This window comes from Arvicanthis niloticus, chromosome 27 (assembly GCF_011762505.2).
Source record: "Arvicanthis niloticus isolate mArvNil1 chromosome 27, mArvNil1.pat.X, whole genome shotgun sequence".
NCBI classification, from domain to species: Eukaryota; Metazoa; Chordata; class Mammalia; order Rodentia; family Muridae; genus Arvicanthis; species Arvicanthis niloticus.
The window spans coordinates 27654250-27726338 of record NC_133435.1 but is presented as its reverse complement, the minus strand read 5'-3'; the positions used below and the strand labels follow the sequence as shown (position 1 = coordinate 27726338).

The 72089-nt window shown below is 40.8% G+C and overlaps 3 protein-coding genes across 3 annotated transcripts in view; all 3 read right to left on the bottom strand.

Moving 5' to 3' along the window:
- Positions 1–18332: 18332 nt before the first annotated feature.
- Positions 18333–21006, bottom strand: LOC143439608 (PRAME family member 8-like). Its single transcript, XM_076925940.1, is given in 3 exon segments — positions 18333–18900; positions 19680–20270; positions 20720–21006. Coding segments are annotated over 3 exon segments (1446 nt in total).
- Positions 21007–45447: 24441 nt separating this feature from the next.
- LOC143439607 (PRAME family member 8-like) lies at positions 45448–48861 on the bottom strand. Its single transcript, XM_076925939.1, has 3 exons — positions 48571–48861; positions 47527–48117; positions 45448–46869 (listed from the first exon to the last, which is right to left on the bottom strand). Exons 1-3 carry the CDS (start codon positions 48855–48857, stop codon positions 46302–46304), a joined length of 1446 nt encoding a protein of 481 aa, XP_076782054.1. The 5' UTR covers positions 48858–48861; the 3' UTR covers positions 45448–46301.
- A 19567-nt stretch (positions 48862–68428) lies between these two features.
- The window catches only part of LOC143439842 (PRAME family member 8-like), a 4019-nt gene continuing 358 nt past the window's right edge, over positions 68429–72089 (bottom strand). Inside the window, exons 2-4 of the mRNA XM_076926466.1 lie at positions 71141–71454; positions 70098–70685; positions 68429–69317 (exon numbers count right to left, since the gene is read on the bottom strand). Of these exons, the coding sequence (XP_076782581.1) occupies positions 68750–69317; positions 70098–70685; positions 71141–71427 (1443 nt within the window). The 5' untranslated portion in view covers positions 71428–71454 and the 3' untranslated portion in view covers positions 68429–68749. The remainder of the gene's footprint in view (positions 69318–70097; positions 70686–71140; positions 71455–72089) is intronic.

Below are 72089 nucleotides of genomic sequence, written 5' to 3'. Positions count from 1 at the left end.
TCATTAATCTCTCTTGCCATCAATGGATTTAATTTCCCAATAAAAATACACAGACTAACAGAATGGATGTGAAAACAAGATCCTTCATTCTGCTGCATATAAGAAATACCCCTCAACAGCAAAGACAGCATCATCTTAGAGTAAAGGGCTGGTTAAAGATTTTCTAAGCAAATAGACCAAGAAACAAGTACTATAGCAATCCTAATGTTCTATAGACTTTTAACAAAAATTATGGAAGGACACTTCATACTCAAAAAACTCTACCAACTGGATGCTTCAGTTATAAATATCTATGCCCCAAATGTAAGGGTACACACATTTATAAAGAAATATTACTAAAGTTTAAATCATACCTCAATTATCACACATTAATAGTGGGAGACTTCAACACCCTGCTTTCATTAAAATACAGGTCATTGAGACAAACAGTAATGAATCAAATTGACCTAACATATCTACAGACCCATTCACCCAAACACAAAGGATATATACCTTCTTCTCAAAAACTCATGGAACCCTATCCAAAATTGACCATATAGTTGGTTACAAGGCAAACCTCAATAGATATAAGAAATTGAAATAAATTCCTGTAACTTATCAGACCATATTAAAACTGGACTTCAACAGCAACGGAAACAACAGAAAGCCAACAACTGAAACTGAACAACTCTCTACTTAATGATCACTGGGTCAGGAAAGAAATAAAGAAATTAAAGACTTTTCCATAACTTAAAATGAAGGTGGAACATACCCACAGTTGTGGGGTACAATGAAAGTAGTGCTAAATGTTAAATTCATAGCACTGTCTTCATAAAAAATTAGAGAGTTCTCATACTAGCAATATTATACCTGAAAGCTCTAGAAAGAAAGCAAACAGCCATGCTATGGTGGGGCATTCATTTAACCACAGCACTTAGGAGGCAGAGGCAGGTGGATTTCTGCATTTGAGGCCAGCTTGGTCTACAGAGTGAGTTCCAGGACAGCCGGGGCTATAGAGAAAAACCCAATCTTGAAACCTGCCCCCACCCAAGAAAATAAAAGGAAAGAATTAAATCTCAGGGCTGAAATCAAACAATTAGAAATAAAATGAATAGTACAAAGAATCAACAAAGACAAAAGTTGGTATTTTTGAGAAGATCAACAAGATAGACAAATCTTTAGCCAAACTAACTAAAAGGCACTGAGACAGTAACCAAATTAACAAAACAAAAAATATAAAGGGATACATGACAATGGACATCAATGAAATCTAAAGAATCATTTGGTTTTACTTCAAAAACCTGTACTCTACAAAGTTGGAAAATCTAAATGACATGGATGATTTTCTAGACAAATGCAACTTAAAAACGTTACATCAATGTCAGGTTAACTATCTAGTCCTATAATCCCCAAGGAAATAGTTATAGTCATTAAAGTCTCCCATCCAAAGAAAAAGCTTGGGGCCAGATGGTTTTAGTGCAGAATTTTACCACACTTTCAAAGAAGAGCTAATGACAAAAATCCTCAAATTATTCCACAAAATAGAAACAAAAGGATCTTTGATAAACTCATTCAGTGAGGTCAGAGTCTCCCTGATCCCTAAACTATACAAAGTCTCAACAGAAAGGGAAAACTTCAGGCTAACATCCCTTACCAATATTTGTACAAAAATACTCAATACTAGAAATGGAATCCAAGAAAATATCAAAGACATAATACACCATTATCGAGTAGGTTGCCTTTCAGGGATGCAGGGATAGTTCAACATACATCTCACTTGATGCTGAAAAGCCTTTGACAAAAATCAAACACCCTATTACATTAAAAGTCTTGGAGCAATTGGGATACAAAGTGGATATGTAAACAGAATAACAGAAGCAATATACAGCAAGACAATAGCCAACATAAAATTAAAAGAACAGAAATTTAAAGCAATCTCACTAAAACCAGGGACAAGACACGACTGCTCACTCTCTTCCTATCTACTCAACACAGTACTTGAAATTCTAGCTAGAGCAATAACTAAATGATCTCAGGGGAATAAAGATTGGAAAGGAAGAAATCAAAGTGTCACTATTCACAGATCATATGACAGTATACATAAGAGACCCTAAAAATTCTAGAAGAAAACTCCTACAGCTGATAAATACCTTCAGCAAAGTAGCTGGATACAAAACTCACTCAAATAAAACAATAGCCCTCCTTTATACAAATGTGAAATGGGCTTAGAAAGAAATTAGCAAATCACCACCCTTTACAATAATTACAAATACAAAATATCTTTGTGTAACTCTAAGTGTAAAACATATATGACAAGAATCTTAAGTTTCTGAAAAAAGAAACTGATAAAGTTATCAGAAACATGAAAAAGATCTCCTATGCTCATGGATTGGTAGGCTCAACCTAGTAATCTTTTGGAAGACTAGGAAAATGGCCATCCTAACAAAAGAAATCTATAGATTCAATGCAATTCCCATAAAAAATGCAACACAATTCTTCTTGATGGAACAATTCTCAACTTCATATGGAGAAACAAAATCCCAGAATAGCTAAAACAATCTGGTACGATACAAGTTCTGGAGTTATCATCATCGCTAACTTCAAGTGGTACTAGAGAGCAATAGTAATAAACATTGAATGGTTGCTTTCAATTCAGACAGGTTGATCAATGGAATCAAATTGAGGACCCTGAAATAAACAAGCACACGTATGGACATAGGATTGACAAAGTAGGTAAAACCATACAGTGAAAAAAAAGATCTCCAACAAATTGTGCTGGTCTAACTGGATGTCTGCATGTAGAAGAATGTAAGTAGATCCGTATCTATCACCCTGCACAAACTCAAGTATGAGTGGATCAAACACCGCAACATAAACTTAGATATATTAAATCTAATGAAGAGCAAGTGGGAATAGCCTTGAACCCATTAGTACAGGAGACAACTTCCTAGAAAGATCCAACATCTCAGCCACTAAGATCAACAGTAAATGAGACCTCATGAAACTGAAAAGCTCCTGTACAGAAAAGGACACTGTCAAAAAGACAAAACAACAGCCTACAGATTGGGCAAAGATTTTCATTGACCCTACATCTGAAAAGGGTTGATATGTAATATACATAAAGAACTAAAAAATTAGACACCAACAAACCAAAAAAACCCCCAATTTTTAAAAATGGGGCACATAGCTAAATAGAATTCTCAACAGAGGAATATTTAATGGCCATTAAATATTTAAATGTTCAACATCCTTAATCATCAGGGAAATTCAAATCAAGATGACTCTGAGATTTTATTTTATAACTTGTACAACCAGTCTCAAAATCAATTCAGTGCTTTCTCCAATACTTGGAAATAACTCTCTCAGAACTGATTATACCACTCCTGGTCATATACTCAAAAAATACTCCACCATACCATAAAGACAATGTTTAACTATGTTCGTAGTTTTATTGGTAATGGCCAGAAACTTGAAACAACCCAAATGTTCTTCAACTGAAGAATGGATAATGAATATTTGGTATATTTATACAACAGAATACTACTCAGCTATAAAAAGCAAGGACATCATGAAATTTACAGGCAAAACCCAGACCCAGAAAGACAAACGTGGCATGCACTCTAAGTGAATATTAGCTATAAATACAGGACAGCCATTTAGACCAAACCATTATCCTTAGACCCAAAGAAACTAACAAGAAAGGCCTGACAGAGGATGCTTGAATCTTAATAAGGGGAAATAAAGTACACATCAGGGGTAGATGGATGGAGGGAGATGTGTGAGAGAGAAATTGTGGATGGGAACCAGAGAGATCATTTGTGGGGAGGATGGAGGGAGAGAGAAGTGGACTCTGTGGCTGTGAAGATTCTCTGGGATGAGCTAGAATCCCAGGGCAATGTAAACTCCCAGGAATCTAAGAGTGACCCTAGCTAAAACTTCTTGCAATAGGACATATGGGACATGAACCGGTCGCGTCCTGTAACTGGGCAAGACTTCTGATGGCAAGAACAACCCAGCCACAAACTTTTGACACACAAATTTTGTTGAGGACTGCACTATCCCACACTTTGGGGCTACTAATTTGCTGTCTACACTGCCCCACGCTTTGGGGCTAAGTGCTCTGGTCAAGAGAGAGAGTGGGGATGGAGGGGCAAGAGACTCGAAGAATGGAGACAAGACAGGGTGTGTGGTCAAGTCTCACTTACTGTCTCTCATAGACTATTATATTCATACCTCCTATTGACCACCACACACTACTACTCCTCCTACTACTACACCACACCCTTACAAGGAAATTCTGGGTATTTATATGCACAAACAGGAGAACACAGGTGAAAATATTTTACCATGTGCAGCATGCAGCTGAGGTCACTAAACAGCAAAACAAGCTATGTGGGATAAACAATATATTTATCAGAGTGTACTTCAGCTGTTGTAGGCTATTGAAAAACAAGTATCTCATCAGGGTATATGGCTCCAGATGGCTGCAAAGTTGATAGCTGCTTTCTAGCCGCTTTCTGATTAAAGTTGGCTCCCAACAAATTTTTTTCTGCCTATAAATATGCATGGATGAAGATGGAGCAGAAATTGAGGGAATGCCTGACCAATGACTGGCCCAATGTGAAACCCATGCCACGAGAGAGACACTACCCCTGATGTTATATTAATGATATTCTGCTATACTTACAGATAGGAGCCTAGCATATATGTCACCTGAAAGGCTTCACCCAGCAGCTGATGGAAACAGATGCAGAGACCCACAGCAAGAATCAGATAGGCCCAGGACACAAGAAAACCTACAGAATCAATCAACCCAGACTCATAGGGGCTCACTGAGCCTGAATTACCAACCAGAGTGCACCCATGATCTAGGCTCCCTACACAGATGTGACAGATGCACACCTTGGTCTTTGTGTGGGACCCCAATAGCAGGACCAGGGGCTAACTGTGGCCTGCCTTTGGATTCCTTTCCCCTAACTGGGCTGCCTTGTCCAGCCTCAATAGAATGCACCTAGTCCATTGCAACTTGATTATGCCAAGGAATATCCATGGAAGGCCTTCACTTCTCTGGGGAGAAATGAAGGGGAGTGGATGGAAAGGAAGTGGGAGAGAGTGACTGGGAGAAGAGGAAGGGGAAGCTGCATTCCAGATGTAAAATAAATGGAAAAAAATCCAGTCTCTCTTTCCTCCTATTGGGTTCCCTTGTTTAACCTTGATATGGGGGCCTTTGCCTTGCCCTGCTTTGTTCTCTCTTGCTGTCATCTCTTGGAGAGCTGCTCTTCTCTGAAGAGAAAACAAAGGGGGAGTGAATCTGGGGAGGAGGGAATCTGTGTTGGCAGGGAGCTAGGAGGAGTGGAGGAAGGAAAATCGTGCTTGGGATGTATTATATATATTTGAGAAGAATATTTTCAATAAAATATCCAGCCTTTTAAAATCCAAAATCTCTTTTCAAAGTTCAAAGGCTCTCAACTGTGGGCTTCTGTAAAAATAAAAATTAAATTAAAGGCTTTCCTTTTTATAAATATTAAAAATGAGATCTTTAATATAAGTACAAAATTTTGTTTTGTTATACAACTGTAATAGGATTTGGATCAAACCACTAGGATTTATTTAAAAAACAAAATAAAACAATGACGTAAAAACAGCAAGAAGGCCTGAATCCAAAGTTTCTCCTCTAATAGTACCAGATATCACAAGGTACAATTATTATACAAATGTGTACAGATCTTTAATACAAATACAACAGGGCTAGGCTTCAGAGGAAAACAAACATGAAAAAGCTGGTTCTCGGGAGCTCACTACTGTCTATAGCAAGGGCAGTGAGGGACTGACTGCTTCCTGTACGATACATGTCTTCCCTGGCCTCTCCTTGATGCCCTGTTTCTCACAGGAAACTTCTGCAGGTTCAAATGAGGTTCTGACATGTTAATGCAAATTTAAGTTTCTGCTCCACTTGATTTCAATTCATATATATATATATATATATATATATATATATATATATATATATATATTCCTGTTCCTTTCCCCATTTCTCAGAGTAAATCTCACAACTGCTCTGAGCTGAGACAGAGGTATAAGCTCCAGAACTCCTGTGAGAGGCTCAGCTGTGACAGCAGTCAGGCTACAGGAAGGAGTTACCTAGTATGCCAGCTGGCTACATGGTCCCCAAAGGTTTACTGTGATGCTGCCCTGTTCCATCCAGGCCAGAGGAAGAAAGCATGGTTAACTCAGCTTGGTTTTGGCAGGCAAGGGAATCTCTCATCAAGTTTCCAAACAATCCTGGAGTGCTCAGCTATCTTCTCTCTAATGGGGAAGCAGGTCTGGTTCTTTGGGAATAGGGACAGTTAGGAATGGTGACATTCCAATTAAAGACTTTCTTAATTCAAGAGGAGAGAACCAGAGCACAGTCATAATTAAATTAGAGCTGAAACTGAAATAGTGTAAGTCAGTCAGTCAAACACCAATCTGGGATCCACTCCCTTTCTTCCCAACTTCTCCAAAGGGCTCTGCCTTCTGCAGCACACCAAGCTTGTCTTCTAGGCTCAGGCCGGCTCCACTACATACCTGCTGTTCTTGGTAGTCATGCCAAGGTACTGCATCTCCAAATGCTGGGGTTTCTCAGCTGGGCAACACTTTCACCCATGGCCTTTCCTAGACTCTGAGATTCCAGCACTGCTCTCCAATGCCAAGCCTCAGGTGCCCTCCCCTTAGTACCTTCAAAACCAGTGCCACACGGATGACTCTTTCACTACCAAGTTCAGCTGCCAACCTTGGAACACAGCTGTTTTGTTTGGAGTCTGAGAGAACACTTCCCAGGTGACTTACCTCAATGATGCTGGTCTCTTAATTAATCTCAGCTGATTCTTCAGCCCCAGCTGAATTGCATTGGTATTCCAGCAAAGCAAAGGTTTCACTTGTTCTGGTGACTTGTTAATCCCATCTGATTCTTCAGCCAAAACTGGAACCATGGAGTGTTAACTCAAATGGCTCAGTAGAGTCTTTGCTTCCTTCTGAAGCATCACAAGCCAGGCCTCCATCCTCTACACTGCTCTCAGCACTCTTATCTTCCAAGTTTCTACAGAACATCCTACTGAGCTATCCTCACTCGATGAATTTCTAGCTCCAATTTCCAAAGTTCTTCCACAATTCTCCCTAAAACATGATCAAGTCTGTCAAAACAACAGCCTACTATGCTGGTATCAGGTTTGGGGTTTCTATGGCTGTGATGAACCAGGACCACCAGGCCAGGGAAGGAACTACCCATAATGGTCTGGACCCACCCCCATAAATTGCCAATTAAGAAAATACTCTACAGGTTTGCCTATAAAGCTCAATTTATGGAGGCATTTTCTCAATTCATAGTCCCCCTCTCAGACAACTCTAGCCAGGGTCAAGTTGTCACAAAACTATCCAACATACACACACACACACACACAGAGAGAGAGAGAGAGAGAGAGAGAGAGAGACAGAGAGAGAGAGAGAGAGAGAGAGAGAGAGAGAGAGAGAGAGAGAGAGATACTATCACACACAAATTCCAACCCAACAGTGTTTTATTTCAAACAAAGGAAAACTTCCTCTTCGAGATATTTTAAGGTATTTTTCTTTAAATTTCTCTCAAACATGAGAAGTTTATTTTTTAAATGAATCTATGTTTCCCAAAAGCTAACAAAAAATAAAAGTTTAGAGCTGGATACCGGAGATGAGATCAGTGTCTGGAGTGCTTGCCGAGCACGCTCTGAACACTCCATCACCACAGTGTTAAGAGGACTTTGTGTTCCAGCACTTAGGAGTTAGAGGCAGAAGGTCACTGCTCAAACTCAGCTAAGTTACTTATATATTTTCAGAGTATCCTGGATTATAGGAGACCATGTTTCAGATTAGCAAAACTAACTAAACAAGTGAACTAGCCAGAAATACTAAAATGAAATAACAACATCAGGAGATGCTTGAGTAACAGCCTGTAATGTCAGCCCCTGGGAGCTGAGGCTGTGTCTGACGACACATGCCAACGACTCAAGCATTCAGGAGATGTGGATGAAGGAGTGCAGATTCCAACCAGCCTGAGCTACATGGCCAGTTCTAGGCCAATCTGGGCAACATAGAAAAATGCTGTCTCAAAATTAAAAGTGTCACAAAGTATCAAATGAAAACACTCTTTCAGTTAAAGGCAAAACTAAATTTGGTGAAACCAATATCTACTTTGCAAATCTAGGATTAAAAATTACAGTGCCCTGTGCCAACTTGGGTCTAATGTCCTGAGCAGGGAGTGGCTGGCTGGGCTGGGGAACACAGGTGTGTAACTTACCTGAGGTGACAGTGTTCTTATTCCAAGCAGGGACAGGCAGAAGTTCTAGGTTCTAGACCTCCAAAAGTTTTCCCTGTCTCCTCTGGAGCTTTTAGCCACCTTCCTCCTCACTCCTCCCCTTTGCTCTGCCAACAAGCTACAATGTGAGTCAATGGGAGGGGGAAAATCTCAGAGAGCCCCACCCCTAGCTAAAAATTGCAGTTAACTAAGGACTGCTGAGAGAGGAAAAATTAATACAAAAGCCTGCACCTCCTAATTGCTGTGCAATCCCAGGTGGTCAGACCTGAAAACATATACACACAGTAAAGTGTAAAGGAGACTCAGCAGGTTGTATTTATATATTAGGTTCTATATGCTCACTCCTGTGTTCAGTTCACAGGTGTATGTGTAGTTGTGTATGTATAACAAAAAAGCAGTGCATTTGAGGTGGAGCAGGGGTACATACATACAAAGGGCTGGAGTGAGAAAAAGAAATGGTATAAATGTATTTTAATTTAAAAATATTAAAATAACAAAAATGGGGATAAGCAGATGAGTCTGCAATTAAGAGCACTGGCTGCTCTTTCTGGGGTCCCAGAACCACCTTTAGGTAGCTCACAACCCCCTGTAACTCTAGATGCAGGGGAATCCATCACTTTCTTCTGATATCCCCTGGGACTCCCACTCACATACAGATACAAATGTTTAATTAAACATTTTAAATGTAAAATATTAACAGAAAACTAAAAGACAACATTTAAAATATTGTGTGGCTTAACTCCACAGTAAAGTGTTTGTTTTCTACCTAACAAAAGTACTTTTATTTTGATTCTTTGATTTCTTGTGTTTTCTGTTTCATGAGTCTGATCCCAAAGAAGGTTTGTTTGCAAGCAAGAGGTAGTTTCCTTGTGGCTCAAGGAATTATTAGTGGAAGTGGTTTCACGATGTCCCACAATGCAGTGCTCAGGTTCTTCGTGTTATGAACAAAGAGTTAAGATTGACAAATAGTGGAGAAGAGTATTTCCTTTTGTTGATACAACAGAGCTCTGATCTCAAAGGGAATAAAAATAGTTTATCCTGGAGCCAATTATGAGTACTATGTACTGACAACAGGTTTAGATTACTCCAAATTCCATATTTCAAGATCAAAGCAGTTTTATGAAGTTTTTATAGAAACACCTCAAAAAAATCTTGAGTTAAAGCCATTCTTAGATATATTGGTAAAAAAAAAATAAATATATTTACATTGCTGGAAGCATTAGTGAGTGTTTTTAACAAAGCTGAGAAATCTCTCATATTCATTTCAGATGCTATATAAGAATATTCTAAAGCCCTTTGACTGGTGGAACTAGTAGTTTTTAATTTAATACATTATAAGATTTTAAAAACTCAATTAGGGTATCAGGTCCTGTTTTATTTGTGAGTGGCAGGATGTTCAGTGGGACATGTGGGGGTTGACCAGGAATGGTATTTAATATACTAAGGCTTCCCCAAGTCAACTGTGTTCAGTCTCCTGCCTGAAGCATCCCATCCTGCCCATGTCTCTGCATTCCTGTAAGCCAGTCAGCCTCTGCAGATGCAGCATCTCCCCAGGAATCCCTTCACAGCTCTTCTCACTGAGATGAAGGACATTAAAGAGAATTCATGAGGAAATTCAGAAGGAAGCCCCTGTATCATCTTCTTAGAGTCTGAGAGGAAGACAGGCCAGCTGTAAATTCCAGAAGGTACCAGATGAGGAAGGAGTTAATGATGGAGAGTCATTGCTTTAGAGTTAGGGGCAGCAATGGAGGTTTGGGTGCACCATAGAAATAGGCAGGTGGGGTCTTCAGAAGAGAAAGGCAAAAAGCCCAGTGTATCAGCAGGCATGTTTAGAATTTACACAGGTATTGGAGTGAGAACTTTTTAAAGACTGTATTTACACTATTTGAGTTAGAACCCAGGCAATAATCTCGTTTGGCAGGGAAGATGACTGAGCAACAGGTAGGAGGGAAGTATAAGAACAGCAGCTCAATAATGGGTTCATCGCTCCTCCCATCTCCTTGGAGTATTCTCAGGTGAACTAGCTCTGCTGCAAGATGGTCTCCTTGGCTAAATGATTGACAGGCCCAGTTGGACTGACTCATAAGATAAGGGGATAATATAACAGAATGTTCTAATCTTTGGTACAGATTACAATGACTGGGTTCTCCCAGGGTCAGGGGTCAAACTCAGACCCTATTCTATGTCCAAGAAAAAGTAGCTTTCTCTTAATAACTGTTAAGAAACCTAATTTCTCTGCCTGATCCCTAGTAAGGCCAGTGACACTTGCTGTGATAAAATATCCCAAAAGAAGCAGTTTACATGGAAAGAGGTCTTCTTTGTCTCACAGTTCAAGGGAGCACTGTCCATCACAGCAAAGAAGACAGGGTGGTAAGAGTGAGAGGCAAGTATCCAGGATGTGTGCACAGGCAGGGAGCAGAAAGAAGGCAAGGGTCATAGTCAGTTTGCACTCTCTTATTCCATTATGGCCTCAGCATATGGGGTGATGACCTTAGCCTATGAAACAGCACCTCCAAATTCAAAGCGGAGCATCTGCCCAAAACCTCTTTTCACAACACCTCAGGTATGTTTCCTTGATGTGTCTATTGCACACCAAAGTAACAAAGTTAACAACTATGTAAATGCTTCTTTTGTTTTTGTTGCTTGATTGTTTTGGTTTTCAACACAGTTTCTCTATGTAGAATTGGCTGCCCTTAAACTCTGCAGACCAGGCTAGCCTACAACTTTAAGAGCTCTTTCTGCCCTATGATGCTGGTATTGAAGGTATGTTCCACCAAGCCCAGACACCTAAATGGTTCTTAATACCCAGAGTAGAAACTGAACTTGGAGGAAAGGTCCAAGACTGTGGCCAAAGGCATTAAATACTTCCAAGGATTTGATCTCTTGGAGCCCTAGCAAGACGGGGAACGGAATTCTCACAGGTGAGAACAAGTTATACTTTTTAGTAACAAGCACTCAAAACACTACACCTTCAAACTTTAACTCAATCCAGAAACTAACTCTTCTGAATCTCCAGAGACCTCTTTCCTGGGTGATTAGAGCCTGTCTAGTGGACAGTCACTTTGCCAAAACCTTATATCTCCTCCCAATGCCAATCAAAACACCCACTGGTCTACTTCTGGTGTTTAGGTTTCATGTGATGGCTAAGCATGTTGATGAGATTTAGAATCTCTATGGAAACCCACCTGAGACTGAGCAGGAAGGTGAACCAACTTGAATCGGATTGGCACAGTCTGTTGGACCAGCCACCAGGACTGGTTCCTGTTTGGATTCACTGTGACCAGGTCTCTCCTCTTTCCACCAGTCCTTTCCCACAAGACTATGCTGGAGAGCATCCCAAGAACAGTAGGCCAAATAAACCCCCTTTCTCTCTTAATTTGCTTCTTGTGAGGATTCTGGTGACAGCAATTGTTACTGGAACTACTTAGGCTCAGAGCCTGAGATTTGACAAACCTAAAGATTCATCTGTGATCACTCTTCCTCAATAAGCTAATTAAAGGAGAAAGTCATCAGAACAGGAGATATGGGTTGACTGATCATTTGGTGGGCAGGGACCCAGAACAAAAGTTCTAGGAATATCCCTGGTTATCTGGCCAGAAATGCTAAAAGGGAGCACCGTTTCCTTATCTCCTGTTTTTGCCTGAGGGCCACATGGGAGAGTGAGACTGAAAATTCCAGTGCAGAAACAAATCCCTTCTGGTAAAGAGCTTTTAGAACCAGATAATGAAATTCTAATGAGTTTAAAATGATTTATATCTATTGCCCAATTTTCTTCAGCCTATCTACAAAATCTGTGGTTCCTCAACCTGCATGACAGGTCTCCTTTGGTGTACCATATTAAATATCCTGCATATCAGACATTTATACTACAATTCATAACCATAGAAAATTACAGTTAAAAACTAACCATGAAATAATTTTATGGTTGGGGTCACCACAACATGAGGAAGTGCATTGAAGGGTTGCAGCATTAAGAAGGTTGAGTCTCACTGCTCTTGACTGTCTTTATCTTTCATCCCTGCCAGGATAGTCACAGGGAAGAAGCTTCTGGGCTTGAGAGCCCAGGGCAGGCAGGTGAGAAGAGTATCTGTTCTGTGGACTGCATTACAGCTCTGGGAAGTGTGAGGAGCAAGAGAAACACCAGGTTCTAGGACCAAAAAAGTTTACAAGAATTGAAGTCATAGGGAACAACAGTAAGTTTTCCAAACCACAACTTAGTTCTTACTTGGGATTTCAGCTTGGAGATAACACACCACAGTTGGCACATGTAGAAGGTAGGAGGTTTTTAAAGTAAGGATATTATCTCTGCTCAAGAAACTCTCCCAGGGACTGCTGGGCTTTTTGACATATAATGGGAACAGAATGTTAGCCAGTTTATTCACAACTAAAACAATTTACATGAGAGGTCTCGAGGTCACAGGCAGTCATAGATTTGAGCCAACAACTTGGATGTTATTGAATTGTTACTTTATTTCTAATCTAGTCCTGAGGGCTGAAGCTTGGGTAAATTGAGGCTTATTCTCAAGTTACTATTTTTAATACACAGAACTGATGGAATGGTGTGTGTGTGTGTGTGTGTGTAGGTTGGGAGGGATATATTGGAGAGTTCAAAAGGAGGAAAAGGAAGAGAAAAATATAGTCATACTCTCAAAAATAAAATTTTATAGTCTTTATTATAAGAAATTTGCCAATAAAATCTCATACCCAAGTCAACCAGAATCAAAGTCTAGACATCTTCATAATCTTCTACACATTAAGAACAGACGTTCTGATCTGTGGAACTTTACAATTGCCTCTTTATAGAATATATCCTAGTGCAGTTATTTATCTACCAACACTGAAAATCCCATGACAGAATTGAATAAGAAGAACCATGGATGTATATCCTCTTGCCAATCATGTTAGTAACATTCAGTTAGTAACATTCTGTCCTTCCTCGTCCCCTAGTGCTTAGTCCTTTTGTCCTCTTTTCTACTGATTATACTGTAACCACATGACTACTTGTGTACATATATGAACAGACTCCACATATGTGAGAGAACATGGATCTCTCTCTCTCTCTCTCTCTCTCTCTCATATGCTTTCCCATAATTCTTGTATAATTTGCAGTGCAGCCAAAAGTAACTAGTACTTCATTCTCTCTACATTCTTACCAATTCTCCATTTCAGAGTGAGATCTCAAGAAACTGAAAATTCTTGGTAAGGCAAAACATAGCATAAGTAGGTCAAAACAGTAGACAAAAGAATGGAAAAAATATCTCGATCAACTTTAGATTTGACAGAGGGCTGATATCCAAACATTAGATAGAAATGCCTCAAGAAACTAGACACCAACAAACCAATTACTCCATTTAAAAATGGGGTACAGAGGTCAACTGAGAATTTTCAACAGAAATCTCTAATAGCCAAGAAGAGCTTATATAAATATTCAACATTCTTAGTCAAATGCAAGTTGAAAAAACTGAGATTCCATCAGCATGGTTAAGATAAAAATCTCAAGTTACAGCACATGCTGGTGAGGATGTGGAGACATGGAGACAGTCCTGAATTTCTGGCGAATGTGTAAACTTGTACAACAAATTTGGAAGTCATTCTGGGTATTTCTCACAAATAATTCTACCTCAAGACCAAGTTATACCAGTCCTAGGCCTATACTCAGAAGATGCTTCCCTATAGTAAAAGGACACTTGCTCAACTACATTCATAGCACCTTTATTCATAATAACCGGAAACAGGAAGCAACTCACCTGTCCTTTAATCATAGAATGGATAAGGAAATTCTTGTACATTTATGCATGGAATACTAATCATCTATTAAAATAAGGAATATTATGTAATTTTCAGGCAAGTGGATAGAACTGGAGAATTTCCATTCTGAGTGAGGTAATCCTGACCCAGAAAAACTTGCATGGTATGTGCTCACTTATAAGTGGATACTACCCATAGAGTACAGGATAAGCTTGCTACAATCCAAACACCCAAAGAAGCTAAGTAATAATAAAGACCAAGGTAATATGATTGAATCTCTCTCAGAAGGGGAAGTAAACTCTATACCAGTAATGGTTCATTAGTGGGAACTGTATGGGAGAGGGTATGGGGACAGAAACAGTTTTTTTGAGACCAGGTGTGGTAGGAGAAGCAGTCTCCACAGGGCTGGGAGATAGAAAAGCAGTCCATGTGGGGGCATCTCAGGGACAAGCCAGAGACCTGGTATGGGGCCAGCTCCTGAGAGGACATGGGAGCGACCCTGGCTGAGATCCCAGTAGCTGGGGATAAGGAGACTGAAGTGGCCATCCTAGGCAGCATTTCCAGTGGTGGGAGAAGGACACCAACCCACCCACAAAACCAAAATTCTCCTTGTCTACAAGATATGCAAGAATAATATGGAGCAGAGATTGAAGGAATAGCCAACCAACGACTGGACAAACTTGAGAACTACCTCATGGAAGAGAGCCAAACTCTGACACTCTTGATAATACTTGGTTGTGCTTAAGGACAGACGCCTAGCATAACTGCCATGTGAAAGGACTCATCTGGCACATGAGGGCAACGGATGGATATGCAAAGCCAAACATTAGGCAGAATTCAGGAAGTGTTGTGGAAAAGTTAGAGAAAGGATAGAGGGAGCCAGATGGGGTCAAGTATACTGGAAGGAGACCTACAGAGCCAAGTCATCTGGACCAATATGGGGATCACAGAGACTGAACCACCTACCAAAGAGTATGCATGGTCTTGACCTAGGTTTTCTCCACAGATTGAACAGATGTGAAGCTTGGTCTTAATGTGGGTTTCCTAAAAATCTGACTGGTTTTGTCTCGTATTGAACTTTGTTGAGTTCCTTTAGAACATTTTCCCCTAGCTTGGCTGCCTTGTCTGGCCTCAGTTGGAGAGGATGCATTTAGTCCTGATGCAACTTGCTGTATGAGGGCAGGGTGATAACTGGCAGGGGAGGGGAGTGGGTGCCTCTCCTTCTCTGGGGAGAATGGGAGCAGGAGATGAAGGGAAAGAGTTGGAGGGTAGGTCTGAGAGGAAAAGAAAGGCAGGAAGTGATCAGGTGTTAAAGTGAGTAAATAAATGAATTAATTAAAAATGATTACTAGAGAGCTAGATAGGTTTAACATCATTTAAACTTTATCCACTCCAAACTGAATAGAAACATGTTCTTGCTGAAATATGTTGGCAACATATGTTTTCACGAGTCACTTGTAATTACACGAAAAACTCATTAAATATGCAATTTTTTGGTATAAAATAAAGTTGTGAGGATTGTTGTGAAGCTTGGTGGCTATCGTCCGTATGTACTGACAACTGATGATTAGCATATGTAAATTACACAAAGAACGTCGTTTCAGTCAGACATTTTCCTACAGACCTAAGTAGGTAAGGTTACATTTATTCTTAGTTTCTTATCTCCCTCCCTCTCCACATTTTTTTCTTTCTCCTCTCTTATCAATGCAGGCTTAAAGTTTATACTATAGAAATTGTTCAGGTTTTTTTTTATTATTTTGATTTTTATTTATTTGTTTTTCACAGCTTTTACTCCATTTCTGAGCAGGGTAAGATGAAGTCAAGAAAGACTAGAAGGAAGCTGCTGAGGGACTTTAGCTCCTCGTCAAGAGGAAGTTTCTTGAATTTTCATATTAGGTATTCAGATAATTAGATAGAATGATATAGAATTTCTGCTCTGAATCTCAAACTGAAGGGTGCTGAGACAAATGGTGAGGATTATTACACCCTGTTTAATGGTGTTCACAGATCCAGTGAATAGATAGATAAACTGTTCATGAACTGAAGCACATTCAGACCTTTCTTGGAATGACTGAAGACATTGTTATTGCTTTGGCAGATTTATATAGTGACTATCTGAAAAATAAACAGGCAAATCATCAACACACATATACAAAACATTTGAAATGTAATGAATAAAAGATAATGCCAAACTGGTAAGCTTTTATGAAAAAATAGACACCTGATTCCTTGTGATTCTGTATCCATGATTGCTGTTTACATTATCAAATATGGGCCTGGAATGATGATCGCTCTGTAATTAAGAATTCTGCCTGCTCCTTCAGACAACCTGAGTTCAGTTCTAGACAAACACCTGGCAGCTCACAACCATCTATACAAGGTTCTGATGCCCTTTTCTGTCATGCAAGGATAGATGCAAATAGAACATGAATATACATAAAATGCACACAGAAATAAATTATTTCCTCTCACTCTCCCATGATGCAGAAGCTCAAACCCTGGAGCCCAGAGCAAACTAGATTATTACTCACCAACTAAGCTCAATGGTCACACCTGAAACTCCACATGGTCTCTTTACAGAGCCACACACTGCTACTGATCAACATCTCCATTTAATTAATTGGACCATTTTTGTTTCTTTGTGAAATTGAGTCCTTTTTATATTTAAAGAGTTCTTCATCTATCTATCTATCTATCTATCTATCTATCTATCTATCTATCTATCTAATCTGCATGTGTATTATTTGGATTTGTGTATATGGAAGGTGGGATCCACACAGGACAGAAAAGAGGTCCTATCACCTGAAGTCAGAGTTCTATCTGAAAACCAACTGCAACAAATACCCTCTCATTATTAGCTCTCAAAACAAACTTTGGTCTTTTGCAAAACCAGCATGTGCTCTTTACCTGTGAGCAATCTCTCTCAATCTATGGGTTTTTTGCTTTAAGAATATGAAATTATGTTTACTGTGGGCAAATCTCAGGTGAGTTCTCTGGTTCCAAGAACAAGGCCAGGGAACTGGACATTGAAATAGGGAGACAGGTTCTTGGAGAAGAGAGAAAGACAGAGCCTGAGACAGGTTTGTTTGTTTGTTTTTCTTCCTCTATACATTAGGTCCATATGTGTCCCACCATAGCTGATAACTTTATCCATCTTCCCAAGATTGTGAATTGTGACATGCCTGGCATCTATGTGTACATTTTGACTTCTTTCCAGAGGGCATTGGTTGCAGAGTTCTTAAATTTAGATTTTTAATCAATTCAGACAATAACAATGATATTTAAACAAAGAATTCATGTTCTAAATGTTCAATAAATACAGAGTAACAAATTGATTTATTGATAGTTTACTATACAGAAGGGGGTATAATGACTAGGCAGAGTAAGATTTTTTTGTTCTTTTCATTACAACTGAAGACTTAAAATACAATTATTTTCTAAAGTAAATGCTTTATATTATAGAGGGACCTGCGTATCACTGGACACCTTTATATACACTATGGGTACTTCATAGAGTCTGGGACTCCAATAGGAACAAAGCTCTAGAGACATGTGGCATAAAGACTGGATGGTTCCCAGTTGTCATTTCAAAATTAAAACATGACCAAAAGATCAAGAGTTCAAAGCCAGACTGAAAAGCTTGTTTACTTTGTCCTATGTTGTCTTCTTCTCTTTAGGCATCTCTGCGGGGTCCAAGGTGCCTTGTGGTCTAAATGTACTGGATGTTAATTGTCTGTGATCCTTTCAATCTTCCTTCATAGTAGGTGTGTCTATGTTGCTCACTGTAGTTTAAATGTTTTCTGTGACCAACTGATCAGCCACACATGAGGGTTATAAATGTAGCCCAGACAAAGGACAAACAAACAAACAAACAAACAAAGAAATGTCAAGAAACCTTTCATTTTATACATGCGAAATTCACCCAGACCTTTGCTTTACTCATGAAACACCAGTGTCTTTCCATTCCTGGACCCACTGAACCTTCCTGACCCTGAACCTGGTAGTGAGGTTGGTAACAATCAAAGACCCCAGACAAAACATCTAGTGCAGACGCCACATGTCAATGCCAAACTGTTTTCTGACTCCACAAGTTTTTTGTTCCCACAATCCATCCAATTCTTCCCCTTGTCAAGCTCAGCCTCCAAGATTTTGGTCACTGTACATTATTTTGTTTCCAACCTTTTGAGAAGTGTCAGAAGTCACAGGTTGTGAAGACCCCAGATGAGAGATGTGTTCCAAACCTGTTGTTTATTCAAATCCAGAAGTCATATTTCCCAATTTACTCCCAGCAGCTACAAAATCTGGATACCTTGTCATAGACACAGCGCTCACCACATGTATGGCAGATTAATGTAGCAAAGGAGATGTTCTTGGGCTGCCTTATTGCCCTGAGTGTATCCATGAGCTCAGGACAAAGGTGGGCAAATCTTTCTCTGGAAACTTGAGCTGAGTCAACATAGCACTCCAGTGGGGCAGGGTATTGTTCCACATTCATCTTTCTCCAGTTGGCAGTGTGCTGCAAAAGGTCCTTCAGGATGGGCATGCAGAAGTCATTGTTGTACAAATTAATACTGGTGACCTGAGAGCATTGTCTGAGTACAGGTAGAAGGATATTAAGTTGGTAGTCATTCATCCTACACCCCTGCAAATCCAAAGTCTCAAGAGTGTCTGCCACGTTCTCTAGGAGACCTCTCAGAGGAATAAGATCCAAAGCAGATAAGATCACTCCTCTCAAATCCAGATGTTTTAGCTGAAAGAGACTCTGACAACAAGAGAGGGAATCCAAGTCTTTCTGTGAAATCAGGTAGTAAGTGATGGAGAGGGTCTCTAAGGGCATCATCAGGCACCTAGGGATAGACCAGGGGGTTAGTTGTAGCTAATGGTCTTGTAGAGGTTTGACTGGGTTACACAGAGTAGTAGAAGGAACCAGGTGTCCCAAGGGCAGTTTGACTAAATGATCAAGGACATCATTCCCTGTTGGAAACTTCTCAGTCATGTCAACCCCATAGTTCATCTACTGGCCTCATTCTCAAGCTGAAATCCAGTTAATCCCCTAAGCCCTAAATACAAATAAAAAACCTTCCATCCCAAGAAAGTCCTGACAAGATCTCAATATTTGTTGTGGGCTCACAGAATCTGCACTCTATCTTTCCCTCTGCAGTCATGCTGCTCTCAATTACAACCTCAGTTGTACCTTTTGTCTCATGCACTCTATGCTACTTGGGTTTAAAACATTTCGCCCAATGGGAACTAGAACAAAATAGCTCATGTTCACACCGTGCTAGTGACTCTCCTGACTCTTCACTACACACTCTCCTTTCTGGTTCCTTTTCATTTGATTGGGTGGGCAGGATTTCAGGAAGAATTACAACCCATCCTTACTAGATCTGACCTACTCTTTAACCAAAATCACTTCTTAACTTCATGAGTGCCCATTTGAGACACTGATTTAATTGTAAAATTTCCCTTGTATAACTTAATATACATGGAAACAAGACATAACTTCCAGAGTTTTACAAGTCTGTGAATGTTCTTAGTGACTGGCTGGCATCATGTACCACTAGACCTTATGATAAAAGAGACAGATTTGCTTTGGTAGCTAACCCAGGTTTCCATTCTTGCTTACCATAGGATCTCATTCATCCGGTCTCTGAGAAAATGGACTCAGAACATGAAGAGATGCTGAAGACAGTTGAATTTAGAGAACTGAGAAACAAACTTTTTGATACACGCAGCTTCTGTGACTACTGTTCTATTGTTTAAAGAGAAGGCAATCTTGTGGAGTGGTGCCAGGAAGACTTTTCGAAGGTTTTTCATCTGCCCAAAGTAGGGAGCAAACTGTGCCAACTCTGACAGACGCCATTCAGTACTCAGTTCTAATTCTGTGATGTGCTCTGGATCAAAAACATACAAGATCTGTCTGATAACTCGGACTGGCAGAGCCCAGATCTTCATCTTTGTACAGCAGAAATTTATGGAGCCCTTTTTGTTCTGGGCCCACTTCAAGAAGCATGCTTGTGTTTCATCAAGGCAGGACCTGATGGACAGGTCAACTATGACCTTCAAACGCCGCCTCAGTGCATATTTGGGATAAACCTTCATGGCTTGCTTTTTGTCCAAGCTCTCAAATGAACAGCCACTGTTCTCTGCACCAGCCCGTATGTTCCAGAAAGCATGGTGCACATTTCTCAGGTCAAGAACCTGTAGTTTTGTCCTCCTGTACATAAAACATATGAATGTCAGCAGATCCTGGACAACTTTTACTATACATATCTAAGCTCAGCTCTCCTCCCTGCTAAGGTGTATGTTTTTGAGCACTGGATATCCAAGATGGACTCACACATGCTACAGAAGCTTTCCTGGGCTTCTGTACACTTGACTACTTTTCTTTAACTAAGGTAAACTTTATTTCTCCTTAGTCACATTATTAGTGGTTGTGGTAAGGCCAGGGATAGGCTCATTCTACTGTGAGGCTAAATCTACACTAGTCCATATTCAACTCTAATCCACATCCAATTGTCCTCAGTACAAGTAAACAGGAGCTTTCAAGAACCCTGTAACCCTGTATGATGCCATCAGAAGCATCTGATTCACCTATGACAAAGCCAATCTCCCTTGAAATGTCTACTGTCATGCTCCCTTATACCATACTTGGAGATTGCTTACCTGGGGTGAAACTCTCTTTTCAGTTGCATGTCTACTCCATCTAGCACAGCCTGCAAGGTTTCCAGGTCAGGTGTCTCCATCAATGCCCCCACAGGGAGACAGGGGAAAGGCCAGTCTGCCACCATTGCTTTTATGAGCTTAGTGTTTCTGCAAGCGAAGGCCTCATTAAACAGTGCTGGGAAGAGCCCAGGGGGCAGCTCCTCCATATAGGACATGGCCAAAGTCTCATCTCTCACTAGAGTTTGACTTGCCAGCTTCTGGAGTGTGGGTGGGTTCTGAAGACTCATCCTCTAATGTCTCCAGTCAGAAGGCTTCTGGGGAAGGAATCAGAAATGAATACACTTTAAGACAAAGTTTATAAAGTTTCGTCACCATCACACCAACTACTAAGCTCCTGAGTCACTGCTCTGGTAAAGGTAGAGACATCCATTTACCTCTTCATCCTAAACTGGTGTGGAATCATTGACTCCCACAGTGATAATAGGGGAACCTCTCTATCACTCAAATAAGCATATAATTTTTGGATCAAAATATTTTGTGTGTGACCCTTTCTTTTAAAAAAAAAATAAAAAAAGAAAGAAAGATCGAAAAATGGGAGAGACTCCTAGGACTCAATGGGGATGACCCAAGCAGAAATATGCAGCAGAAGGAAGATAGAACCTGAAGAGACCACCTCCAGTGGATAGGCATGAACCCCTGTTGAGGGAACGGGCCATTAACCCATCTCAAAAATTTTAACCTAGACTTGTTCCTTTCTAAAAAGAAAAAAAACACTGAGAAAAAAAATGAAGCAGAGACTGAAAGAAAAGCCATTCAGAGCCTGCCTACCTTGGTTCCATCCCATTAACAGACACCAAACCCCAGCACTAGCTGATGCCAAAATGTGCATACAGACAGGAGCCTGGTATGGTTGTTGTCTGAGAGGCTGCGCCAGCACCTGTCTAAGACAATTGCAGACATTCAGAGGCAGCCATTGAACTGAGCCAGGACCCCAGGGGAAGGGTAGGGAAGAACTGAAGGAGCTGAAGTAGATTTAATCCTCATTGGAAAAACAATAATATTGACTAACTGGACCCCTCTAAGTTCCAATGGAGTAAACCACCAACCAAAGTGTATATATGGGTCTGTCTATGGTTCTTGATAAATATGTAGTGGAGGATTGCTTTATCTGGCATCCATGGGAGGGGATGTGCTTGGTCCTGTGAAGGCTTGTTGCCTCAGGTAAGGGGGATGCTAGAGGAGTGAGTGAGGACTGTGTGAACTCTGTGTGTGTGTGTCAGGGGTAATGTCTTAGAAGTCAAAGAGGGACAGAACCCAGAGGAAGCAGACCTCCCAGGAGCTCTAACCCGGGCACTCTTAGGTAAGCAGACAGCAATGGCAGCCCCAAAAAGGGAGTAACTGGGACCCACTAGGACCCAGGAAGTCACTCCTGGCCCAGGGCACTGGTTCTTTCCTGTTTGTGAATGAGCACTGAGTAGATCTTGGACCCCAGCTCTAACCCCAGTAGTAAACCCACCCCACACAGTTCTCATACAACAAAGATAATAAGAAAGACAGGCTCCAGTAAGAGATAGCCCAGATAGAACTAAGGAGATCCAGATGGCCTAAGGCAAGCACAAGAACAACCCAGGGTACTTGATATCATTAGAACCTAGTTCTCCCACACAAGAAAGTCCTGAGTTCCTCATATCACTAGAAAAGCAAGATTCAGATTTAAAATCACTTCTAATGATGATGATAGAGGACTTTAAGAAGGACATAAATAACACTCTACAAGAATTTGAAGAGAACACAGGTAAACAAGTAGAAGCCCTTAAAGAGGAAAACACAAAAATCTCTTAAAGAATTACAAGAGAACACAACCAAACAGGTGAAGGAATTGAACAAAACTATCCAGAACATAAAAATGGGAGTAGAAACAATAAAGAAACCACAAAGGGAGACTACCCTGGAGATAGAAAACTGAAGAAAGAAATCAGGAGTCAAAGACACAAGCATCAGCAACAAAATAAAAAAAAATAGAAGAGAGAATCTCAGGTGCAGAAGATACCATTGAAAATATTGACACAACTGTCAAAGAAAATGCAAAATGCATAAAGTTCTTAACACAAAATATCCAGGAAATCCAGAACAAAATGAGAAGACCAAACCTAAGAATAGTAGGTATAGATGAGAGTGAAGATTCCCAACTTGAAGGGCCAATAAATATCTTCAGCAAAATTATAGAAGAAAACTTCCCTAATCTAAAGAACAAGATGTCCATAAACATACAAGAAGCCTATAGAATGCCTAATAGACTAGACTAGAAAAGAAATACCTCCCGTCACATAATAATCAAAACACCAAGTGTACAAAACAAAGAAAAAATATTAAATGCAGTAAGGGAAAAAGGCCATGTAACATAAAAAGGCAGACCTATCAGAATTACACCAGACTTCTCACCAGAGACTGTAAAAGCTAGAAGATGCTGGACAAATGTCACACAGACCCTAAGAGAACACAACTGCCAGCCCAGGGTACTATACCCAGCAAAACTCTCAATTACCATAGATGGAGAAATCAATATATTCCATGACAAAACCAAATTTACACAATAGCTTTCCACAAACCCAGCATTACAAAGGATAATAGCCAGAAAGCTCCAATACAAGGAGGGAAATTATACCCTAGAAAGAGCAAGAAATTAATCCTCTTCCAACAAATCCAAAAGAAGATAGCCACACAAAGATAACTTCATCTCTAATAACAAAAATAACAGGAAGCAACAATCACTGTTCCTTAATATCTCTTAACATCAATGGAGTCAATTCCCCAATTAAAAGATATAGGCTAATTGACTGGATATGTAAACAGGACCCAGCATTTTGCTGCATACAGGAAACCCACCTCAGTGACAAAGACAGACTCTACCTTAGAGTAAAAGGCTGGAAAACAATTTTTTAAGCAAATGGTCCTAAGAAACAAGCTGGAGTAGCCATTCTAAAATCTCCAGCCCAAGAACACAAAGGGAGGGACTCATGGCTCCACTTGTATAGGTAGTTGAGGGTGGTCTTGCCAGGCATCAGTGGAAGTGGACAGCCTTGGTGCCTGAAAGTTTAGATTCCCTAGTGTTGGGGAATTGCAAGAGTAGGGAGGCAGGAATGGGAAGATGGTGGGAGCACACCCTCATAGTAATGGAGGAGGGGAATGGAGTAAGGGGTTAGGCATCAGTGGAAGTGGAGGGCCTAGGTGCCTGAAAGTTTGGATTCCCTAGTGTTGGGGGAATTTGAGAGCAGGGAGGTGGAAATGAAAGGATGGTGGGAGCACACCCTCATAGAAACTCCTAGAATTATGTGGATTAGACATAACAGAGGCAGGCTGCCAGAAGACTAGATTCCAGAATTCAAACAAAAAATTATCTTGATACTAAAATTTGTTTTGAGAATTGTATATTGCAGAATTTACAATCTTGGTGTATCTACTCATCAAGCAAGCTGAGCAGACCTGCTCAAACCTCTGATGTCCTGGAATTCCAGCTGGATGCAGTGAAGACACACTGTAAGAGGCTTCTCAATTTAGTCTTTCCCCCGTTCCTATTCTAATATTTCAACACCCATAATCAGCTTGAAAAAGTTAATGAAGAGTGGACACTCCTATTCCCTGGGCTTGGGGACTGAGGTGGTTAATATTGGGCTGTCTTTCTAGGGAAAAGTAGTGGTTTTGGTGGAACAGGGAGGATTAGCTAGGATTTATTGCATAGCCATAACTTATTGGTAGAAATATGTATAATTGTTACTAAGCTGAAGTTATAATTTCATAAATGGTACAAAATTTACTTTGATTTCAAATTTAAGGTTTTCATTGGTATGAGCTTCTTGTTGATATAAAAGTGAGATTAATATTGTTACTCTCATAGACATTGTGCCTATATAACACATTTAAGAATACGAGGCTTAGACTCAGTCCTTCTTTAACTTTTTTAACTTATTTGAGATGGTTAGCCTGTGAGTTAAGGGCCTATAGCAAATTCAAGGCTTGGAGTTTATTGTTAGGGTGTTTTCTATATTTTCTTTAGAAATATCTGAGAGGAGTTAACAGACAACAGTCCAGATTGCCTTACATAAATAGTTGGTTTTCAAAACATCAGAAATCCACAGAATTGATGTTACAAACATTTCTGTATTAATGTTCATTTTGATTAGAGACCTGTCTGCTGCTGACAGCTTTCTGTCTTGGATTCTAAGAAGAAATTGAGCATCTTTGGAGTTACTCCAATTGTGGTGAGTCAGCTACTAGGCAAGAACTGGCTCTTTTCATCTACAGACAAATTTCTGATGGGGTTGAAAACGTATAGTCTCATAGCCAATCCTGCCTATTTATTTTGAGAGAAAAGATTTGAGAGGATGGTTTTCAGCTGACATTAATTCTAAAGTCAAGAAAAAAGCCAGGTTCAGAACTAAATTACTGCCCAGAAAAGGACACACTTGCAGAATAGTCAACTGATTATATGCCAAGACAGAGTAATCAGCCCTTAATAATTCTCCATCACTAGGTCTGTCAGATGATCCTGGGCCAGAAGGCTGAAGATCCAATGCTCCAAGTATAGGAACTGTCCAAGTGTTCAGCAGTCTCTATAAATTGGCTAAGTTTTAGAAGCTATGCTTTGTGCTTCCCATAATTTCAGTTAACTCAGTCATTCTGGATTTCTGATGGGGTTGAAAACGTATAGTCTCATAGCCAATCCTGGCTATTTATTTTGAGAGAAAAGATTTGAGAGGATGGTTTTCAGCTGACATTAATTCTAAAGTCAAGAAAAAAGCCAGGTTCAGAACTAAGTCTTTTAGTTAGGAGAGACGGTTAGTCAACAAAATGATTGACTCTGTATTAAGTCTATCTTGTACTTTACTGACACAAATTGGTATTGTTATGTTCTAATTGTATTTTGAGAGAAAAGTTTTATTTTAACAGGAAGGGTGATATGTAGGAGGAGCTAAGGTGGGAGGAGTACAGAGAGAAAGAGGAAGAGTAAGGAGAGGAGGAGAAAGAGAGGAGGAGCTAGGTGATGAGAGAGAGAGCAAGAGAGGGACGGGGAAAGGGGGGGACATGAAGATGGATGTTTGAGTGTCTCCACCAGTCAAAGATAGTTGATATATCTTTTTTAGGTTGAGTATTGGATTACACTTCTGATTGTATGGGCATCTTGATACTGAGCACTACCAAACTTATAAAGCCTTTGATTAACATTAAAAAAATTGTATAAAAGCAAAAAGGAGAAGGGGGCATTGGATAGGGGCTTTCTAGGGAAGGGAAATGGGGAAAGGGGATAGCATCTGAAATGTAAATAAAATATCCAATAAAAAATAAATTAAAAAAAAGAAGTCGAAGAGCATAGAGGATGGGAGGGGTCTTGTGGAGGGAAGACCTGGAATGTAATTGTACTTGAAATGTAAATAAATAGTCACCAAAAATGGTAAAAAGAAAAAATCAACCAACTAAACAACAAACAAACAAAAAATAAACAAGCAAGCAATAAAATAAAACAAAAAGGCCTTCTGCTCTGGATCAATACTGACCCACTAAGCCAGATGATCACAATGGGTTCCTACAATTTTTAGGGTTTCCTGGGTCCCAAAAGCATACCATATCCAAAAACCAAAGCTATGTGAAAAAGATGCAAAGCAAAGACTAAGATAAGACAATTGATTAACTCACAAGTGTAATTCCAGCTACTGTGAGTTAAAGGGGCTCAAAGATTCATGATCCACAGGCCTACAGTGTGAGCCAGGGTCTCATAAACACGAGCACAAGCATTTGAACGAATGGAAATATGAGGGAATATGCTGTAATGTTAGCACTGAGGAGGCTGCTGAGTCAGAATGATCTTGCTTTCCAGCCTACCCAGAGCCACATCACCATTTCTACAGGGGCTTGAACAAAATACAAAGACCTTCTTTTAAAAAATTAACCATAATTATGGAATCACTTGTTAACATAGATGGTTGTGATGAAGCTAAAACATCATTTGGAATGAAATCTAAGGTCTTCAATATGTTCATCTAAAGAGAAAGAAATTAAAATTTCTTGTCATATCTTGGTGTGTAAAGGTCTCTACATCAAACTGCATGACCCATGGGAAAATCATTACATATCAGTTCTGAGCACTGCAGACAGGTCTCCAAGTTCCAGCTAAAACAGGCAACTATCCAGGCTCCAGGTCTCTGAGTATTCTTTCTTGTCCCTCTGAAGCTTTTATGTACCTCTCTGTTCACCCCTCCCTATTGTAGCCACACCCTCCAAACCCAAACTGGAATTGAATTAGATGGATAAACTCCACCCTTTTACTTCTACATGTAACAAGCAACCATTTCATTGAGTGAATCAGAGCTCTATGTGAGAATACTTCCACAAAACCCAATCCCTAGAACATTTCACTTGTTAATTAACAACATATCACTGAATTTGTGGATTTTCCCCTTCATTTGCATAATTATTACATAGTTTTGAGTTTGGTACAGGACTGGGTCTTGCTGTGAAACCAGGTTTGTTTCAGAACTCTAAGTTCTAGTAATCCTCCTGCCTCAGCATTCTTCTTACTGCTAGGGTTAATGTAGACGGCAAGAAATGATCAAACTCAGGGCTGAAATGAACCAAGTTGAAACAGAAAGAACTATACAAAATATCAACAAAATCAGGAGCTGGTTCTTTGAGAAAATCAACAAGATAGACAAACCCTTAGCCAGACTAACCAAAGGGCGCAGAGACCATACTCAAATTAATAAAATCAGAACTGAAAAGGGAGACATAACAACAGAAACTGAGGAAATTTAAAAAATCGTCAGATCCTACTACAAAGGCCTATACTCAACAAAATTGGAAAATCTGGATGAAATGGACAACTTTCTAGACAGACACCAACTATCAAAATTAAAAAAGAGCAGATAAACCATCTAAACAGTCCCATAACCCCCAAAGAAATAAAAGCAGACATTAAAAGTCTCCCAACCAAAAACAGTCCGGGACCAGATGGTTTTAGTGCAGAATTCTGTCAGACCTTTCAGGAAGAACTAATACCAATTCTCTTCAAATTATTCCACAGAATACACACAGAAGAAAAACTACCCAATTTGTTCTATGAAGCTACAATGACGCTCATACCTAAACCTCACAAAGACCCAACAAAGAAAGAACTACAGACCAATCTCTCTTATGAATATTGATGCAAAAATACTCAATAAAATTCTTGAAAACTAAATCCAAGAACACATCAAAACAATCATCCATCATGATCAAGCAGGCTTTATCCCAGGAATTCAGGGTTGGTTCAATATTCAGAAATCCATCAATGTAATCCACTACATAAACAAACTCAAAGAAAAAACTACATGGTCATCTCATTCGACCCAGAGAAAGCATTTGACAAAATTCAACATCCCTTCATGTCTTGGAAAGATCAGGAATTCAAGGCCCATACCTAAACACAGTAAAAGCAATATACAGCAAGCCAGTAGCCAACATCAAACTAAATGGAGAGAAACTTGAAGCAATCCCACTAAGATCAGGGCCTAGACAAGGATGCCCACTCTCACCCTACCTATTCAATATAGTACTGGAAGTCCTAGCTAGAGCAATTAGACAAGAAAAGGAAGTCAAAAGGATACAAATAGGAAAGGAAAAAGTCAAAATTTCACTATTTGCAGATGATATGATAGTATACTTAAGTGACCCTGAAATTTCCATCAGAGAACTCCTAAACCTGATAAAAAACTTTAGTTAAGTGGCTGTATATAAAATCAACTCAAATAAATCAGTAGCCTTCCTTTATTCAAAGGATAAACAGGCTCAGAAAGAAATTAGGGAAATGACACCCTTCACAATAGTTACAAACAATATAAAATACCTTGGAGTGAATCTAACCAAGCAAGTGAAAGATCTGTATGACAAGAACTTCAAGTCTCTGAAGAAAGAAATTGAAGAAGACCTCAGAAGATGGAAAGATCTCCCATGCTCCTGGATTGGCAGGATTAATGTAGTAAAAATGGCCATCTTGCCAAAAGCAATCTACAGGTTCAGTGCAATCCCCATCAGAATTTCAAATCAATTCTTCATAGAGATAGAAAGAGCAATTTGCAAATTCATTGGAATAACAAAAAAATCTAGGATAGTGAGAACTATTCTCAACAATAAAAGAACTTCTGGGGGAATCACCGTCCCTGACCTCAAACTGTACTACAGAGCAGTAGTGATAAAAACTACATGGTATTGGTACAGAGACAGACAGGAAGATCAGTGGAATAGAATTGAAGATCCAGAAATGAACTCACACACCTACGATCACTTGATCTTTGCCAAAGGAGCTAAAACCATCCAGTGGGAAAAGGACAGCATTTTCAACAAATGGTGTGGGTTCAACTGGAGGTCAACATGTAGAAGGATGCAAATCAATCCATTCTTATCCCCTTGTACAAAGCTCAAGTCCAAGTGGATAAACGACCTTCACTTAAAACCAGATACACTGAAACTAATAGAAGAGAAGGTGGGAAGACCCTCGAATACCTAGGCATAGGGGGAAAGTTCCTGAACAGAACACCAGTGGCTTATGCTCTAAGATCAAGAATTGACAAATGGAACCTCATTAAATTGCAAAGCTTCTGTAAGGAAAAGGACACTGTCAATAAGACAAAATGGCAACCAACAGATTGGGAAAAGATCTTTACTTGTTGCGGCCCTAGCTGTTCCACACTTGGGGGCCAAAAATGTTGGGAACTGCTCTACCCCACCTTTGGGGGCCAAAATGTCTCGGAATGCTCTGTCAGTGTTGGAACCGCACTGCCCCAAGCTGCTCAGGTCTGCGGGTTGGTTTCAGCAAGAGAGTGAGGACAGATGCGAAGAATGGAGACCAGACAGAGTGTGATTCAATCCTGTTTGTTCTTCAGTCTCTCTTCTTCTCTCCAAGTCCCAAGTCTTGAGTTCCTAGTCCCTAGTTCCTAGTCCCTAGTGCCTCCAAGTTCCAAGTTTCTTCTTCCAAGTGCCAAGTGCCTAATGTGTAATAACTAACTCCAAGTTGTTCTCTCTAACCTAATTCCTAGTTCCAAGTTGTACTCTCTGAAGTGTCTGATTCTCTGTTCCTCTCTTCTGTCTGCTTCTCGCCTTTTATATGTCTCACTTCTCAGCCACGCCTCTAAGTCACACCTTTAATCATGCCTTTAGGTCTTGTCTCTAAATCTGATCTCTAAGTCACGCCTTTAAGTCACACACCTTTAAGTCTCACACACCCAAGTGAAAATCCTGGGTATCTAAAGCAAGATGTTATCAGAGTGTGCTTAGCTGTTGTAAGCTGATATAATCGAGACTCTTGTCAGGGTATTTGGCTCAAGATGGCTGCAAGGGTGATAGCCGCTTTCTGTCGGCTCCCCACACTACATCCGATAGAGGGCTAATATCCAAGATATACAAAGAACTCAAGAAATTATACTCCAGGCAACCAAATAACCCTATTAAAAAAATGGGGTATAGAGCTAAACAAAGAATTCTCAATGGAGGAAACACAAATGGCCGAGAAGCACCTGAAGAAATGCTCAACATCTTTAGTCATCAGGGAAATGCAAATCAAAACAACCCTGAGATACCACCTCACACCAATCAGAATGGCTAAGATAAAAAATTCAGGTGATAGTAGATGCTGTCGAGGATGTGGAGAAAGAGGAACACTCCTCCATTGTTGGTGGGATTGCAAGCTGGTACAACCACTCTGGAAATCAGCCTGGTGGTTCCTCAAAAAACTAGACATAGCATTACCTGAGGACCCAGCTATACCACTCCTGGGCATATACCCAGAAGATGCTCCAACATATAACAAGGACATATGATCCACTATGTTCATAGCAGCCTTATTTATAATAGCCAGAAGCTGGAAAGAACCCAGATGTCCCTCAACAGAGGAATGAATACAAAAAATGTGGTACATTTACACAATGGAGTATTACTCAGCTATTAAAAATAATGAATTTGAGAAATTCTTAGGTAAATGGATGGAACTAGAAATTATCATCCTGAGTTAACCCAATAACAAAAGAACACACATGGTATTTACTCATTGTTAAACGGATGTTAGCCCAAAAGCTTGGAATATTGAAGACTCAACTCACAGACCACATGAAGCTCATGAAGCAGAAAGACCATGTGGGGATGCCTCAGTCCTACTTAGAAGGAGTAACAAAAATACTCAAGGGAGCAAATATGAAAACAAAACGTGGGACAAAACTGAAGGAGGGGCCATCTGGAGACCATTCCACCTGGGTATCCATTTCATGCACAGTCACCTAAGCTAGACACTGATTTGGATGGCTGGAAGTGCATGCTGACAAGAACCTGATATAGCTGTCTCTTTAGAGGTCTGCCAGAGACTGACACATTCAGAGGACAATGATCACAGCTAACCTCTGATCTGATCAATGGTTTCCCAATGGAGAAGTTAGAGAGAAGACTGAAGGAGTAGAAAGGGTTTGTGGTCCCATGAGGAGAGCAACAATACCAATCAACCAGAGCTCCCTAAGGTCTAAACCACCAGCCTGGGAGCACACAGGGAGGGAACCGTAACTCCAGCTGTATATGTAGGGGAGGATGGCCTTGTTGGGCATAGGTGGGAGAAGAGATTCTTGGTCCCATGAAGGATGAACACCGAGTGGGGGGGGGGAATGTGAGGGTGAGGGTGTTAGGCAGGGGCACATCGTCATAGAAGCATGAGGAGGGGGGATGGGATAGGAGGTTTCTGGGTGGTGGGGGGAAGTGGGGTAAGGGGACAAAATCTGAAATGTAACTATAATCCCCCTCCCCTCAAAATAACCAACCAGAAGGTGGCAATCACAGAATAAGAAGTCGCACCATTCTGACCTGGAAAAAAAAAAGGATGTAGCCCACAGAAGGTGGTGCTCACACACACACATGACAATCATCTGTACTGCACAATTATTTAGTCAGACCTGGTACAGTCACCACAGCTACATAAGTCATTTAATCTTTACACAAGTTTTCGTTAAGCTCTGTAGATCTCACAGAAAGTTTCTAACATTCAGATACATTTGCTGCCACATAAATCAAGAGCTTTGGTGCCACTGCACAAGTATTCACCTGCTCAGACCACAAAAAAATTTACTGACACAAATAGATTCCTCAGGATGACACAAACCTAGAAGAATCACCATGGGAACACAAACCATCAGGCTCCACACTAATAAATCATCTCCGCATAGCTGGAAGTGTTACCACATTCACCTTTACACACGATTTCTTCCGTTCTGCTCTGCAGATCTCACAGAAAGCTCAGACAAATCCAGTGCTAGACAGGCAAGGAGCTGGAAGTTCAACACAGTATTACAAACATATCAACACAAATCCCTTTATTAGTTTTGCCTCCTTCATGACCCTCCAAATTGGTAGTACCGTGTGTCATGGGGAACTTTCTGGCCAATGCAACACAATGTTGTGCCACTGAAATGCTAGTGATCCCCCAAATACCAGACAGGAACCTATCAGATGCAACTTACAGCAGGGTGTTTATTCTATTCAAGCTAGTACAAGGTACCCCCAAACCACCACAGTCACAAGGGCAGTTTTGGTGGTGTTGGAGCCCTGAATGTCTACCAGGGCCAGGCTTTATAGTAAGTAGCAAGCAGGGCATACATGTGAAAGCATCTAATTTGAAAGCTACTGTGTCCTTTAACATAAATGGCTGGTGCTGGGAGTCATATTATGAACTTATTTTCTGTCCCCTCTTCATTGCTGGTCACTAGGCAGTGGGTAGGCTTGTAACCTTGGGGCACAAGTCTGTTGGGGGAAATAACATGGTGACAGTGGTCTTGTTGAGGGTGTAACCTTGAGATACTTGTCTTGCTGGGGATTATTCTAGAAACTGGGTTTTCTTGGAGGGCAACTTGGAAACTAATGCTAGGTACCAGCCTGTTAGTTTACCTGAGTTCAAAAGTAGGTCAGGTTCTCTACAATGGAGTCTGAACTTAAAAGATTTGGCATCACAACAGCCAAAGAAATCTCTGCCAAAGTGGATGCAATCCATCCTCCTGCCTTTCTCTTCTGAGTGCTGCCATAATAGAAGATGGCAAAGCATGAAGCTCAGCTCTTTAATCCAGGACAGAAAAGTAATTGTGTAAGGTGTTTGTCATGTTCTCTTACAATGAAAATTTCTGATTTTGTCCATCTGTTTTCAAAAATAGATTAAGGCCTTCAGATGACTTTCCCTGTGAACAATGCTGGTCTCAAATGAAGACAACACAGCCAGGTGATTTGGCTCACATATTAATTGTCTCAGCAGGAAGGCCAAGGCAGGAGGATCTCTGTGAATTACAATTCTAAATTGCCCCTAGCTATAGAACAACAATATTATCTCAGAACACAATTCAAACCAAGAATGTCCTGAGCAAAACGAATACTCAATCAATCAATCCATCACCAACCAAGCAGGCAAACAATAAAATTTAAGGTTGGGGTGTAAGGAGTAAATGGAGTCATGATTTTCATCTTTATCTGTTTTTCTTTTCTTTTCTTTTTTCTTTTTTTTCTTTTTTTTTTTTTTTTTTTTTGCACTGACACAGACAGTTGTCATCCAATCTAGAGACGGGAAAATCCTGGAGAGGATTAACTGTGTGGGACTCAGATATTCAATCAGATGGCAGTTGGTAGATGGAAGGCATGACTGCAATATGGACTGGTGAGCAGTAAGGTATATAAAGGCTTCAGGGAAGCCAGAGGACACACTTAAATACCTGGAGCCTGCAGTCACAGCCTGTCTCTGCTTGGATTCAGAGAACTGTCACCAGAGCTCAGAACCTGTAAGTTTATTCCTTCCCATGGGCCAGAAAACTTGAAAGGGGGAGATTAGAGGCAAGCTGGAACAGCAATTTGTTTTGTTTTCATTTTTCATTTTGTATTTTGTTTTGTAAAGGCTTTATATCTGGGTGTCAATAATGGAAGAAGTAGTATTTTTGCTGTTATGTTCTTATGAGTTATTAGGGAATTTCATATCATGAAGTGGAAACACTTCATTTCCGGTCTGTGTCCAATCTGTTGTTTAAGGACCTGTCACATGATTTATGTCAGGTTGAGACACGAGGATGGTGTTCAGTTTTCAGGCTTCCAGGAATTCTTTCCAGTGGGGATGGGGCTGAGTGAAGAATTGCTTAGGTTTGGGTGGAACACTGGGGAATGCAGGGCCCTTGGGTGTACTTGTAAGAGGTTTATTGTGGTGTCAGTGAAGGAGTTTGGAATAGAGTAGATCAGAAAGTACAAGTGCTTTTTGATGTCTCTACCATTTGTAGAGAAATGACTCTAACCTCCAGTGGTTCCTGTAGTATGAGGAAGGTTTCTGAATCTTGAAAAAAAATTTTTGCCTGAATGCTTTTCTAGGCACAGTCTGACTAGAGACCTTATACGATGAATGTTTGGGCCCCACCCACACTCCTGAATCTGGCAAGGCAGGCTCTGCTGAGAGTTGAGTCTTTGGGCATTTCTGCTGTAGAGGAGCTGTCCATGGAGCTCTTCCCACCCCTCTTCAAGGAGGCCTTCTCAGGCAGAAACACCAAGCTCCCCAAGGCAATAGTGGCAGTCTGGCATTACTGGTGTCTCCCTGTGGGGGCACCGATGATGACCCCTAACTTGCAAACCTTCCAGGATATGTCCTAGATGGAGTAGACATGGAACTGACAAGAACATTTCACCGCAGGTAAGCAATAAACAATTATTGCAGGAGGGAACACATGGAGTACACAATAAAGATTGTGGGGTCACAGAGAATGGCTACTTCCTCAGTAGATCAGATACTTCTGATGGGATCATCATGCAGGGAGGGATCCAGCGGCCATGAAGACTCTTGTTTGTTTGTACTAAGGGCATTTGAATATGGCATAGAGGTAAAGCCTCAGAGTAGAAGGAGCTGATTCCTGGCATTCCCACAGCCACTAATGATGGAACTAAGTTGAAATAAACATCTCAGTGAAAGGAAAGTGATCAGGTCTATGTATGAAGCTCAGGGAACCCGTCTTGCATGCATGAGTGCATGTTTGACTCTCGGTCCTGAAAAACACACACTTTGGCAGGGGTAGAACTGAATTTAGAGATATAGTAAAAGCTGACTCAGAGTCTTGTCATATCTGCTAATAGTTTATGTCTTTTTTTTAAAAAAAAAGGTTTATTTATTTTATGTATATGAGTACACTGTAGCTGTCTTCAGATACAACAAAAGAGGGCATCGGATCCCATTACAGATGGTTGTGAGCTGACATGTGGTTGCTGAGGACTGAACTACAGGACCTCCAGAAGACCTCCTCTCAGTGCTCTTAACCACTGAGTCATCTCTCCAGCCCCCAACTTCATGTCTTTTAAACACAGAAGGCAAACTTAAAATTCTCGATTTGATTAATGTACACCATGCCTTCTGGAGCACATGGTTTGGTGAAGAGGAGTTGTGACTACTCAACAGAGACTGTGGATGAGAAACAAGTAGTGAAGGTCCTTCCCAGACATGTGCTGAGGGAGTGTCTGAGGGTGGTAGTCGACTTTTACCTCCATTACTGTCTGAAAGAGGAAGAAGCATGATATTGGACTGGGCTCAGCAGAGAAAGGGTTTCCATGTTTCTGTTGAGGGAGATGAAGATCTGGGGATCCGCCTGACTATGTTATTGAAGACTTTTTGAAGGTTTTCCATCCTAAGCACATACAGGAATTTGAGCTCAACACAGAGTGGACTGGGGACACAGTGTCACATTTTACTCCTTGCATTGGGCAGATGACAAATCTCCATACATTGTCCCTGGAACCACCTACAACAAAATCTTTAAGCATGGCAGGAGCACTAGTATTAGAGAACAGAAGTATGTCAACAAGTTCATTTCTCAGTTCTCCAATCTCAAGGGTCTCCAGCATCTCTCCATGAAGGGCTTGTGCTTCCTCAGAGACTATGTGAAACAAGTCTTCAGGTAAGCAAGGATGGTGAGCTGGGTGAGCTAACAGAGTAAATATACATCGTTTATTTTAAGAATTACTGGTACATGGTGCCTGCCTTTCACTGAGAACACTTAGGAAGTCATTAGAATATGGAAGTTATGTGTAGTGTAAAATAAGTTCTCAAATGGGCATTTAAGAAGCAGAGGAATGAAGTGAGGTAAGGAGTAGGTCAGATCTTTTCAGGATGGGATGTAATTCTTTTGGAATCAATCCCACCTAATCAATACAAAGTGAACAGAAGGGAGAATGTAGTTAGGACTCTCAAGGCTCACTCACACAGTGGAGAGGTGAGCTATGTGCTAAGGTCTGTGAGCAAAGCCTCCAGTCAGTGCCTATTTTCCCATGAGTGAAATGCTTGAGCCCATGTAAGTCTGAGTGCATGGGACAGAGGAGGATAGTGTGCATCTGTAAATGACAAGAGTGATTATGCAGAGTTTATGATGTAATGAATTTTCTGCTTAAGATTGAGGCCAGGAAATTTATTAATAGGATTCACCTGACTCAGCAGGATTCAACAGGAAACACCTTAGATAATGTCCTTGATTATTTAATCAAACTTACCTTGAGGCACCTCCTTCCTTCTATTTATGTGTAAAACCCACCCCATGATCTTCAATCACCATTTTCCAGAACTAACCTTCTGGTCTTCTCTATCCCTAGGTGCCTGAGGAAGCCCATGGTGACCCTCAACATCACTCACTACCAAATTTTACAGTCTAACATGGATTCCTTTCCCTGCTTTCAGAGGCTCTTTCAGCTTAAACATCTGGACATGAGAGGCACAGTCTTATTGGGTTTGAATATTATGCCTCTCTGAGTTCTCCTAGAAAATCCGGCAGACATTTTGCAGTCCCTGGACTTAAAGGGTTGTAGGATGAATCTCAACTCACTATCCTCGTACCTGTCCTCAACCATGGCTCCAAGCTCACATAGTTCAGCTTCTACAACAATCATTTCTCCATACTCCTCCTGAAGAACCTCTTGAAGGACACAGCAAACTTGAGGAGATTGAATGTGGAACAGTACCCTGCCCTTCTGGAGTGCTATGGTAACTTGGGTGTCCTCTCCACAGAGGTATTTTCCCAACTGGCCTCATGAATACACTCATGGCCGTAAGACATCCCCAGAGCATCTCCTTTGCAACAGAAGTGTGTCCTGCATGTAGTGAGTGCTCTGACTGTGTATCCCTTGGGGTCCAGAGTTTTTCCCTGCAGGAAGTAAATGATATTAGGTCTCAGGAGTAGCCACAAAATGACAGGAACAATAATATCAGTCAGAAACTCAGTTTTTTCAGACATACTCCCCAAGATTGATCTATTAGGGTTGCATATCCGACTCTGGAGCTAAGGCTGGACCTTGAATGTTACACAGGACCTAATCCAGGAAACAAACAAACAAACAAACAAACCATAGATTAAATGAAATGACTCAAATTTCAAGAGCACCTGTTGGTTTAAAAGAGGACCAATGTTTGTTTTCAGAAATCATATCATCATACAGACTTAAAAAATGAACTAATTAATTGAAATGGAGACGGTCAGTAGCAGGGTGCTTCCTTGACTTTTCTGTGGCTCCAATGATGTTTCCCTACACCACACAATGGAGAGTATGTAGAGTTTCAGGTGTGTCCATTGAGCTTAATTGGTGAACATAGCTTAGTTTGCTCTGGGTTCCAGTTTGAGGCCTGCACTATGCATGAGTAAAACCATAGAAGGAATTAGTCTTAGTACACTGTCTGTCTGTCTGTCTGTCTATTCATCTGTGTATGTGTGTATGTATGTATGTATGTGTGTATGTATGTGTGTATGTATATATGTACATATGTACGTATGTATGTATCTATCATCTATGTATCTATATATCCATGTATCTATGTATCTATCTGTCTATCTATCTGCTTATCTATCTATCTATCTATCATCTATCTATGTATCTATCATCTATTTATCTATCTATCTGCCTATCTATCTATGTATCTATCATCTATCTATCTATCTATCTATCTATCTATCTATCTATCTATCTATTCTATGAGACCACAGCCATGCTGATACACATACTACACAACAATGACTCAACAAATAAATGAGATAGAATTTCAGACCCATTTTCCATATGAATACTGATACAAAATACTAAATAAAACACTGGGAATCAAAATTCAAGAGCACAGCATAAATATCACCTATTATGATCCAGGAAGCTTCATTCCAGGAGTGCAAGGATGGTTCAACATAGGATAATAAAGCAGTATAATTCACCATTTAAACGAACTGAAAGAAAAAGGCCACATGGTCATCTCATCAGATGCCTAAAATGGCTTTGAAAAAATCCAGCACCCCCTTCATGATAAAAGTGCTGTAGAGACCAGGGATGAGAGGCATATACTTAAACACAGTAAAGGTGATATACCGCAAGCAAGCTGATAACCAACATCAAATTAACTGGAGAGAAAAGTAAAGCAATACTGAAGTTAGGGACAAGAAATGGAAGTCCACTATCTCCCTATCTATTCAGTATAGAACTTGTTGTTTTAGCTAGAGCTATTGTAGTACCAGGGAAATATTAGTTAGGCCCCCCAAAAGACAGACAGGAGGAAATCTGAGCCATATACCTGGACTAGAGAGTTGATCACACCCTGTCTTGTCTCCATTCTTCCAGTCTCTTGCCCCTCTATCCCCACTCTCTCTCTCCCTGTTGTCTGATCCCCTCAGACCAGAGCACTTAGCCCCAGAGTGTGGGGCAGAATGGTTCGCAACATAGTGGCCCCCAAGCTTGGGGCAGTGCAGGCCTCGACACTTGACCTGTAGTCACACAACAAAACAGATATAGACATCAGATATCAAGGTCAAATGGATCTGCTATCACATCCTCCTGGGGAGGGAAGGGAAGACAGACTCTCTTGCAACCTTGTTCTAAGAGCAATTCACTTGTCCTGAGTCACCTGGCTTTGAGGACAGCTACATAAACCCTAGAGATGGTTAAACACATAAGCTTGATGTATACAAACTTCAGTAAAATCTTCCAAGGCTCTACTCCTTACCTATGCTGGATGCAATCTTTCTATGTTCTGCCACCTGCCTCTTTCTAAGGGGTGGGGGTGAATAAACTATTCATTTGTCTTGTAGGAAAGCCAAAGTGGAAGGTTTCCCAAGACTAGACCAACATCACCAGTTTCGTGTCTTTTTCAAAAGTTTTAAACAAATTGGATTTTTTTCTTGAATAGGCAAGGTAGAAGGAAAGTATTGTTAAACATAGACATCAGACCGGAAAATACAGTTCCAGAGGGGATGAAGGCCAGACAGTGAAACAAATGGTAGGCAAAGGCCATGGGAGGGACCTATGTCCCTTTCTTCCATGATTGGGCACAAAACATATCAACAGGAAGCCCCTGGATACCCCAGAAAAGGCATAACTTGACTGAATTGTGAAACCAGCTTTAGGTTTAGAATACAATCTGAAAAAAACGTGCTACAGGAGTGAATGCTCACACAGTGGCCTGGGCAGGTGGTGTTTGTGTGAGTGGAGGGGATACATTTGTAAGCAGAAAGGTGTGGTTATTCTCAATTTCAGACTCAACACAACTGAGCTGTGATTATCAGCTGAGCTGGTGGAAAACACACTGAGTTCTCTGAGCCTTCCTTTGAAGAACTAGCTCTTCACCACAGCTGTGCACATCTGCATGCTGACTCCTAAGACCCCTTGAAACCTTTTCAGAGTGTCCCCAGGAGTCCCATCACCACAGTGACACTTTTCCCAGTGTCTCTGCTGCTAAGGGAGAGTCACATAACTTTTTTCTTAAGAACTTGCTTTATTAGAATAGATAAACATGTAAATACATTATAGAAGTGTATTATAAAAAATAAAATTAAAAGACTATGTCCAAGATGCAAAGTCTATGAAAAAGTACTATGTATGTCTGGGAAAAGATGGTGGGCAGTGCATAGGAAGCAGGGCCACTTCTGACTAGATACCAGTTGATTTTCCAGAAGACGAGGCATATGGGACATTGAAATCAAGATAGCAACTAATAAAAAGAAACAGAGGCAAAAGAACAAACTGTTGGGGGAGAATATGTAGTTTAAGATTTATTAGGTGATAGTGGTCCACACATTAAATCCCAGCACATGGGAGTAAGAGACAGGCAGTTCTCTGTGAGTTCAAGGCCACCCTGGTATAAGATGGAGTTTCAGGACAGCCAAGGCTACACACAGAGAAACTTCGTCTTGAAAAAAATCAATCTAACAAAAAGGGTGTGTGTGGTTTGACTAGAGAGAGAAGTAACACATTGTTAAAGATTTCCTATGCCAAGCTGTGGTGTTCTGCTTATGGTCTGGGCAAATAAACATTTGAAGGATTATAGCTGCTTGCCAGTAGAATAAATAGACTGAAAGAAGGCTAGTTAGATAGGAGATTATTGAAAGTGAAGCAACAGGCAATAAAGACTAACCAACCCTGCTATCAGAATATAGATGAGAGACTAAAGAAATATTCAAAACACACAAAAACACTGGATTGGACAGTGTGTTGAATGTTAGGATTAAAGGAGTTGAAATACATCATATGACTTTTAATCTCCCAGAGACAGCAGAGGGACAGATGCAGAAAGAAACTATGAGGGAGTTGATCACTGGAACCCATTTAGAGATACCTGCTTCACAGTTGTCAATTCTAATGATGGAGAAATTGATGGGACCCTGTAAGACCAACAGCAACTCCCCTTATACAGGAAGTTACTGGTCCAGTTTTGTTTTTTTTTTATAATCTAGAGACAAAGGAAGAAGAGTTAGAAGAAAAAGCAATATTACCTTTGGAAAGTCTACATTTATTAACGAGATTACTAAACTTTTTTCTTCATTCCCATCTCCTTTCTGCAATATTTTGTTTTGAAGAGAATGAATTAGAAGCTAAAGCTGAATTTAGAGGTTAAACCATCTGTGGAAGTTTGCATAAAATGTTGCCTCTAGTTTGTGGAGATCTGAATACCTCCTCTCAACTTGGTGGCACTGTTTGGTTATTCTTAGAAGCTGTGGCCTTGCTGTCTGTCTGTCTCTAGTGATGGGTTTTAATTTCAAAAACAAAGAAGTGGGGAGTGCAGGAGAGAGGACTCAGTACTTAGAAACACTGGCTGCTCTTTCAGAGGACTGGGCTCAACCTCCAGTACCCAGGTGGAAACTCATGACTGTTTGTCACTCCAACACCCGGGGATCTGACACCCTCACACAAACATACATTCAGTTAAAACAACAATTCACATGAAAATGCATCAATATCAACAAAAATAGTAAAAGAACAGAATTGCAAATAATTATTTTTAAATGTGCCAAATATCCCAGACCATCAGGGAAAACCACTTAAAATAACTGAGAAACTACTGTACAACAGTACAATAGCTATCATCAAAAACTCTGAAATGGAGGATTGGTAAGGATGTAGAGAGAATGAAGTACTAGTTCGTTTTGGCTGCACTGCAAATTATACAAGAATCATGGAAAAGCATATGAAGATGCCAAAGAAAGAACTAAACTAGAAATAGTACATGACCTCAATATTTCAGTTCTGAGCATGTGCACAGAGGGTTCCATACCCTACTACAGACGTACTTCACATTCCAGTGTTTAGTGCTCCTGTGTTCCCTACAGCACTGAATTACATTCCAAGTAGTTGTTCTACAACAGATGGAAGAAAAATGAAAGTTTGATATATATATACATAACATGAAATATTATTTAGCTCTAAAGAAGAACAAAGTTATAAAATATGAAGGAAATACACAGACCTCTATGTGAGGTCACCCAGTGTCGGAAAGAAAGAAAAATGCATGTTCTCTCTTATATGTTGGGTCTTTCCATTTATGTACATGAGTAGTCATGTGGTTACAGTAGAATCAGTAGAAATAGGACAAAAGGACTAAATACTAAAGGGACAAGGAAGGACAGAATGTTGCTAATTGATATGAGTTATAAAGAGGATATACACCTGCTGGTTCTCTGTTGGGAGCCGACTTTTAGCAGAAAGCGGCTAGATCAACTTTGCAGCCATCTGGAACCATATACCCTGACGAAAGATTTGGTTTTCAATGGCCTACAACAGCTGAAGCACACTCTGATATCCCACATATTTTGTGTTGCTGTTTACTGCCCCCAGCTGCAAGGTGCACGTGGTAGCCATGCCTGCAAGGCATGCAGTTCACGTGCTGTCCACATGCTATCCAGGCCATATATGCCTGTAAGGTGCACGTGGTATCCAAGCCTGCAAGGCACACAGTGCACGTGCTGTCCACGCTATAGACGCCTGTAAGGCTTATGTCATATCAACACCTGCAAGGCACATGGCAAAAGCGTATAAATACCTCAGAATTCCCTTCAATAAGAGAAACTTGGTAAGAGACTTGATCACACCCTGGCTTGTCTCCATTCTTCGCGTCACCTGCCCCTGCAGCCCCACTCTCTCTCTTGACCAGAGCACTTAGCCCCAAAGCATTGAGCTAGAGTAAAGGCCGCAACAGTTCTCATTCAGTTTTGTCATGGGATTTTCAGTCTTGGTGGTGGATAAGTGAACTAGAATATGTTCCATAAAAAAGTATAGAATCAGTTGTGAAGTCCCACAGATCAGAATGTCTTTTCTTAATGTTTAGACTTTTATGAAGATGTATAGACTGGTTGGTTTTGGTGTGAGAATTAATTGGCAAGTTTCTAATAATAAAGACTATAAAATTTTATTTTTGAGAGTTTGATTACATCTCTCTCTTCCCTTTCCTCTTATGAACTCTCCTACACAACATTTCCAACCTACACACACAGACAGACACAGACACACACACACACAGACACACACACACACACACACACACACACACACAAAGTATACCAGTTCTACATATTTAAAAAGTCACTTAAGAATAAGCCTCAATTTACCCAAGTTTCCCCCCCTCACAACTGGACTAGACAGAAGGCAACAATTTAACAGCGTCCAAGTTGTTGGTTCAAATCTATGACTGCCTGTGACCTCAAGACCGCTTATGTAATCTGTTTCAGTTGTGAGTAAACTGGCTAACATCCTATTCCTATTTTATGTCTAAAAGCCCAGGAGTCCCTGGGGATGTGTCTTTTGCTATACTTTTTTATTGGATATCTTATTTATTTACATTTAAGATGTTATTCCCCCTACACAGAGAAACCCTGTCTCGAAAAATAAAATAAAAAAAAATAAAAAAAAATAAAAAAGGTGTTATCCCCTTTCCTCATTCCCTTCACCTTCATAAACACCCTATGCCATCCCTCCTCCTTTTTGCTTTTATATAAGTTTAATTACATGCAATTATTAAGGTCATTTTTAGGTTGAGGAATTAGCAAAACAATGGATGCAACTATTCAATGAACAAGCAAGACAATAAACACAAATATTCAAAGAACAAGCAAGGCAATAAACAAAGTTCCATGATCACTCCTGTGATCACCATTTCTAAGGGCTTATCAGGAAGGCCAAAGTATCTGAGCTTACTTCCCTGTCCTAGCCCAAAGTCATTTTCATGCCTGAAACCTACTTCTCTTTTCTAGTCTAAGATTTATATTCCTGCTTGAAATTACTTCATTGTTCTAGCCTAAGATTTAGATTACTGCTTGAAATTACATCTTTGTTCTAGCCTAATGTTCAATTCCTGCCTGAAGCCCATTTCCTTGTATTTGGCCAATGTCAGATTCCTGCCAAAAAGTTTCAAAAGCTCTCCACATCTCCCCCTTTTAAATCTTGTAAACAAGATTGAGCCTGTCTTAGGTCATTCTGACAGGAATGCCTTCCCTACCCATTGTGAAATATGCATTATCAAAAGCAACGCACTTCTTTCTTAAGTTGGTAAGCCTCTGTGCAGAATCTTACCCGTCCTTGGCTTTCCAGTCTGTTAAATTAATAACTCTGTCTGGGGGTCCATTTTGAGTTTCAAGTCATGTACTTTGGCTTCCAACATGTTGATGTTGTTAAAGATAAGCTTCACACGATGGGCAGGAAGAAAAGTGTTTCCAGGACAACAAGGGCTAGCATGATCAAGCTATGTATGCCATTCTTGAAGCTTGACCAAAATTTAAATACTGACCTCAAGCCATTGATAATTTTATCAGCATTATCTGCAGCATCAAGGCTCAACAGGGCAAATATAATTTAATGAGGTCCAGAGGATTCATATTACCCCAAATATTTTGTGTTCTACACTGGAGTTTAGACATCCAGTTATCCTTGGATGCTCCTGGTGTAGCACGTCTTTGAGAAAACAAGACTAAGATTAATGTTTCTGGTGAAGCAGGATTCACATTGGCAGCCTTGGGCTGAACAATGATACTCAAGGGTCCGTACATGTCTCAGGGCTGCTGTCCATGCCTCAAGGAACCTGGCAGGCAATGTGACTTGTAGGGGTCTAGTATGACCTGGATGTTCCTGGTGCAACAGACCTGGTGAAGAAAGGTGGAGTGGTAGTCAGAAAATGGAACTCAGGACAGGAAGTAGCTATGGTCAGCAGCTGAAAGGAATGTGGGGTTTTCACACTTGATGGTTGAGCTCAGTGGCTGAGTAGAGGCATAGCTTGAGTCTAGTTCCTGGTCTTTCTCTTCACACCGTGGGTAAACATAGAATATAAGGAATTTCTATAGGTAAAGTACTTGGAATAATAGAATCAGGTGTTTATTTCACATAATCAAAATATTTTGAATCACCTTTATTTTTTCATTCTCAAGATATTTTTTGTTTTTATTTATTTGGTGTGTGTGTGTGTGTGTGTGTGTGTGTGTGTGTGTGTGTGTGTGTGTTTCAGTTTCTTTACAGAGAGTCTCAATATATAAAACTATTAAGGAATACCTAGGGCTCCAATCTGTTTTGAAAGGAGCTGACAGACAGATAGACAGATAGTGTCCTAATACAAACTCTTAGTAGTCTTTCCCTCATCCTTGGTGCAGCCCTACTGGAGCCCAGAGAAAAGTACACTATTGCTCACCAACTGAGCTCAATAGACACACCTGAATTTCCAAATATTTTCTTCATTGTGTGGCATATGGCATAACATTGGAACTACACAAAAGTCAGGCAAGCACCCTGTTACTGAACATTTCCATTTTAATTAATTAGTACATTTTTTTGAAGCCTTTGTGAAATGGAGTGTTTTCCCCCAAGACATTCTCAATGAGGTGTATATACAAATGTATTGTGCATAATGTGGATGTAAAAGCTGGGATCCACGAAGGCTTGAAAAAATGTGCCAAACACCAGAAACCTGAGTTTCAGCTGAGAGCTACCTGATGATCATAGTTCTGAAACCAAACTTTGGTCCTTTTTAAAGCAACATGTGCTCTTAAAATATGAATCATTGCCCTTCATCTATGTTTTCCTGGGCTTTGTGGGTTTGTTTCTTGGTCTGAAGAGTATGGAAAAGTTTATTGTGACCAATCATCCAGTAGGTTTTCAAGTTTGAAGAAAGAAGGCCTGGGAAGTTGACAGGCAGAAAAGTATAGAGGTTGTGGGAAGAGGAAGAAAGGAGGAGTATCAGAGACATAGAGGTTATTTTTATGACTTCTGTACCATGGGCCCACCTAGATGGTGATGTGTGAACCACCTTAGCTGATAACCTTATAAATCTATGAAAGGTTTTCAGTCATGACATACCTGCCATCAATGTGTACATTTTGACTATCTCCATAGGGCATTTGTTGTAGAATCCTTAAATTTACTTCATTCCACTCAGACAAAAATAATGACATCTAAACAAAGGACCCATGTTTTATTTATTCACAATTACAGTGAAGAACAAGAAGTTTACATGTCCGTGACAAAGCATCGAGTTTAACAGTCTGGGCAGAAGACAGTCAAAACTGCCAATTTGTCTTTCTGACTCCACGAGGCCTCTGTTCCCATGGTCCATCCAACAGTTCCCCATGTCAAGCTCAACCTCCAAGATCCCAGTCACCTTACACACTTATATTTCCACCTTCTGAGCAGTGTCTGAAGCCATAGTCTCTGAGAATCCTGGATCTGAGATGTGTCTGAAGCTTTCCATTTCTTCAGATCCAAAGGTTCCTTATTTGTGGATGCCTTCCTCCCTGCCAGAGCTGTAGCTATTTTGTTCCTTAACTACTGACTATTGCATATTGTTTAGAGAAAAAACTAAAACAAACATTGTGGGACACATAAAGTCATCCAGGTTGGCATAGGGTGTAGAGAAAAACATTAAAACACCTTTCTGTCTCTCACACCCTGTCTCAGGGTAGGATCAAGCTGACTAGAAACAGTACTGTGTTCTGTGTGTTCTGAGGTTTGTTAATATTATGGAGTTACACAACCATAAGCTACACATGCAAGCCATCAGAATGAAGGTCAGTTACAACTATTTTGTATAGCTAGCCAAAATATCTTCAGTCAGAGCCAAATATTGAGCAGCTCTTTTCTGTTTTTTCCTGGAATAGGTGGTTCTGTGAAATGTTCAAGGTCCAACCTTAGCTCCAGGTTGGATCCTATGATTTCAGTCTTGAGTGTCTTCAAAAAAAAATATGTGTATCTGTCTAGTATTTTTGTGTGTGCTTTTGTGGTTAATCTGGAAACCCAATATTATTTACTGCCAGCAAAGACAAAGTCTGGGCCCTAGGGCATAGACGCAGCGCTCACGACATCTAACACAGACTTCTGATGCAAAGGAGATGTTCTTGGGTTGTCTTACTGCCAGGAGTGTATCCATGAGCTCAGCACAAAGTTGGACAAATAGCTCTGTGGAGAGGGCACCCAAGTCATCGTAGCACTCCAGAGGGGCAGGGTACTGTTCCACATTCAATTTGTTCAAGTTGGCTGTGTGCCTCAAGAAGTCCTTCAGGATGGGCATGGAGAAATTATTGTTGTAGAAGTTGACTTTTGTGAGCTTGGAGCAGTGGCTGAGGGCAGGTATGAGAACAGTGAGTTGAGAGTTACTCATCCTACAACCCTTTAAGTCCAGGGACTGCAAGGTGTCTGCCAGATTTTCTAGGAGAACTTTGAGAGGCATTATATCTAAAAGCAATAAGATTATGCCTCTCATGTCCAGATGTTTGAGCTGAAAGAGCCTCTGAGAGCAGGAAAAGGAATCCAAGTCTGACTGTGAAATTTGGTAGTGAGTGATGGAGAGGGTCTCTAAGGGCTTCCTCAGGCACCTAGGGATAGAGAAGACCAAAGGGTTTGTTCTGGAACATTGTGACAGAGAGCCTGGGGGGGAGTTTACACAAAAGTATGAGGTCTGTGTCTCAAGGTAAGTTTGATTAAATAATCAAGGACATTATCTAAGGTGTTTCCTGTTGGATTCTGCTGAATTAATTTGATACTATAGTTTATCTCCTGTCCTCATTTTCAAGCAGAAAATCCTTTACTCCTTAAACTCTGTGCAATCATTCTTGTCATTTACAGAGCCACAGTATTTTTCCCTGTCCTATGCACTCTGCCTTACTTGGAATCAAGCATTTCACCCATTGGAAAATAGGCGCAGACTGGCTGGAGGCTGTTTTTACAGACCTGAGCGCATAGCTCACCTCCCCACTGTGTGGGTAACTCCTTGAGACTCCTAACTACATTCGCCCTTCTCTTTGTTTTGAATTGATTGGGTAACCTTGATTCCAGTAAGGATTACATTCCATCCTGACCAGAACCGACCTACTCTTTACCTCACTTCATTCCTCTGCTTTATAAGTGCGATTTGAGACCTTAATGCATATTACAGATAGCTTTCATATTCTGATGGGCAAGCATCATGCAACAATAAAACAAAAGGGAAATATTTACTGTGGTAGCTCATCAAGCTCGCCATCCTTGCTTACCCAAAGAGCTGCTTCATATGGTCTCTGAGAAAGCCCAAGCCCTTCATGGAGAGATGCTGGAGACCCTTGAGATTGGAGAACTGAGAAATGAACTTGTTGACATACTTCTGTTCTCTAGGACTAGTGGTCCAGCCATGCTTAAAGGTTTTGTTGTAGGTGGGTGCCAGGGACAATGTATGGAGATTTGTCATCTGCCCGAAGCAAGGAGTAAAACGTGACACTGTGTCCTCAATCCACCCTATGTTGAGCTTAAATTCCTGTATGTGCTTAGGATGGAAAACCTCCAAAATTCCTTGGATAACATAGAAAGGCAGAGCCCAGATCTTCATCTTCACACAGCAGAAATTTATATAGGCCTTTCTCTGCTGAGCCCACTGCAGTAAGCATGCTTCTTCGTCTTTCAGACAGTAATGGATGTAAAAGTCAACTACCACACTCAGACAGTCCTTCAGCGCATGTCTGGGAAGGATCGTCACTACTTGCTTCTCATCCACAGTCTCAGTTAAATAGTCACACTCCTCTTCACCAGCCCATGTGTTCCAGAAGGCATGGTTCACATTCCTCAAGTCAAGAATCTGAAGCTTTTGCCTTCTGTGTTTAAAAGACATGATGTTTTAGCAGACATGACAAGACCCTGAGTCACCTTTTCTGTGTCTTCAAATTCAGCTCTACCTCTGCCAAGGTGTATGTTTTTCAGCAGTATGTGTTGAAAACATGCACTCATGCATGAAAGGTTTCCCTGAGATGCATACATAGACCAGACCACCTTGTTTCCACTAAGATGAAGTATATTTCAACTGAGTCCCATCATCAGTGGCTGTGAGAATGCCAGGGATAGGCTCCTTCTACTGTGATGCTTTATCTAGCTACATTAAGCTCTAATTTATACTCAAGTGTACAAATAATCAATAGCTTTCAAGACCCTGTAACCTACATGAAAATATCACAGAAGCATCTGATCTACTTATAACCAAGCCAATCTCCCTTGAAATGTCTACTGTGTACTCCACTTGCTCCCTTTTCCAGTAATTGGATATTGCTTACCTGGGGTGAAACTCTCTTGTCAGTCGCATGTCTACTCCGTCTAGCACAGCCTTCAAGGTTTCCAGGTCAGGTGTCACCATCAATGCTCCCACAGGGAGACAGGGGAAAGGCCAGGCTGCCACCATTGTCTTTATGAGCATGGTCTTTCTGCCATCCAAGGCCTCTTTGAACAGTGCTGGGAAGAGTTCCCGAGGCAGCTCCTCCACAGAGGACATGGCCAAAGCCTCATCTCTGAGCAGAGCCTGCCTTGCCAACTTCAGGAGTGTGGGTGGGGTCTGAACACTCATCCTCTAATGTCAGAAGTCTCCTGGGGAAGGAATCAAAATAGAATATACTTTCGAGACAAAGTTTATAAAACCTCCTCACCATCACTTCAACCACTAAGCTTCTGAGTTACTGCTCTGACAGTATTTATAGAGACATTAATTTACATCTTGTACCTCCAATAGATAGGGATTGCCTGTAGTTGAGGTGTGATGCCACTCACCCATCTCAAAATATTTTTTTGGAACAAACAATAAACTTCAACATCTTTATTAGTAGATAGTCTTCTCTGCTCATCTAGAAAGAGTCTGTTGAAAGTTACAACACACCCCCTAAAACTTGAAAGGAAAACAAGGAGGGATGTTGTACATTTATTAGGCCAAAGGTCAAGAAGTACAAGCTAGAAGATCCAGGTTGTGTCTAATTATACAGTGTGTTGAGGTCCAGTCTAGCATACAAGATGCTGTGTTGAAATCACAAACTAAAAACCAAATAAAACTTTAACATCAGAAGTCTCCAAAACAAATAACCAGTATATTCATCAATGTAGTTATGCATCAATGTTCCCATCAGCACCATTGTAATACCTCTGACCTGGAAATGATCAAAATTTTTATCAGTAGATTTGAGGATAAATGAATATTGGGGTATTTGTAAAAAGGCATTCTAGTCAGTATTATCATAAAGTGAACACTGACACATCAGCATGGCAAATCTCAATATAATTATACTATGTGAAAAAAGCTGGGCAAAAATGGTTTCATATCCTATGATTCCATTTATATAAAGTCCTAGAAAATGCAAATCAATCTACAGTGACATTAAGTACTCTATGGTTCCATGTGAAGAAGTAGGAGGGGGCATTACCAAGAAAGAAGACATATCTGGGGATAATGGCATGTTTACTGCTGTGATTATGGGCATGGAAAGAGCAGTTCTCAAATTCATCTGAAAAGGCAAAAAAACAAAAAAAACAAAAAAAAAAACCGAAAAACAAAAACAACCCCCCAAAAACTAGAATAGTGAAAACAATTCTTAACAATAAAACAACTGCTGGACTCCCCTTCTGCCCCTCACCTGGTCCTTGTGGCTGGGGCAGACACCTAGCTGGCCTTCTCTTGTGAAGACATCATATCCTGAGACATCCTAGAGGAGCTACTGCACTCAGAGCAGATGACAAGTACACTCTCCTACTACCCTATGCCCCAGAGCTACAACTGGGAGCAGGGGGCACACAGGACCCACCAGGCACCCAAACCTTACCCCTGTGGAATACCATTCCCTTTCCACCCCTAGCCTGGTCGTTGTTAGTGGGGCAGACACCTAGCTGATTTGCTCCCATGAAGACACTATATCCTGAGATATCCTAGAGGAGCCACTGCACTCAGAGCAGCTGGAGCTCAGGATCACAGGATCACAGAGACATCTGGACCCTGAGGAGTTCTGACACAAACAAGATAACTGGAAAGATAGGCTCCAGTCAGAGATAGTGAGTGCAAGGAGCACTAGAGTTAACCAGATGGCAAAAGGCAAGCACAAGAATGTAAGCAACAGAAACCAAAGCTACTTGGCATCATCAGAACCCAGGTCTCCCACCATAGCAAGCCCTGGACACCCCATCACACCAGAAAAGCAGGATTCAAAATTAAAATCACTTCTCATGATGATGATAGAGGACTTTAAGAAGGACATAAATAACTCCCTTAAAGAAGTACAGGAGAACACAGGTAAACAGGTAGAAGCCCTTAAAGTGGAAACACAAAAATCCCTTAAAGAATTGCAAGAAAACAGAACCAAACAGGTGAAGGAATTAAACAAAACCATTCAGGATATAAGAATGGAAGTAGAAACAATAAAGAAATCTCAAAGGGAGGTTACCCTGGACATAGAAAACTTAGGAAAAAAGATTAGGAGTCATAGACGCAAGCATCACCAACATAATACAAGAGATAGAAGAGAGGATCTCAAGTGCAGAAGATATCATGGAAAACACTGACACAACTGTCATAGAAAATGAAACATGAAAAATGCTTCTAACTGAAAACATCCAGGAAATACAGGACACAATGAGAAGGCCAAACTTAAGGATAATAGTTATAGATGAGGGTGAAGATTCCCAACTTAAAGGGTCAGTAAATATCTTCAACAAAATTATAGAGGAAAACTTCCCTAACCTAAAGAAAGAGATGTCCATAAATATACAAGAAGCCTACAGAACCCCAAACAGACTAGACCAGAAAAGAAATACCTCCCGTCACATAATAATCAAAACATCAAATGTACAAAACAAAGAAAAAATACTAAATGCAGTAAGGGAAAAATGTCAAGTGACATATAAAGGCAGACGTATAAGAATTACACCAGACTTCTCACCAGAGACCATAAAAGCCAGAAGATCCTGGACTGATATCATACAGACCCTAAGAGAACACAAATGCCAGCCAGACTAGTATGCCCAGCAAAACTCTCAATATTGATGGAGAAACCAAGATATTCCATGACAAAACCAAAATTACACAATAACTTCCCACAAATCCAGCACTTCAAAGGATAATGGATGGAAAACTCCAACACAAGAAAACTACAACCTAGAAAAAGCAAGAAAGTCATCTTCCAACAATCCCAAAAGAAGATAGCTACACAAACATAATTACACATCTAATAACTAAAATAACAGTGTTGGGAGCTGACTTTTAGCAGAAAGCGGCTAGATCAACTTTGCAGCCATCTGGAACCATATACCCTGACGAAAGATTTGGTTTTCAATGGCCAACAACAGCTGAAGCACACTCTGATATCCCACATATTTTGTGTGGCTGTTTACTGCCCCCAGCTGCAAGGCACACGTGGTAGCCACGCCTGCAAGGCATGCAGTTCACGTGCTGTCCACATGCTATCCAGGCCATACATGCCTGTAAGGCGCACGTGGTATCCAAGCCTGCAAGGCGCACGGTGCACGTGCTGTCCACGCTATAGACGCCTGTAAGGCTTACGTCATATCAACACCTGCAAGGCATGTGGCAAAAGTGTATAAATACCTCAGAATTCCCTTTAATAAAGGAGACTTGGAAAGAGACTTGATCACACCCTGTCTTGTCTCCATTCTTCACGTCTCCTGCCCCTGCAGCCCCACTCTCTTGACCAGAGCACTTAGCCCAAAAGCATTGAGGGAGAGTAAAGGCCACAACATTGTGGTGCCCAAAGAGTACAGGCTGCAACAATGTGGCGTCCAACGTTGGGCTCCAGTAAGCCGGATACAGTGGAAGACACCCTGCGCTGGAGAACCGGAGCTGGCTCAATTCGGAAGTGAAACAAAGGTGATTGCATAGTAACAAAAATGGGGCAAAAAATAAGCAGAAACAGATGAAAAAGATTTTAAAGATGCAAGGAGTAAATTGCAGGCTGCTCTGAGTCAAAAGAGCCAAACAGATAGATAAAGGTTATAGTAACAAAAACGGGGCAAGAAATAAGTAAGCAGAAACAGATGAAAAAGGTTTTAAAGATGCAAGGAGTAAATTACAGGCTGCTCTGAGTCAAGAGAGCCAAACAGATAAATAAATAAAGGTTATAGTAACAAAAACGGGGCAAGAAATAAGTGAGTAAAAACAGATGAAAAAGGCTTTAAAGACACAAGGAATAAATAGAAGGCTGCTCTAGACAGAGAGCTAAGCAGAATGATAATGTTAATTGATTTAACTTTCAAAATGGGTGTGATTCTGAGTTATATAATACTTTTCTGGATAAAAACTCATGCTTATCAATTTACCTTTCCCCTCATTCCTCTTCTAAAAGTCAATGCCCATGTTCAGCTTGAAGAAGTTAATGAGGAGTCAGCGCCCCAATTCCCTGGACTTGGGGACTGAGGTGGTCAATATTAGGCTGTCTTTATCTGTATAATTGTTACTAAGCTGATACAAATTCAAAGATTTCATTGGTATAATTTCTTCTATTGAAAATCTGTGGGTACAAGGCTTAGACCTTTTACTTCTCCAACAGGGGAAGTTGTGTGTTGCCTTAAAGAGTGTTGCTTTTATACCAACTATTTAGGCATTAAGTCTCTTGTCTCTTGGGTTGATGCTGTTCAACAAACTGATGGCTTTTGTACAACAACAGATAGATGCTATTCAAATGAAACCCATACAGGTCCAATATTACAGGCTGGAAGCAGGGGACTCTTAAACCTCTGTCATCAAGACAGACGAGGATTAACCCCTAACTTACACGCTAAACTGGATAGCCAATGACGGGTAAAGGAACACTTCAAGACCCTTGCCCCTAAAATAAGGGAGACCTCACCATCTTAAGTGAGGCTGGAGTCCTTTGTTCCAACCTAGGACAGGCACGGTTTCCGTAAGTTTTCCCAGCCTTCCCTTTTGAAAAAAATTTAAAAAGGGGGACCTGTTGGGAGCCGACTTTTAGCAGAAAGCAGCTAGATTATCTTTGCAGCCATCTGGAACCATATACCCTGATAAGAGATTTGGTTTTCAATGGCCTACAACAGCTGAAGCACACTCTGATATCCCACATATTTTGTGTTGCTGTTTACTGCATGGCAGCCACGCCTGCAAGGCATGCGGTTCACGTGCTGTTCACGTGCTATCCAGGCTATATATGCCTGTAAGGCACACTTGGTATCCAAGCCTGCAAGGCACACAGTGCAAGTGCTATCCATGCTAGCCATGCCTGTAAGGCTTATGTCATATCAACACCTGCAAGGCGTGTGGATACCACAATACCTACAAGGCAAGTGGCAAAAGTGTATAAATACCTCAGAATTCCCTTCAATAAAGGAGACTTGGTAAGAGACTGAATCACACCCTGTCTTGTCTCCATTCTTTGCGACTCCTGCCCCAAGAGCCCCACTTTCTCTTGACCACAGCACTTAGCCCCAAAGCGTTGAGGCAAAAGCATTGAGGCAGAGTACGGGCTGCAACATAACAGGAAGCAACATAGATTTTCCTTAATATCTCTTAATATTAATGGACTGAATTCTCCAATAAAAAGATGTAGACTACCAGACTGGATACATAAACACAACCCAGCGTTTTGCTGCACACAGCAAACTCATCTCTGTGAAAAAGATAGAGAGTACTCAGAGTAAAAGGATAGAAAACATTCTTCCAAACAAATGGTCCCAAGAAAAAAAGCTAGAGTAGCGATTCTAATATCAAATAAAATCAATTTTCAACCAAAAGTAATCAAAAAACATAAGGAAGTACAATTCATATTCATCAAAGGAAAAATCTACCAGAATGAACTCTCAATTCTGAACATCTATGACCCAAATGCAGGGGAACAAACATACATAAAAGAAACTTTACTAAAGCTCGAAGCATACATTGCACCTCACACAATAATAGTGGGGTATTCAACACCCCACTCTCAGCTATGGACAGATCATGGAAACAGAAACTAAACAGAGACACAAGGAAACTAACAGAAGTTATAAACCGAATGGATTTTGTTGGGGACCGCACTAGCCTCACGTTGGGCGCCAAAATAATGTTGGGGACTGCACTAGCCCCAAGTTGGGGCGGCCAAAATAAATGTTGCAGCCCAGGCAAAATGTTGAGGCCCGGGCTGACCCACGTTTGGGCGGCCACTGTATCCTGGCCCAAGCTGCTGCTCCAGTCTGCAGGTCGGGCTTCAGCAAGAGCGAGGGTGACAGCAGATTCTACCTAATGTCTGAGATTCGTCTCTGATGATCCCTCTATAGTCTCTGATCTCAGTCTATATTCTCTGATCTCTGGTTCTGTCTTTTATAGTCTGACTTCTAAGCCACGCCTCTAAGTTACACCTTTAATCATGCCCTTAGGTCTTGTCTTTAACTCTGATCTCTATACTTCTAAGTATACTATTAAGTCACACACCTTTAATCTCACACACCTTTAATCTCAAGGTATCTAAACCAAGATTATCGGAGTGTTCTCAGCTGTTGTAGGCTATTGTAATTTAAATCTCATGTCAGGGTATATGGCTCAAGATGGCTGCAAAGCTGATAGCCACTTTCTGCTAAAAGTCGGCCCCCAACAGGATTTAACTGATTTCTTAGAAAACAATGGAAAACCCACATACACGAGGAAACTGAACAATGTTCCATTCAATGATGACTTGGTCAGGAAGAAATAAAGAAATTAAAGACTTTTTAGAATTTAATGAAAGTGAGGACACATCATACCAAAACATGTGGGTCTCCATGAAAGCAGTATAAAGAGGAAAACTCATAGCTCTAAGTGCCTATAAAAAGAAACTGGAGAGCATACATTAACAACTTGACAGCACACCTGAAACCTTTAGAACAAAAATAAGCAAATACACCAAGAGGAGTAGATGGCAAGAAATGATCAAACTCAGGGCTGAAATCAACCAAGTAGAAACAGAAAGAACTATATAAAATATCAACAAAACCAGGAACTGGTTCTTTGAGAAAATCAACAAGATAGATAAAACCCTTAGCCAGACTAACCAAAGTGCACAGAGACAGTACTCAAATTAATAAAATCAGAACTGAAAAGAAAGACATAACAGAAACTGTGGGAATTAAAAAAAATCAGATCCTACTACAAAGGCCTATACTCAACAAAATTGGAAAATCTGGATGAAATGGACAACTTTCTAGACAGATACCAGGTACAAAAATTAAATCAGGAGCAGATAAACCATCTAAACAGTCCCATAACCCCTAAAGAAATAGATGCAGTCATTAAAAGTCTCCCCACCAAAAAAATCCTGGACCAGATGGTTTTAGTGCAGAATTCTATAAGACCTTCAAGGAAAACCTAATACCAATTCTCTTCAAATTATTCCACAAAATAGAAACAGAAGGAACACTACCCCAGTTGTTCTATGAAGCTACAATTATGCTCATACCTAAACCTCACAAAGACCAAATATAGAAAGAGAACTTCAGACCAATCTCTCTTATGAATATTGAAGAAAAAATTTTCAATAAAATTCTTGCAAACCGAATTCAAGAACACATCAAAACAATCATCCATCATGATCAAGTAGGCTTTATCCCAGGAATGCAGGAATGGCTCAATATTCGGTAATCCATCATTGTAATCCACTACATAAACTCAAAGAAAAAAACCACATTATCATCTCACTAGATGCTGAGAAAGCATTTGACAAAATTCAACATCCCTATATGTTAAAAGTCTTGGAAAGACCAGGAATTCAAGGCCCATACCTAAACATAGTAAAAGCAATATACAGCAAGCCAATAGCCAACATCAAACTAAATGGAGAGAAACTTGAAGCAATCCCACTAAGATCAGGGACTAGACACTCTCTTATCCAGACTTGATCTTTGACAAAGAAGACAAAAATATACAATGGGAAAAAAGCATCTTCTATAAATGGAGCTGGTCTAACTGGCTGTCTGTATGTAGGAAAATAAAAATGGACCCACATTTGCCACCTTGCACAAAGCTCAAAGAAGGTCAAGTGGGTCAAGGACCTCAACATAAAACCAGATACACTGAATCTAATAGAATAGAAAGTGGGAAAGAGCCTTGAACTCATTGGCACAGGGAGGAAACTTCCTAAATAGAACTCCAATAGCTCATGCTCTAAGATCAAGAATTGATAAATGGGACCTCATGAAACTAGAAAGCTTCTGTAAGGCAAAGGACATAGTCAATTGGACAAATGGACAACCTACAGATTGGGAAAAAAATCTTCACTAACTCCACATCTGATATAGGGATAATATCCAAAACATATAAAGAACTCAAGAAGTTAATCACCAAAACACCAAACAGCCCAATATAGAGTATAGAAGGAAACAGAATTCACAGTACAGGAATCTCGAATGGCTGAGACACACCTTTAAAAGTGTTTAAAGTTCTTAATGATCAGGGAAAAGCAAATCAAAGTGACCCTGAGATTTCACCTTACACCAAGCAGAATGGATAAGATCAAAACCTCAGGTGATAGCACATGTTGGCAAGATGTGAAGAAAGAGGAACACTCTTCCATTGTTGGTGGGGTTGTAAACTGGTACAACCACTCTGGAAATCAATCTGGAGGTTCCTCAAAAAACTGGAAATAGATCTACATGAACACCCAGCTATACCACTCTTGGGAATATACCATTTCTGTTCTTTTTAAAGATTTATTTATTTATTTACTTATTTAATGTAAATGAGTACACTGTAGCTGTCTTCATACACACCAGAAGACAGCATCAGATCTATTACAGATGGTTGTAAGCCACCATTTGGCCGCTGGAAATTGAAATCAGAACCTCTAGAAGATCAATGAGTCAGTACTTAACCACTGAGCCATCTCTCCAGACTCCATCTCAAAATTTTTAACATAGAATTGTTCCTGTCTTAAAGAAAATGCAGGGACAAAAATGGAACAGAGACTGAAGGAAAGGCCATCCAGAGACTGCCTCTGTTGGGATCCATCCAATCAGCAGACATCAGACCCTGACAATATTACTGATTCCAAGATATGGCTGTCCTATGAGAGGCTGTGCCAGCACCTGTTTAAGACAATTGCAGGCACTCACAGACAACTATTGAATTGAGTTTAGGGACCCTAAAGGAAGAGATAGGGTAGGATTGAAGGAGCTGAAGGGGATGGCAACCCCATAGGAAGAAAAACAGTTATCAACTAACCGGACCCCTCAGAGCTCCCAGGGACTAAGTCACCAACCAAAGAGTATACATGTGTGGATCCCTGGCTTCTGATACATATGTAAGGAAGGATTGCCTATCTGGCATCAATGGGAGGGGAAGCCCTTTTGTCCTGTGCAGGCTTGCTGACCCAGTGAAGGGGATGCCAGAGGGGTGAGGCAGGGGTGGGTCAGTAAGTACCCTCTTAGAGGTAAAGGGGAGAGGTGGGAGGGGGACTTGTGGAGAGGAGATCACAAAAGGGGACATTTGAAATGTAAATAAGTATAATAATGAAAAAAAGAAAGAAAAAAAGCTGAAAGGAGGAATGGGATAAGAAACAGTGAGAAGGCAGACTGGGAAGGGGATAACAACTAGACCATAAAAAAGAAGGAATATTAAATTTATTAATAAAAAAAGAAAAGAAGGAAAAGAAAAATCTAACCAACAAAAATAAAATAAAATAAAACAAGCAAGCAAGCAAGCAAGCAAGCAAGCAAACAAACAAACAGAAATCCTTGTGTTGTGGATCAATATTGAAATCCCAGTAATCAGGATGATAAGCCTGGGTTCCTACAATTTTTACATTTTCCTTGGTCCCAAAAGGCAGACCATATCCAAAAACCAAAACTGCAAAGTAAAAATGCAAAGTAATACCTAAGGTAAGACATTTGAATAACTCACAAGTAATTCCATCTATTGTGACTTCAAGGAGATAAAAACAAAAACAAAAACAAAAACAAAAAAAACCCCAAAAACCCATGGTCTACAGTGTGAGCCAGTATCTCACAAAAACAAACAAAAACCATCATTTCAGTGAAGGAAAACATGAGGGAACATGTTTGTCAAAATGGTCTGATTTCCACCTTAACCACAGCCACATGGCCAGTTCTAGGAGAGTTTGAACAACATGTAAAGACCTTATTAAAAAATAAACCAAGCCTGGCAGTGGTGGCACACGCCTTTAATCCCAGCACTTTGGAGGCAGAGGCAGGCGGATTTCTGAGTTTGAGGCCAGCCTGGCCTAAAGAGTGAGCTCCAGGACAGCCAGGGCTACACAGAGAAACCCTGTCTCAAACAAGCAAAAAATAAAAACAAAAACAAAACAAAAACCAAAATAATGAAATTAACCAGCTATCATAGAAAGATGTTTGAGATGAAGCTAAAACTTAACTTGTAATTAAATCCAAGGTCTTTGACATGCATTGGTGGCGCACGCCTTTAACCCCAGCACTTCGGAGGCAGAGGCAGGCGGATTTCTGAGTTAGAGGCCAGCCTAGTCTACAGAGTGAGTTCCAGGACAGCCAGAACTACACAGAGAAACCCTGTCTCGAAAAAAAAAAAAAAAAATCCAAGGTCTTCAATGTGTTCATCTAAGGAGACGGACATTAAAATTTCCTGTCATATCTTAAGAGTGTAAATGTCTCTACATCCAACTCCATGACCCAAGGGAAAAATTTACTTACCAGTTAGGAGCACTGCAGATAGGTCTCCGAGTCCCAGCCTAACCAGGTAGCATCCAGGCTCCAGGTCTCTGAATATGTTCTCTGTCTCCACTGAAGAAGCCTTTATATACCTCTGCCTATCCCTCCCTATTGAAGCCACGCCTCCAGCCCCAATCTGGAATTGGATTCAATCTTGAAACTCCACCCTTTATTACTATGTGTAACAGCCATTTCATCGAATCAGAGCTCTCTGTAAGAATGCCTCCACCCCACCACACCCTCAGACATTTGCCTCAATAACAACACAACTGTGACTTTGTGGATTTTCATCTTCACTTGCTTAAGTTATTACATAGTTGTATGTTTGGTACAGGACTGGGTGCTGCTTTGAAGCCATGAATGTTTTAGAACTCTAAATGTTAGCAATCCTCCTGCCTCAGCATCCTTCTTTCTGCTAGGATTACTGTTGTGAATCACTATACCTGAGTGAATTATACTGATGCAAAAAAAGTCAGTCTGATTTGCCTCAGATAAAGTTTAATCTGATACTGATAATAGACACAAAATACTTCACAGATATAATTGTCACTGGATTTGGGACAAACAGATTTTAATAGTCACGAATATGTTCTACACCCGAAGGACTGAATTGGCTGCTTTGTCAATAAACTGCAGTAGCCCATACTCAAAAGGTGGAGGCAGGAGCATGGCTTGATTCCATTAATACTTTCCTCAGGATTCTGGGTGTGTACTCAGTTTGGAGAGAGCTACCCAGCATACAGGGAGTATGGACCCAAAGAAAAACAGAAAACAAAGAATCTGAGGGCGATGCTGCCCTTGGCTGCCAGAATCAGAGAATATGTGAGGTAGGATCAGCCCAGCATGCTTACTCAAGATTAAATCAGGAGTGGGACCTGTGCTGAGGCACTGAATTCAGGGATTCTGCAAATATCATGGTTGTCAACTAATCCTAGAGCTTTCAATGTGCCCAGTAACCACTAAGGATCTCTCCATGCCCAGTGGTCCTTCCTTTCTGAAGGATCTTCCTTTGTGTCCCTCCAACTTTCTTAAAACCACTTTTTAAATTGTTGTGAGAACATTTTAGTACAGCACAGGCTTGCCTTACACTTTTTATTATAGCCAAAGAAAACATTGGATTTCTGAACCTCTATTCAGACTCACATGTTCTGGAAAGTCAGGCATGGCTCCATCTGTCTAGATCATGCAGTGAAATATAACCTATGGGTTTGTGATGCCAAGCAAGGTCTTTACTACCTGAGTTACAATGTAAAAATCCCTGCCAAAATGGATGCAAACCATCCTCCTGCTTCAGCCTTCTGAGTCCTGCTATAGTAGAAGATTAGCAAAGCATGAAGCTCAGATCTTTATTCCAAAACAGAAAAATAATTGTGTAAGGTGTTTGTCATGTCCAAACAAAAGAAAAGCAGACAAGGATGAAGGTCATGACTCCATTTAGAAACTTATTCCCCAACCTTGATTTTATTGTTTGCTTGGTTGGTCGGTGGTTGGAGTGATTGATTGATTGATTGCTTACAGTGGCATTTTGTGGTTTTGTCCATGTGTCTTTATGAACAGATCAAGGCCTCTAGGTGACTTAGCTTCTGAACTATGCAGTTCATTAATGAAGAAAACACAGTCAGGTGACTTGGGTCACATAATAATCGTCCCAGAAGAAGACAAAAGCAGGAGGATCCCTGTGAGTTGGAATTCTAAATTGCTCCTAGTTATAGAACAAACAGTGTTATCTCAGAATACAATCCAAACCAAGAATATCAAGAGCAAAAAGAAGAATCAATCAATCAATCAATCCACCACCAACCATGAAAGCAAACAATAAAATCAAGGTTGGGGAATAAGTTACTAAATAGAGTCATGATTTGATTTTTCAATCTATAGATGGAAAAATCCGAGATAGGATTAACTGTCTGGGACTCAGATATTCAATCAGATGGTTGGAGGTTGGAAGGCGTGACTACAATAGGGACTGGTGAGCAGAAAGGTTTATAAAGGCTTCAGGGGAGCCAGAGGACACACTCAATGACCTAGAGCCTGCAGTCACAGCCTGTCTCTGCTGGGATTCAGAGAACTGTCACCAGTGCTCAGAACCTGTAAGTCCTTTCCCTGTCATGGTCCAGAAATCCTGAAAGGTGGATTAAAGGCAAGTTGGGACCGGAATTTTTATTCGTTTTTATTTTTTGGTTTCTAAAGGCTTTATATCTGGATGTCAATAATGGAACAAATACTATGTTTTCTATCATGTTTTTATAGGTTTTTTGAGAATTTCTTATCATGAACAGTCTGCTCAGGTCCTATCTGTTGTTTAAGGACTGGTCTCATGATCTATATCAGGTTGAGATACAAAGGTTGTATTCAACTTTCAGGCTTCTGGGAACCCTTCAAATGGGATTGGGACTGAGTGGAGAATTGCTTAGGTTTGGATGGACCAATGGAGAATATGGATCTCTTCGCTGTACTTGTAATAGGTTCCTCTTGCTGTCAGTGAGAGAGTTTGGAATAGAGAAGACCAGTAAAGACAAATGTTTTTTGTTTCCACCATTTCCAGATAAATGACTCTAGCCTTGAATGGTTGCTGTGGTGGGAGGAATATTTCTGCACCTTGTCTTGAAAATATATTTTGCAGCTGATCAGCAGAGACATTGGACCAGAAGCATGTTGTGAAGGTCATTCTCAGATATGCACTGAGGTAGCATCTGAAGGTAGGAGTTTACCTGTGCAGCAGGTCCCACCTCACTGAAGCACAAGCATGCTTCTTGAAGTGGGCCCAGTAGAATAACGGCTTACTGCATTTCTGCTGTACAAAGATGAAGATCTGGGATCTGCCAGTCCAAGTTATCAGAGAGTTCTTGTATGTTTTTAAGTGCTCCATGAAAACATATATTGCTAACATATTTCAGGGAGAACACCTGCCTATTCACTTTGCAGTGGACAAAGTTTAAGTAATGTTAAACATATCTAGCTCTGTATTTATTATTTCTTTTTTATATCATTAATTCATTCATTTATTTACTTTACTGCCTGATCACATCCTGCCTTTCCTTTCCTCCCTGTCCTACCCTCCCACTCTTTACCCTCAATTCCTACTCCCATTATCCCCAAAGAAGGGAGGCCCCAACTACCCACTTCCACCAGTTACCACACCACACTGTCATACCATGTTGCATCAGGACTAAATGCATCCTTTCCCTCTGAAGCCAGACAAGGCAGCCCAGGTAGGGGAAAGGTTTCAAGGGAAGGCAACGGTGTTCATGACGAGACAAACCCGGTTCTGATCCACATTAAGACCAAGCTCTATATGTGTAGGAGGCCTAGGTTTAGACCTTGCTTGCTCTTTGGTGGGTGGTTCAGTTTCTGTGAACCTCCACTGGGTCCAGATAACTTGTCTCTGTAGGTCTCCTTCTGGTCTTATGATGGTATACTTGACACAATCTGGGTCCCTCAATCCTTCCTCTGACGTTTCCACAAGACTCCCTGAATTCTGCCTAATGTCTGCCTGTGGGTATCCATCTGTTGCTGTCATGTGCAAGATGAAGAATTTCAAATGACAGTCATGCAAGGCTTCTGTCCTTAAGTATAACCAAGTACCATCAACAGTGTCAGATTTTGGCTCACTTCCATGGGGTAGTTCTAAAGTTTGTCCAGTCATTGGTTGGCTATTCCTTCAATCTCTGCTCCATCTTTATCCCTGCATATCTTGTAGGCAGTGAAAATTTTAGATGGAAGGTTTTGTGGGTGGGTTGGTGTCTTAGAGTTTATATTCCTGCACAAAACATCGTGACCAAGAAGCAAGTTGGAGAGGAAAGGGTTTATTCAGCTTACACTTCCACATTGCTGTTATTACCAAAGGACTGGATCTCAAGCAGGTCAGGAAGCAGGAGCTGATGCAGAGGACAGGGAGGAATGTTACTGGCTTGCTTCACCTGGCTTTGTCAGCTTGGTTTCTTATAGAACCCAGGTCTACCAGCCCAAGGATGGCACAACCCACAGTGGGCCCTCTGGCTGTTGATCACTAACTGAGAAAATGTTTATAGCTGGATCTCATGGAGGCATTTTCTAAAGGGAGGCTCCTTTCTCTGCAATAACTTCGTCTTGTGTCAAGTTGACACACAAAACCAGCCAGTACAGTTGGTGTCCCCCTCCCACCACTGAAAATCCTGCCTGGCATAGGAGGTGGCCATTTCAGGCTCCTTATCCCCAGCTGCTGGAGTCTCAGACATGCTCACTTCCATATCCTCCAGGAGCCTGCCCCATCCCAGGTCTCGGTCTTGTCCCTGAGATGCCCCACATGGATTGCTTTTCTCTTCCAGCCCTCTCACCCTCACTGCCACTCCCACCATACCTGATCTCCAAAACTGTTCTTGTCCCCACACCCTGTAATCAACCACTACTGATAATAGATTTTATTTCCCCTTCTGGGTGAAATTTGATCAAATACAACAAAACTTCTTAGACATACAGAGTAACTTCAAAGACACCTGAATCCAATAAAAACCGGAAGTTTATAGCTGTAATATACAAGCAACGGACATGTAATCTATAAGCAAAAGAAAATGAAAAGTGCCTGAGACATGCTTCTTCCAAAGAGAGCTTCCAAAATGCCTTTGAGTTTGCTTTGTGATGGCAACAACTGCTGGTCATTCAGCCTCACCAAATAAGTGTGATTTTCTTCCCCATGGAGACTCCATTTGCCTGGAGTAGTGTTTCATTTGTAAGATTTTATGGATTGGAGATTGCTTCTGGGAACTTGTGCCTATTTCTTCTCTTAACACTGTCATGTCATGTGGTGCAAACTCGTGCAGGCACCGTGGACACTGCTTCAGTCTCTCTGAGTTCATGTGTACATCAGTTCTGCTGTATTTTAGAAGGCCTGATGTCTTCAGTTGAGGGACAGCCGCTATGAACAAAGTTGAGCACGTGTCTTTGTGGTATTGGGGTCCTCTTTGGGTATGTCTAAGACCGGTAATAGCTAGGACTAGAAGGTAGGACAATTGTCAAATTTCTGAGAAACTGTCAGATTGATTTCACAAGTTTTTGTCCAAGTTTGCATTCTCGCCAGCAATGGAGAAGTGTCCCCCATGTTCCATAACCTCCCCAGCATGAGCTGTCCCTTGCTTTTAAAAGATTTATTTATTTATTTATTTATTTATTTTATTGGATAGTTTATTTACATTTCAGATGCCATCCTCTTTCCCCATTTCCCCTCCCTAGAAAACCCATATCCCAAGCCCCCCTTTCCTTTTTGCTTTTATACCATTTTTTAAAAATGTTAATCAAAGGCTTCACAAATTTGGTAATGCTCAATCAGAAGTGTATCCCAATACCCAACCTAGATATATCAACTATCTTTGACTGGTGGAGACACGTGAACATCTGCCTCCATATCCCCCCTCTCTTTTTCTCTCTCTTATCACCTTGCTTCTCCTCTCCTACTTCTTCTCCTCTCCTTACTCCTTCTCTTCCTCTAACTACTCCTTTCTCCTTAGCTCCTCCTACACATCACCCTTCCTGTTAAAATAAAACTTTTCTTTCTAAATACAATTAGAGCATAATTATGCCTATTTGTATCAGTGAGGTACGAGATAGTCCTAGTACCCACTCCCGAAATTTTGTTGACTAATCAGAACCTCTGTCATCTCTCCTAACTAACACACTTAGTTTTGAACCTGGCTTTTTTCTTGGCTTTAGAATGAATGCCAGCTGAAAACCATCCACTCAGATCATTTCTCTCAAAGTGAATAGGCAGGATTGGCCATGAGACTGTAGGTTTTCAACCCCGTCAGAAATCCAGAATCACTGAGTTAACTGAAATTATGGGAAGCACAAAGCATAGCTTCTAAAACTTAGCCAATTGACAGAGACCACTGAACACCTGGACAGTCCCTATACTACAGAACTTTGGAGCATCCAATCTTCAGCCTTCTGCCTAGACAGAGTAATCAGCCCTTAATAATTCTGCATCACTAAGGTCTGTCAGATGATTCTTGGCCAGAAGATTTATGTATTTATTTCATGTATGCGAGTACACTGTCACTCTCTTCAAACACACCAGAAGAGGTCATCAGATCCCCATTACAGATGATTGTGAACCACCATGTGGTTGCTGGGAATTGAACTCAGGACCTCTGGAAGGGCAGTCAGTGCTTGTAACCTCTGAGCTATCTCTCTGGCCCATGAGCTGTCACTTGAGGTTGTGATGTTAGCCATTCTGGTGTGTGTAAAATGGAATCTCAGAGTCATCGTGATTTGCATTTCACTGATGACTTGGAACCTTGAGCATTTATGTAGCTGCTTCTCCCCACATAGAGAGTCCTCTGTTGAAATGCTCTGTGTAATTAAGTACCACATTTTAAATTGGGGTATTTGGTTTGTGAGTATCTAATATTTTGTTGTATTCATTGGGTTTGAATATCATCACTCATATCATTCATGAGGACCCTTTCCCAATCTTTAGGCTACCATTTTGGTCTGCTGATACAATCTTTTGCCCTATAGAAGCTTTTCAGTTTCATCAAGTGCCACTATTAATTGTTGATCTTATTGCCTGAGATATGGAAGTTGTGTCCTGTGGCAATGTGTTCAAGGCTAATCCCCCACTTTCTCTTGTATTAGATGCTGTGTATCCAGTTTTAGGTTGAGGTCTTTGACCAATTGGACTGGAGAGTATTTAGGGTGATAAATATGAGCAACTTGCTTTCCTCTCCAGGCAGACATTCAGTTAGACAGGCACCATTACATGAAGATGCTTTCTTTTTTCCAATGTCTCTTTTGGCTTCTATGTTAAAAATCTAGTGTCCATGATTGACAGTGGTGTGAGTTTCTTTCTGGGTCTTCAGTTGTAGTCCATTGATAAACCTATCTGTTTCTCTGCCAACACCATGCAGTTGTTAGTATAGTATGGCTATGTATTGCAAAATGAGATCAGGCATGGTGATACTTCTAGAAGTACTTTATTGCAGGGAATTGTTTTAGCTTTCCTGTTGTTTTTATTTTTCCATATGAAGCTCCTTCATGGACCTTAAGAATTGTGTTGGAATTTAATTGAAATTGCTGTGAATTTGCACATTGCTGTTGATAAGATGAACTAAGTCTTTTAGTTAGGAGGGATGACAGAGGTTCTGTTTAGTCAACAAAATGATGGACTGGGTATTAAATCTATAATGTACCTTACTGACACAAAGTGGTATAGTTATGCTCTAGGTGTATTTTAAGAGGAAAGTTTTATTTGAACAGGAAGGGTGATATGTAGGAGGAGTTAAGGTGGGAGGAGTAAGTAGAGGAAGAGGAAGAGTAAGAGTAAGGAGAGGAGGAGCTAGGTGTCAAGAGAGAAGGGAACATGGAGATGGCTGTTTGAATGTTTCCGCCAGTCAAAGATAGATGATATATCTAGGTTGGGTATTGGGTTCCACTTCTAGTTGTGTGGACATCTTGTTATTGAGCATTACCAAACTTATAAAGCCTTCGATTAACATTTTTAAAAAGTATAAAAGCAAAATGGAGAAGCAGGGATGGGATAGGGGTGTTCTAGGGAGGGGAAATGGGAAAACAGGATGTCATCTGAAATGTAAATAAAATATCCAATAAAGGAAAAAAAAGTTTCAAAAAAAGAAAATTGCTGTGAATTCATACATTGCTGTTGGTAAGATGGCATTTTGTTCTACATTAATCCTCTGGATGCAGGAGCCTGAGAGACCTTTGCATATTCTAATGGCTTTTTCCATTTATTTCTTTAGAAATTTGAAGTTCTCCTCATACAGGTATTTTGCTTGGTCAGATAGAGTCACACCAATAAATTTCATATTATTTTTGCTCTTTTGTAGGGTGTTGTTTTTCTAATTTTTTCTTGTCCAAGTTATCATGTGTGTTAAGAAGGACTTCTGAATTTTTTGAGTTAACTTTCTTTCTAGCCACTTTGAAAAAGTTGTTTATCGGTTGTTGCAGTTCTCTGGCAGAATTTGAAGGGTCTTTTCTTTATACTATCAATTTTTTCTGTGAATAGAGATATGGTGACTTCTTCCTTTCTAACTTGTTTCCTCAATTGGCACTAGTTTTTGTAGAGCTCTACCTAGAGTATCAAAATCTATATTGAATATATAGGAAGGTAGTGGACTGCCTTGTCTTGTCCATCACGTTAGTGTAATTTCTTTACCTTTCTCTCCATTTAATGTGATGTTGGTTATCAGCTTGCTGTATATTGCCTTACTGTGTTTAAGTATATGCCTTTTATCCCTGGTCTCTACAGCACTTTATCATGAAGGCGTGCTGGATAACCTTCAAAGGCTTTTTGAGCATCTGATGAGACACCATGTGTAGTTTTTTTTCAGTTAGTTTATATGGTGGATTATACTGCTGTATTTTCCTATGTTGAAACATTCCTGCATCCCTGGAATGAAGCCTACTGGATCATGATAGATGATGTTGATGATATGTTCTTCAATTTTGATTCACAGTGGTTTATTTTGCATCTTGTATCCATATTCATATGGAAAATTGGTCTGAAATTCTATCTCACTTATTGGGGGAGCTATTGTTGTATGGTCTGGATAGATGCATAGATAGATAGATAGATAGATAGATAGATAGATAGATAGATAGATGCATCCTCAGAGAGACAGCGAGGTAGACAGACAGACAGACTGTCTGACAGACAGTTTCCTAAGACAAACCCCTTGTATACTTTCACTCATCCATGCTGCAGGCCTCAAACTTGACCCCAAAGTAGTCTAGGCTATGGTCACTAGTTGAGCTCTTTGGAAACCTCTGAAACTCCACATACTCTCTTCACTGTGTGGAGTAGAGGAATAATATTGGAGTCATAAAAGTCGGGCTACGGCTACTAAACATCTTCATTTTAATTTATGAGTTTATTTTTGTAAGTGCTGTGAGATAGAGGGGCTTTTCAGACTTCCTCAATTAGGTGTATATGCATACATATATTGTGCATATTGGGCATGTATAAGCTGGGATCTACAGAGACCTGGAGAAAAGGCCCTACCACCTAAAGTCTGAGTTCCACCTAGGAGCAACCTGATGATATTAATTCTGAAACCAAACTTTGGCCCTCTTTTAAAGCAATATATGCTCTCAATACATGAGTCATCTCTCTTCATGAGTGTTTTTTGTCTGTTGTCTGAAGAGCATGAAAAGAGTTTACTGTGAGCAAACCTTGAGCAGATTCACAGGTTCCAAGCAAATATTCCAGCTAAGTCAACAGGTAGACAGGGAGGCAGGGTGCTGGAGGAGGGAGAAAATAAGGAGTGTGAGAGACATAGAGCTTGTTTTTATGACTTCTTCTGTACCACAGGACAACCTAGATATCCATATGTGAACTTCCTTAGCTGATAATGTTATCTACCAACGCAAGATTTTGAATCCTGACATGTGTGGCATCAATCTGTTCATTTTGACTCCCTCCAGGGAGCATTTGTTGTAGAATCCTTAAATTTACATTCTTTATTCCACTCAGACAACAGTAATGACATCTAAACATAGTACCCATGTTATATTTATTCACTAAGTATTTCATGGAAGAACCAAAAGTTTACAAATCCCCAACAAAGCATCTAGTTAATGTGTCCTGGCAGAAGCTACTCAAAACTGCCAAGTTTGTCCTTCTGACTCCACAAGGCCCCTTTTCCCACAGTCCATCCAACTGTTCCCCATATTAAGCTCAGTCTCCAACAGTCACTGTATATCCTCTGGTTTCCAACCCTTGGAACAGTGTCTGAAGTCACATTCTCTGGGCACCCTGGATGAGAGATGTGTCCCAAGCCTGTCATTTATTCACACCCAGAAGTCCTGTATCCATGTTTACTGCCAGCAACCACAAAGTCTAGCCCCTTGGCCATAGACACAGTGCTCACCACATTTGTGGCAGCTACCTGTAGCAAAAGAGATGCTCTCAGGCTGTCTTATGGCCCTCAGTGTATCCATGAGCTCTTGAGAAAGATGGGCAAACATTTCTCTGGAGACATGAGCCAATTCATCATAGCACTCCAGAGGGGCAGGGTATTGTTCTACATTCATCTTGCTCCAGTTGGCTGTATGTTGTAAAAAGTCCTTCAAGACGAGCATGGAGAAGTCATTGTTGTAGAAGTTGACCTTGGTGAGCTGAGAGCATTGTCTGAGGACAGGTAGCAGGGCACTGAGCTGGGAGTCCTTCATCCTACACCCCTGCAAATCCAGAGTCTCAAGAGTGTCTGCCACTTTCTCCAGGAGACCTCTCAGAGGCATAAAGTCCAAATCCCGTAAGACCACACCTCTCATCTCCAGATGTTTGAGCTGAAATAGGCTCTCACAATAGCAAAAGGAATCCAAGTCTGACTGTGAAATTTTGTAGTGACTGATAGAGAGGGTCACCAAGGGTGTCAACAGGCACCTAGGAATAGAGGAGACCAGAGGGTTAGTTCTGGCAAATGATGGGGAGGGTGGGGTTTTCACTGTTGTTGAAGGGACCAGGTGCCCCAAATGTCAGTGTGATCAAATGATCAAAGATATTATCTCAGATGAATACTTTTGGAATCAGCTTAGTTAAGCCAAACTCACAGTGGATCTGCCGCCCTTAGTCTCAAGCAGAAACCAGTTTAGCCTATAAGACCTGGAAATCCACAGAAGAAATTCCATGCTAAGAGAGTCCTGACAGGACCTAGGGACATTACTTGTGGGTTCACTCAAGGTGTCATTCTATCCTAGCCTTTGCAGAGTCACTCATGCTATCATTTACAGGCCCACACTCTCCCCCTTGTCTCATGCTCTCAGCCCTACTGGGCTCAAAACCCTTCACTAATGAGAAAGTAGGGGGAGATAGAAATCTGTTTCCACTGATCTAAGCAAGGAGCTCACCTCCTCATGATGCTGGCTGAGTCCCCCAACTTCTAACTACATGCTTAAATTTCTGTTTCCTTTCTGGTCAATTGGTTGGCCATGATTCAAAGAACTGACCCCTCTTGACCAGGTCTGACCTACTCCTTACTTCAGTCCTCTACTTCAGGAGTGCTCATTGAAGACATTGAATCACCACATATAATTTCCCTATCCTAAGGAGTTCCTAAATGTTTCTTCTGGGTGACTAAGTAGTGGGCATTCTGTACAATGGATACTTAAAATGCAACAGGAATATTTGCTCTGCTAGGTGACCCAGCCCTCCTTTTTTGCTTACCTGAAGACCTGATTCATATGGTCTGTGAGAAAGTGGATGCCACTCATGGAGAGATGCTGGAGACAATTGAATTTGGAGAACAGAGAAATGAACTCCTTGACACACTTGTCTTCTCTGTCTCCTGTACTATTGGCAATCTTGAAGACGTTCTTATAAAGGGGTGCCAGGAGCAGTTTTCTAAGATTTCTCATCTGCCCAAAGCAGGGAGCAAATTGAGCCAGCTTGAACACATTCCACTCAGTGTTAAGTTCCAATTCTTCAATGTGCTCTGGATGGAAGACAGTCAATATCTCTTTGATAAAGTTCACAGGCATCGCCCATATCTGCATCTTCGTACAGCACAAATATAGGGAGTCCTTTCTCTGCTGGGCCCATTTCAAGAAGCATGCTTGTGTTTCATCAAGTCGGGGCCTGAGGCATAGGTCAGCTACCACCTTCACCTGCCTCCTCAGCCCATATCTGGGAAGGACCTTCAATCCTGGCTTCTCATTGAAGGTCTCTGAAGAACAGCTGCCATCCTCTGTACCAGCCCATATGTTCCAGAAGGCATGGTGCACATTCCTCAGGTCCAGAACCTGAACTTTTCCCCTGGTGAGGATGAAACATGTCAAGTGACAGCAGACATGACAGGACCCTCAGTCAGATTGCACCACATGACCCTATACTCCACTCTGCCCAACTCTGCCAAGGTGTATGTTTTAAACAGCAAGAGTGCAACATGCACACATGCATGTATGCTACAGAAGCTCTCCCTGAGCTGCATGTGTAGACCTGACCACTTTCCTTCTGCTAAAGTACTCTTTATTTCTTTTTAGTCCCATTATTTGTGGTATGAGAATGCCAGGGATAGTCTCATTCTACTGTGAGCCTACCTCTACTCTAAGCCCTAATCCACAGACAACTGTACTCAGTCCAAGCAAACAATTCCTTTCAAGGCTCCTGCTTTGCTGTCTGATGATCCCATCAGAAGCCATCCTCCCTCACCCCACAATGTCTACTGTGTTCCCCAATGCTCCCTTGTACAGTACTTGGACATTGCTTACCTGGGGTGAAACTTTCTTGTCAGTCGCATGTCTACTCCATCTAGCACAGCATGGAAAGTTTCCAGGTCAGGTGTCTTCATCAATGCTCCAACAGGAAGACAGGGGAAAGGCCAGGCTGCCACCATTGCCTTTACAAGGTTGGTGTGTCTGCCAGTGAAGGCATCCTTGAATAGTGCTGGGAAAAGACCGCAGGGCAGCTCCTTCACAGAGGACATGGCCAAAGCCTCACTGCTCAGCAGACTCTGCCTTGCCAGCTTCTGGAGTGTGGGTGGGTTCTGAAGACTCATCCTCTAATGTCTCCAGTCAGAAGGCTCCTGGGGAAGGTGTCAGGAAAAATATAAATTCAAGACAACGTTGGTAAAACTTCCTCACCATCACATTGACCACTAAGCTTCTGAGTTACTGCTCTGATAGTGATGGAGAAATCAATGTACCTATTCACTCTAAACTAGTGATGTAAAGCAGACTCCCACAATGGTAACATGGGGGTCTGTTTGTCAACCAAATGGGCACATTAATTATCAGATCAAATGTTTTATGTGTGTTCTTTTCTCAAAAACAAAAGAACAGTACCCAAACCAAACCAATGGACCAAACAAACAAACAAACAAACAAAAATCCTTGTGATGTGGGTCAATATTGATTCCCAGAAAGCAGAATGACTTCACTGTATTTCTACAATTTTTAGGGTTTCCTGGTTCTGGGAAACAGAGCATACCAACAGAGCAAAGCTATGTGTAAAAGAGGCAAGGCAAAGCCTAAGGAAACACATATGACTAACTCACAAGTGTCATTTCACCTATTGGGAGCTGAAGGAGATCATAGATACATGGTCTACATGTCTGCAGTGTGAGCCAGGGTCTCACAAAAATAAAGACCATCATTTTAGTGAAGGGAAATATGAGAGAACATGTTAGCCAGAATGATCTGATTTCCAACATTTCCAGGG

Coding starts and splice junctions, on each gene's coding strand:
- LOC143439607 (XM_076925939.1), bottom strand. CDS start 48,857: ATGAGTGTTCAGACCCCACCCACACTCCTGAAGTTGGCAAGGCAGGCT. Junction 48,118..48,570: donor ACAAGAGAGTTTCACCCCAG/GTAAGCAATATC, acceptor TTTTAAACACAG/AAGGCAAAAGCTTCAGATTC. Junction 46,870..47,526: donor CATATGAAGCAGCTCTTTGG/GTAAGCAAGGAT, acceptor CTCTATCCCTAG/GTGCCTGAGGAAGCCCTTAG.